This window comes from Styela clava, chromosome 15 (genome assembly GCF_964204865.1).
Source record: "Styela clava chromosome 15, kaStyClav1.hap1.2, whole genome shotgun sequence".
Classification (NCBI taxonomy): Eukaryota; Metazoa; Chordata; class Ascidiacea; order Stolidobranchia; family Styelidae; genus Styela; species Styela clava.
In genome coordinates, this window is record NC_135264.1 from 5,868,449 (window position 1) to 5,925,468 (window position 57,020).

At 35.3% G+C, this 57,020-nt stretch overlaps 4 protein-coding genes, 1 long non-coding RNA gene and 1 pseudogene across 5 annotated transcripts; 4 read left to right on the forward strand and 2 right to left on the reverse strand.

Annotated features, from left to right (window-relative positions):
- Window positions 1-8,070: 8,070 nt before the first annotated feature.
- LOC144411816 (uncharacterized) lies at window positions 8,071-18,975 on the reverse strand. Its single transcript, XM_078109420.1, has 7 exons — window positions 18,379-18,975; window positions 15,403-15,551; window positions 15,171-15,253; window positions 14,678-14,758; window positions 13,720-13,803; window positions 13,552-13,640; window positions 8,071-8,370 (listed from the first exon to the last, which is right to left on the reverse strand). The coding sequence occupies exons 2-7, from the start codon at window positions 15,429-15,431 to the stop codon at window positions 8,071-8,073; spliced, it is 666 nt and encodes a 221-aa protein (XP_077965546.1). The 5' UTR covers window positions 15,432-15,551; window positions 18,379-18,975.
- A 3,282-nt stretch (window positions 18,976-22,257) lies between these two features.
- LOC144432459 (uncharacterized) lies at window positions 22,258-23,613 on the forward strand. The gene is made up of 2 exons (XR_013480700.1): window positions 22,258-23,109; window positions 23,506-23,613. It is a non-coding gene; the product is annotated as an uncharacterized LOC144432459 (long non-coding RNA).
- Window positions 23,614-23,633: 20 nt separating this feature from the next.
- Window positions 23,634-27,241, forward strand: LOC144411817 (ryncolin-1-like; annotated as a pseudogene).
- Window positions 27,242-29,051: 1,810 nt separating this feature from the next.
- On the reverse strand, window positions 29,052-32,383 carry LOC144411891 (uncharacterized). The gene is made up of 4 exons (XM_078109572.1): window positions 30,397-32,383; window positions 30,145-30,208; window positions 29,739-29,904; window positions 29,052-29,545 (listed from the first exon to the last, which is right to left on the reverse strand). Exons 1-4 carry the CDS (start codon window positions 30,532-30,534, stop codon window positions 29,443-29,445), a joined length of 471 nt encoding a protein of 156 aa, XP_077965698.1. The 5' UTR covers window positions 30,535-32,383; the 3' UTR covers window positions 29,052-29,442.
- A 3,057-nt stretch (window positions 32,384-35,440) lies between these two features.
- Window positions 35,441-37,100, forward strand: LOC144411818 (fibrinogen C domain-containing protein 1-like; the record flags this gene model as incomplete). The annotated part of the gene is made up of 4 exons (XM_078109421.1): window positions 35,441-35,602; window positions 35,726-35,822; window positions 36,321-36,417; window positions 36,494-37,100. Coding segments are annotated over 4 exons (684 nt in total), but the record flags the coding sequence as incomplete, so codon positions are not given.
- A 4,814-nt stretch (window positions 37,101-41,914) lies between these two features.
- LOC144411819 (microfibril-associated glycoprotein 4-like) lies at window positions 41,915-45,786 on the forward strand. Its single transcript, XM_078109422.1, has 6 exons — window positions 41,915-42,194; window positions 42,457-42,513; window positions 42,964-43,115; window positions 43,236-43,332; window positions 43,620-43,716; window positions 43,799-45,786. The coding sequence occupies exons 1-6, from the start codon at window positions 41,921-41,923 to the stop codon at window positions 44,121-44,123; spliced, it is 1,002 nt and encodes a 333-aa protein (XP_077965548.1). The 5' UTR covers window positions 41,915-41,920; the 3' UTR covers window positions 44,124-45,786.
- The last annotated feature ends 11,234 nt before the right edge of the window (window positions 45,787-57,020 follow it).

Genomic DNA, 57,020 nt, shown 5'->3' on the forward strand with positions numbered 1-57,020 from the left:
CTGCACATTTTCTAGGTGAACCTCACATCTCGTCGCCGATGATTATAACATACTAACTCGTTTTCCATACTGAACTCAAAATTCCGCACGAGAACAAAAAAGTAATTATCGTCGTCCTCGGGGAACAATACAAGCAAGGAAAATTTGTGATTAAGTGAGAATAAACATCCACATAAAGATGTTTACGGTCTAAAAAATACGCCACGCTGACGATTTTGACAAAATGGAATCGCGCATGTTATGAGCAACTTCTTCAGTCTTCCAAAAATATCAAAAGGGAGAGGGTTCGACCCCGAGTTCATTAATGTATTTGTCAAGTTTTCAAATTTACAGCCCCAATATATATACTTTATCTGTGATATTTAGATAAAAAAGTTTGAGCATTTAAATTACTTGAAGTATGTATTGTCATTAGCCCAAAGTAATTTTAACTTACTCAGGAATATTAATCAGTAAATAACAATGTGGTTTTTGTCTGCATTATTTTCCAAATTTATTTGTGGGGCTCCGTGAAGAATAACCAACCTCTTCAAGGGCTCCGTAACATCAAAAGTTTGCGAACCCCTGCTGTAAGAATCATAAACAAATTGAAGAAATGGATTTATTTTAAAATGTTGCCTTTACTGCTGCTGCTGTTAACCATCGAAGTTTTAAGCTAATGTGCCTCGCTACTTCAATGGTGGGAAAAATGACGCATCCCGAAACAGTTTGAGACCGGTCATATTTGCAACTCTTGATATCGGTCATGAAGCTTACTAACAGTACTAGGAGCGCCAGCGCAAATGTTGTAACGATACTCCATACAGCGGCAATCAAGTGAATAGTTCGAGTAATGCTCTATTTTCCAATCATTGTTATATTTAGCTTAAAAAGAGCTCTTCACCTCTTTGAATATAATATGAATCAGACCTTGTAATATCTTTCATCAAATTATGCGAGGAATTGTATTTACGACCCATATATAAATATACAACTTTTAATAATATGTCAACAATATATTTTACATACAAAGATGTCTGACATGAAACGTTACTAAACTTGAGATATATGAACATTGACAGCTTTTATCCCGAACGTTATTGACATCGTTATGAGTCATGAGATCGTTATGAGATTTAGTCCGAAGAAATGAGTAAATATATATAATATGGTTAAAATAAAATTAGCTTCGGGAAAAAAAACAAAATTTTTCCCCTTCGTGACTGAGTTTTCCTTTAAATTCTATCCGTGCTAATTGTATACCGTCATAATATTAAAAACTTGCTTGCTGTGGTATCGTTGTTTTTATTTGATTTTATGAGCCTTACGTTTTTTTTTCATTCATACAAAGCATATTGAAATATCTAAAATATTGTTCTTTCAGTTGTGATTTTGAAACCTAGTATTGTAAAGTAGGACTTGGGAAAACCCGAAAATATAATTGCGATTAAGATTCGTGGTACGATTCAGCGGGTTCGTGCGAACTCGTTATTGGAATGAACGCGTTCTTGTTATAGACGTTAAAGAAATGCAACACCGTAGTTAACGATTACGATTATATTTGGCGTTCCGTAGAACCTGTTGTTGGTGGGGCGATACGAGAGAAAACCCAATTTTGAATTTTTGAATCCAGCACTGATTAAGATTTAATATTATTTCAACTTCTTTTAAAGAATTTATTTCTCAGTGGTATTTTTCAACTAAATCTTTAGATGAAATATTTTCGGAGGTTGTTAATTGTCAAGTAATAAAAATATTACAAACGATTCCATAGGTGCTGTGAAGTTTCATTTGAAAACATTACTATTATTCGGGGTTAGTCATCGTGAAAATAATATTGTTTAGTTTGAAGGACATTTAATCATCCCATTTCCGTGGCCGGAACATGCTTTTGCTCAGTGCCAGAAACAGATCAAATGTGCTAATAAATAAATGTGGTTATAACCAATATTGTAGGGGAAGATGGGGCACGTTGGGACATGGGGCACAGTGGAAAATCAGATCTCGCACTGATACTATATCCGCAATCCTGTCCGCGGGTCGATGTTTCTATCCGCCCTTCGGTGAGTTACAGCGTCCCCGCGAACGGACAACGGTTCCAGTTTTTTCTTTCTTCTTTTTTAACCTTTTCAACATGAGAAACCACCGTCTGATATTTTTCAGCTTAAGTCCACTGTAAAATATTCATAACGTTGGCGAGTGGATGTGCCTCCCGAATTTCGCCGTGGGATGGTCTGAAAATATTTGTTTCCTATGGGGAACAATGGACCGGGGTTCAGTGGGACATGCCCTACAGGGCAAAATTCGAGAGTGTTTGATACAATAAGTGCTCAGAGACCTAGAGATGCGGTATATTTTGTGTAAGGTTATGGTTTCTTTCGACCCATGGCCCAATATGGAATATATTCCAGAATCAATAATATTTCCAGATTTAGATTCGATTTAGATTTTAGGAAATAATCAAATTTGTTTGCGCAATTTTTTGTTAAAATATTGAAACTATTTCAGTTGAACATTGATTTTAAAAATATTAAATCTTCAAATTTGAAGTCTCCCTGTTCTTCAGACGATTATGCTGATTAATTGCTTATTTTTTAGGGCATACTTCGTTGAACTTTGACAGACTGACCCATTGTGCCCCAGGGTCTGTCCGGATGTGCCCCACAAATGGGGTACAGAGGGACACTTGACAGACCTTTTTCAAAGCATTTTGGTAGTAAGATGTGTGTCGCGAGGAAATTTCCTATTCGCTGAATAAAAACTACATTTACCCCACTATGCATTAGTCCCGCTAACTTAACTTTTTATCACCAGGTGTACCCAAACAAAACGTTGTAGCTCATGATTAACTTTAATATCAAGTCTCTCATCAACAAGTTCCAGTCAGTCACTAGCTTAATTTGTAATACAAAATATCGAGTTAAAATAAACTCAAAATGGACCAAGACCAAGAAGAGCCTGAAATGGAGAGTAAATTGCCTTTCCCCTGAACTTGTCGTTATTCAGTGATGATGCATCTATCGATCCAAACTTTTCGACAACTAGTATTGCATTGTATTTCGCAAATTCGAGTCGAGTTCGTATACAGTCGCCAAATCAGTGGGCGCTTTGTCTATGATTCATGTTTTTTGAAGAGAAATGATAACTGTTCGATGATTGAAATCTATCCATCTTGGTTTTTCTCAAATACCGATGGGCTGATTATAGAGTGCCTTTTATTTATTTTCAAAAATAGCACATTGCCCGCTTGTACGTATTGTGCTTTAAAATCTAATCTATTACCTAATCGATTCCCCTACTAGTTTGGATCCGTTTTATGGTAACCATCCGTTATTACCCGTTGCATATTCATTTATATATAGGTGAGGTTTAGAACATCAATATTTTTTTTAGATATTTGTACCAGTGTATGAACAATTGTTACGTAGATGATGACGACACTAAGGGATGATAATCTGTAAAATCTTTCAAATTTTGAACACACATACTTATTTATACTAGACTTTTGAACCAGGAGAAATTTTAGGCGTTTTTAGATATTGAGATGTGACGTTAAAACAAAGTAAGGCCAGATATATCAAATAAGAGAAAATTGTTTGCGAAACATCTAACCTTCCATGGTCATATAATTCCGTTTGGTATCCATGTCTTCTAAAGCAGCTTTTCCCAACCCTTTCTGGTCACGGACTATTTTTTCACCGGCGAAAACCTTTGCGGACTCAAGGTGCGTTGATTGCAGGGGGCAATAAAACCAAGCACAACATAATTTTCACAAATTTTAACAATGGCCTTTTCTGTCGCACAACATTCAATCCATGACAACGACGAGAATTTAAAATGTCTTTCTATTTTAATTTATTTGTGTTCATTGTAACTTGCGGTTGAAAGCATTAGTTTTTTAAAATGCCACGGCAATCTTCGAACATAATAATGTGAGCATATATTGCCCGATTATATTTAGTTTTGATACATATTTTTGCGATCTTGCGAATTTGTTATCGCTGTTAGAAAAATCTTACTATCTGCTATAAATTTCCAGAAAGAACTTGTTTTATAGTACTTAATAAAAATATATTCAAAGTATATTTGTAAATCAAAAATACATATTCGTCGACTCGCTTTATTATTAATTTAATTGTGGTCATTTTAACTTTGTGTTGACGAAATAAAAGCAATAGTACTCAGAAAATATCATGACAATCCGTGGACACTAAAATGCGTGGTAAAGTGCCCGATTATATTTTGATTCGTATTTTTGTGAATTCTACAAATTTGAGCTGTTCGTACAACACCTACGGCAGTACTGCACGTACCAATGTGGCGGCAGTAAAGCGAAGAATACAAAGGGAAAATTGCCTAAAAAAGCGTTTTCAATTGGTCGCGGACCACCATAAAACAAAAAATTATGGGCTCTTCGTTTCATTTTCAGTATTTTGTATTGCCGCTTTTCAATTTAGGAAATTTGGGTCGCCACCATTACACCTACCAAAAAATAAATTATTTATTCCTCGTTGTTCGAACTCGCGAGAAACACCACTTAGGTATCTATCGACGCTTGTGCACAGCAGACTCTTGTTTTCGTCGGAAATCCGCAAGCGAGTTGTGAAATCTCATCGTTCAATGAAGCGACGCGCGAGTGACCTGTTGCGTCACCTGGCATCAAATTTTTGAATAGTAAATTGCTATTCTAATAGTTGAATATTCGAATATATGCCCAGTCCTACTCAGTAACCAATTATTATTGACTTGATTATTGTTATGTGAATAAAGTGGTGACCGTACATTTGAACCCATGTACATTTGAACCCATGCGTATATCCACGGGTTCAATCTATATGCGGGTGCTAAAACCCATGGGTTAGGGTTAGTATGGGTTTAACTATCCGTGAAACAAAAAAAATCCCATAGGTGCAATAGCATACAGGTGCAATTGTCATGGGTTCAAATGTAATGGAACCGAATAAAGTTGCTATGTTTTATGTAAATTCTAACGTAATTTGTAACTTGGCTGATAGTTAGGTTCCGCAAAAACGTTTGCGGCGCGCAGTGAATTTCTGGCTTGTTGCGGACTCATTCGAACGCTCCGCGGACTCATTTTAGGACCGCGGACTCGGGTTGGGAAACACTGTTCTGAAGCTTCCGATTTTTGAATGTATACTACCATCACGATTGGAGACCACACGGGTTTGTTGTTGTATGAATGTTATAGATTCCATTTTAACATATTATAGTAATTAGACGTATTGATGTACAGCCTAATTCTAAACTGCTCTCTGTGTCCTAAAGTACAACTAAGAACGGGTATATAAATGAACATCTTCCATCACTCAATGCTGCATGCATCAGATGAAGGCTTGACCAAATTTAACTTTCGACCGATATATTTTGAAACAATATGAGCTAAGAGGTCACTGATGACACACTTTTTTATACAACCACGAATTTCTCCATAATTTGCATTTACGTAGTTTTTAAATTATAGGTGAATTTCGATGAGCAAAATATATAAAGTTACTACACATTTTATCCAATAAAACAATATTCTTTTTTTTTATTCGCAAACTTTTCAAAGGTATTTGCTATTATACTCTATATATGTTAGGTAGTCATAACATAACATAAGGTGATTATTAGTCACTACTCAGCTACATTCAACATGCGGAAGACGTGAACGGTAGTAAAGTGTTGAAGGTACCGACTAGGTATTTTTTATATGTTAGTACTCTATAGATATAAACTCTGCATAAGTTAATTAGTATATATGTATATGTCAAAACATATTTAAACTTCACCTGCTGTGTACCACTATATCATAATCCTAATTTTCCATTAAAACATATAAAGACACAAATCTTTGAAAAGGTATGGACTGGTATGGACTTTCAATAGACTGATACTCAAAATTCTGAATTCGGGTAACTTGAAAATGGTTTGAAACTAAAAATTAAACTCCGATTCCGAATTGGACAATAAAACTATCCGTAATAAGCTTACCTTAAAATCATTTATAAACCAATATGTTTGTTTGTTTATTCATCATATTCTTTCAAGATAACCTCAATCTACGCACTGACCTGGAATGTCTTTTGCGACTTATAATTTGGTATCTGTTCTCACTTCCTTATGCACTTTAAAATAATTTCTTTGGATTATCTTATAATTTTACTGAGTTTCCGCAACAACAAACGTTTCATCTCGACATTCCGGCACGGCTTATTTTATATTTACTTAAGACTCGCAACAATTTTTTAATCGCTCAGTTTCTACCTTTTTATATGGTTTCGACCTCGCAACCAAATGGCTTTACATTCTATAACTCAAACCTATAGACCAGTGGTTCCCAGTCTTTTATGGCTCGTGGCCCCCTTCTGGCGCCTTATTGCACTCGTGGCCCCCGTGTTCACCATCCAAAAAAACTCAAACTATATAGAGACAAAAAAAGTCCAAGCTGTTTAGTATACAATCAATGGGAATCTTGCACTTGGGACTGCCTTGCAAGGTTTCTTATATGGAGCACAGTCTTTGATACAGCCAGAGACGAATGCCACTGTCAACATCAAAACGGTTTTTAGATTTTCTTTTGATGGTGACAAGATCAGAAAAGCCAGATGGGCTGTGGCAAGTCATAGGCCTACTATCAGTGAAGAAGCTTTCATGCTAAGTAGTGGCTAAGAATACGAAATGCCACTTCATAGCTACATTCACTCTGTCATCTAGATTTACGGGGCTCCCGAAGTATGCGAACCAAGATGGCGGACATCGGAATGTAATATGTGTACTAGGTTAGGGTTAAGCCATAGTTTTAGCTATAAATACTACGGGAGGCTCTTGGCTAGTCTTCGAACTGATAATAGGACTAAAATAAGGAAAATTGAAAAACAAATTATCGCCTAACCCTAACCTGTTACCCATGTTACGTTCCGATGTCCGCCATCTTGGTTCGCATACTTCGGGAGCACCAGATTTACTTTGGTGAAGCCAACGCCAATGCGACTGTTGTTCCATTTTCGTATTGTGAGCAATATGATGAAACAATTCACGTATGGGAAATCACCCTGAAATCGCAAATAACCTGTTCATGTAATGAAACTGCGGTGAACGCCTGAACGGGAGATTTTGTTTTAAAATAAAAGTATGCAAACTAAGTTTCTTTATGATCAATTATTGGTCTTGTGTCCCCTCTTGAACTGCTTTGTGGCCCCCTTAGGGGGCCATCGGCCCCCGGTTGAGAACCACTGCTATAGACAGTGTTTTGATATGTAAGGCCGATGAAAATCCTTTTTTCGAAACTCCAAGCAATTGCAGGTTTCTTATTTGGGTAGTCATAATAATTTGTCTATGACATGAAAGGTAAGGTGATCACGAGCAGAGGTAAAATAGATTTAGCATGGTTTACGTTATTTATGCATCAAAACGTGTATACTCCACGCTTGGTATATAGTATAAAGATATAACCTATATGGAAGTTGATTAAGACGTGGGTTCCTTTGTGTGGTCATCAAATTGTTACAGGCTGATATTCAAATTTACTTTCTGGTCGTTGCTAATACATAAACCGACAACACAGTTGCTGATGCATCATCGGCACAGTCTTGGAGACAATAAGTTATAGTAGGGAATACAGAATTACCGTAATCACAATTACCTAACCAAGGTAGCCGCTGACAGGTATACCGAATGGTCATTTCGCGGTTATCCTGTCCATTCTGGGCAAAGTCATGAATATGTATATATATATATTTTCATTTTGCTTTAACTTTGTTGTGCCCGTTTGCCTGCATGGATGGCTAATAAAAAACGATTTGATTGATTGAATTATTTGTGATTATTTTAGGTTACAGTTTTTAATTGTGATAAATTTTATACTTTAAAAAAAAAAAAAAAAGTTCACTCACATCCCTCGACTTTTGTAGTCAGATTGTTGAATCAAATATTGTATTGCTTATGCATGTTCTTGAAAGCAATTTTATAAGGCAAGATGTGTTTACTTATACAAGACAATGTGTGTCAAACTTGATATGCTGTATTACTTATCACCAATTCGTCGTCTGCATCCATGAAAATAAAAATGACCAGGGCAAATGTATGGAATTAACAATACACATATTCTTCTGATATTTTGGCATTGACACGATTGTAATCAACGACACCAGGTTCTCTTTTTTGTCCCGGCATACCACGTGGACCAGTTTTTCCAACACGACCCGGTTCTGAGATCTGATCGGCACATGGCTCACTCTGTCCACCACTCGTTTGCTGGAGTTTGCAATATTCGTACAGCTTTGTACAGAGTCTGATGTCTTCTTGACCTACGACTGGCCGACTGTACAATAAAAGTACAAGAACGATGTATATGTCGTATAAGCTCATGTTACTTTTAATTTTAATAATCTGGAAATTGAAGTATATTTCCATTAAACTAAATAATAATTTTTGTAGAAATGTAGTTAACGATATAAAGAGGTAGTCTAAACGCTCAATGCTCCATATGATTACTCTTGTAAAATTACGCCTGTGTACCTTCTGCTACACCTATTGCTATTTGAGATATATATCATGAATATGAACTAAACTTAGAAGTCTGATTACTATTTCTTCTAAACGCTCTCAACTATTTGAGAATGTTGTTAATTCGAGTTTCACATTCCTTTCATTTGCTTAGTCTCTCTCCAGGAGGTAAATAAATAAACGATTTCGCTCTAATCGATGTATTTCGGTCATTGAACTGCTGCAAGGTATGTCAAATTTGTTTGGAAAAATATTTTTAGAGCTGTCAATGAGAGACATCAAGCGCTTGGGTGTACCTCCGTATGGCCTCAGGGTCGAGGTGAATTACCCATTTATTCTATTGTAGCCATATTTTTCGATGCAATTCTGACATACGGTATGTTTTTTTTCTGTAGTGAGTTATCGATAAATAAGCGTTTTGTTATTGTGTTTGAACGCTCCGCAATTACAACGAGTGCATACAATTACATATCTCCCATTGACTCCCCGAGTATTCGAAATCATCAGGTAATCGAAAATGCCCTGCCCAGCCCTTTTAGTCCTTGCCATTGTGACATAACAATGGATATTTCGACACGGCGTATTGCTATCTAAGTTTGCACCGCAATTTTCAGAGTGGTTCAACGTTTTTTTTTCTCCAAAAACTCTTTGCAACTCCGAGGAGTCTTTTTCGTGAAATAAGTCATCAAAGAACTTGGTCTGATGACAATGTGCAGTATGGCTTTACCTGCTCAACTGGACGGGACTCCAATGCGAAATGTCATGAGAATTGTTCATTTTGAAACGAAGCCACGTATCTCTCAGTTGTTCACAGAGAAACAGTAGCAGAAGTGTCACTAATAAATCTAATGAATGTATAAAGTTTACTGTGTTATTGCAATTTATTCTGCTACAACCAATGGCGTAACCAGCGGTTCTTTCGGCGGTTGATACTCTCTTGGTCTTGACAAAGCATGTTCTTTGAATTTTAACCCGAAAAAACAACCTATGCTCAACAGTAAGGCAACAAGTTCATATTCTATCAATTGAAGTCGATCAAATTTTCTATAAATTTGTATAAATCCGACTTCACCTTAATAAGTTCAGGTTGCGCTCTTAGTTCAAAAATTTTGGGTTCAACAGAAGCTAACGGAATAGCGTAGGGGTTCGGCAGGCTCACAAATGTTAAGAACCACTGAACTAAATAGAACGTAAAGCTAGATTCAATATATATAATGGTCTTATGAAAGTGACTTCAAAGGCCGCTTAGAGACAGTTAATAAATTGGTCATTACCTTTCCAAGTTTTCCAAAAAGCAAATATCCTATATTACTCATTTCCTCTTTCAAATGTAGCCCGTGTTGCATGACAAGCTCCGTACCATAACGCTCCCTCAAGTTAAATTGTTAAAATAACAAATAAAGGCCTACAAAGTGACTTTATAAAACTTTCATGTTGATGTTGACATTAGGATATTAGACAGATTTTCTCACTACAACAGTTCCTGATGAATGAAAAGTACTGGCTTTTTTGGCAGTGAGGGCGGCATCAAATGGGACCTACAACAATGTTAAATTTAAAATTTGCCCTTTTTGCTGTTTTTCGCGGCATAATTAGGTTGTGAATGACCGTAACCGATGACAGTACAATGAGTAAACGATGGTGACTACATAAGGGGCCTATTCGTGAAATCTACTGGGACTACCGTTGGAAATTTGGAAAAAAATACTTATTTTGATAAATTTCGAATCATCTAAAACGCTAAAAAATTAAAAATGGGTTTGTATTAATTTTCTCAAAATTTATTAGATAGAACACAAGCGAGCTATGCTTAAATATATGAACCCGTAGAATAATTTATCATCGCTCCACCGAAATCCATAGGGTATCCTACACGAAGCTGAACAGTGAAACTAACTACCAGTATCCGTACCCAGTACGGCACAGTTTACCTATTTCCAAAAAAGCCCCCATATTAGAAGACATTAATTATAACTGTGACTATAGGCCCATCTCTCGAGAGACTGTGCCCCATATTGAAGGACAGTGAATATAACTGTGACTGCACGCCCCGCTTACAAGAGACTGTCTGGGCATCCATATCGTCAAAGCGGAACTGTTACAGGACAGGTACTTTCCAGGTTCTGTGACAATTCCGTTTCAACGTGAATTAAAATACCAACTGACTCGAGTAATATCTTTCTGGAGAAAAATTCCATCTTTAACCACTGAAAATTTAATTATTTAACAATAAATCACAAAAAAAGTCTTTCTGGTACTTAAATTTGTATTTTTCTTGTTATTGTGCCGCTTCAAGAAGATCTTTGTCGTGGCTGATAAACTCATTGCATGACATAATATGAAAATTCAATTTCATCTTCAGTTCAACTTTGACGGGATTAAAGTTAGTTTTTTCTACTATTGGTCCAAACCGCATTCATAATACTGAACACTCTTTCACAATTCGCGTTTGACACTCGAATTGGCAGGGCAAATGGTACAATACGTAAGGTTGTGTATCGTCTGGCTACTGAGTGGCAAAGATCTTCACTCTATCTGTTTGAAACGTCATCTCTCGTTTAAGCGTTTTAGCCGGGTTATACGGAAGGGTCATTGCTGACACTCTTCACAAATTGACGCTATTGGTCCTGCTTCAGAGACAGTTTGAACAATTGAGACATGCTGAGGTCTGCTGATCTGTCTGATCTGTCTTTTCAGATATTGCTCAGAGAAATCATTGAAGCTTTCGCCATTGCTATGCTTCGTCTTACCGCTTTTGTCTCGTCTACTTTGTTTGTTAGAACTACACCTAGATATTTGAATCTTTCTACATTTTCAACGCTCTGGTTTTCCAAAATTAAGTTTTCCTCATTTGTAACCTTTGTAATTTTTATCACTTCAGTTTTCTTGATAATGAACAAGAGTGCTGCTTCAGAACTACATCGTCGGCTTATCTCAGTCTATTAACTATCCTTCCAACTAGTTGCGGCCCATCCACATGATGTTGAGAGTTTCTCGCATGACTTGCTTGAAGAGGTGGGGTGACACCCTGGCCAATGTCAAAGAAATCTGTCATCCCGTGAGCCGATCTTACTGCTGCCTTTTGAGAGTCATAAACAGATAAAGGTTCTCTAAAAGATCAATTATATGCATAGGTAGGCCCACCACACGTCCCGATTTAGTCGGGACAATTCTCGTTTTTGCAAGTTTTTCCGCCGTGATGACAGTAAAAATAGTTTTTCAATTTGATACTATTACAAAATTGCTTTTTGAATGGATGTCCGTAACGAATGTCCGTAATCTACCCACAATGGTGTGGAAAATGTTTAAACTATAAATAAGCCTCTTGAATTGAACCGATTTTGGCCTGTCCAATTCGCATCGACCCGGTTTTTTACTTCAGATATTTGGTAAGCATAGGGGACCCCATGTTTACCATCGCATTCCAGAGGACATCGTGTACTACAGTGTCGAAAGCTTTTCTATAATTGATGAAACATAGGAGGATGTCTCCTCCCACCTCCCTGATCTTTTCAAGAATCATCTTTAAACTAAGTATTTGGCCACCAGTTAAGCGTAAAAGTTCACTGCAAACCTTTCTCAGCGCACACTTACAGCTACGGAACCGTTTTAAAACTACCTGTATGTAATAATACCATCCATTTTGCAATTGTTTAACTTATTTGAATGTTATGTCACCAGGAAGTCACAGTTGGCGAAACATGTCTTTGTTTGAGTGACACCTACAGACGTAATTTTTATTTAAAAAAAAATTCGCGTGAATAACATCCGTTTCCAGTTTGAACGAATCCGATGTCCTTCTATTTTAAAACGCCTTTTTTCAGTAAATTCCGGGACAACCGTAGTCCAGTCCGGGACACGGGACGCCAGACGTCAATTCCGGGACTGTCCCGGTCATTCTGGGTGGGACGGATGGTAAACCTATATATAAACCTGATTTTACTTAGGGACTCGTTAAAAAAGATTTGTTTTAAAACAATTGATTTGAATCATTTTTTCACCTGTTTCGTTCTGTTAATCCTCTTCAGAAACCAACAAGTATGAATGACTTGACCGTATACGCCTTCTTAACATGGAGCGTACCGCTCGTGTCATACCACACCACCACGTGTTGGACTTTTGACCCGCCAAATTTCCGAGCGCCAACAATTTCGGCTTTAATTACGCTATGTCGTGCCAAAGCGCCAGTTTATTAAAATCAGTGATGGGTACTGTAACGAAGTATTTACTGTATTTATGGCAGAAAAGAAGTTGTATAAAGTCTCTCCATCGCAAAATTCTACCCGATACAGGAAAATATAGAAAAAGGTTGGAAACTACCCCGGTTAAAACAAAAAAGTGAATGTGAAAACCTGCCCAATCGATCCTTGACGTCAATATCCTTCGGAACGCCAAAGATATGATTGACTTTCCCGTACACGTTCTCTCACGCTGAGAAAAACACGTCAACAAACGTGGTTGGCGAGAAGGCCGCAACCGACTAGCCGTTGCAGCGATGCTTGTTAGGTTAGCTATGGACTATTGGCTATTACGGTATATAGTATATATATTCTGTAAACCTGTAGATCTTGCATTAAACAGAGAATAATCACACACAATTGTAACGACCAAGAGACAAATAGTTTAATGCAGCATGAGTTGTCATTTATTTGCATGTGTAAACCAAAGCAACAAATGATTCATATAAAAAGTTCAATCTATGAATTCGGTAACAAATACCAGATATATTAGACTCTAAAATGTACCCATGTAGGAGTTTTTAATGTTGCCGAATTTCGAATATGTACTTTGAAAAACAGTTTGCAATCTGCGAGTTATACGTACACATTTGTTTGTTTACTTTGATGACGTTGAATCTAATAAAGGTTTGCTACTGACATGATATTAATATACAATAACTTCCATATTCAAATATAGTTTGATGTCGTTGAGTTTGTTTTATAACGATGAAATATTGAATCAAAATACAACACTTTATAAAGTGAATATATCAAAAGAAGTACATTTTAATCGAATTTACTACTGCCAGGCAAAGCACATATCTTCCCATCCTATACTTGTTACTTGATTGTGAGTGGCAAATACATTCCACATATTATAAATTGCCTTTGCTGTCGGAGTTATGGTTCTGAAGTGTGAAAATCCCTTCAATCCTGAAAATATTTAATGCAAAATGCAATATCATTGCATGTACTAATTTTATACATCACTATGTAACATTATTGTATTTACCTATTGGTGTGCAGAATCCCATGACAAAATAAGTGTCGTAATCTGTCATGAAGAAATACTCGCCTCGAAATAGGTTGTCTGCATCTGAAATGATAGTTGTAAGTGGGAGCTAATAAATGTAAACCTTGGTCCAAATATTGCAATTTTGCAAGGTGATAAACCATGGAAATACTTAATAAAAGATTGTCGGCTCTAGGGGCATTGTTCGCGGGCCACAATAGTGCCAAGAATAGGTAAACAGTTCAATACAAAACAAACGCTTTAATTATGGAAACAAATTGATAAGTAGTCATTTATCCAGCAAAACATGCAGAAACCACCAAAAACTTACTAAAACATGCAAATGTGTTTCTATATTTATATTTAGCGTAAGATTTCAAACTCTTTCAAACTGAAAAAGGGCTTCCGCTAATGTAAGTGCTTCCGAATATTGAGGGTAATTTCTAATATATATAGGCAGCATTTTTTGCAATTATGTTTAGGCTGGTTGCAAAAAACACCTGGCATTAATTATATTGTTAGACTTTAACATTAATATTAAGTTATCAGGCATAGCCAACCTAAGCTATCAGAATCCGCATTCAATTTTAAGTTCTCTGCGATGCCAAAATTGTTAGCATATATTCCTGACCAAAAAGATAGACAGACAGATAACAATTAAGCCTGCCGAGAACATCATTCAACTTCGCTAGTTGCCTCAGTTAGTCATAACTCAGACAATTCAGTGACATTAGCGATGAAACAACAAAAGCTTTTTCTGGTAAATGTTATTACGAAACAACACTAAATGCGATTTTTTGATTACTCGCCGAATGCGACGCGGGCTACAGATAATGAAGGTTGGGAAAATGGGCCTGGGTTCAGACCACCCTGTTCTAGACGGTCAAAGCAGAATGCGGCAAGTCTTGGGTCTATATATTAGTATATATCCGCAATTAAACCAACAATTTCTACTTACAAGTATCTAGCTCTTCATTTGTTGCGCCACCACCTGGGGTATCAAAATACAACTTCTTGAGTTTTGCCAGAAACGAAGTTTCTAAAAAAAAAAATATTGGTTATGTTCATTAATGTCGAGAATACAGTGTGTTATATTTCTAACAGCAGGTTTTCAATACGCTACGTCGATGCAAATTTGAGAATTTCGGTAAATAAGACATTGTCTTATCAGTAATATATATTGCTAATGCGGGTTTGAGCTTAAGTGCCTATTTTTACAGATGAAATTAATTCGATAAATTGTGTGGCTGAAAAGTTTACTAGATACACAAGTAATGGAACAGTAAATGGAATTGCGATTTGGTGCGATTAGCGCTCGCCTAGGATAAGAAATTATAAAATGCTTTTTTAGAAATACTACAAAATTAATTCAATGTAGAACTATTTTTTCTGTATGTTGTGTCTTTGTCACATTGTTGATTACAATTCACAATGATACAAATTGCGCTCACTGAGTTGTTGATCTATGATGTATGTTTCGCCCTCTCTTCGGATAAAGTGTAACTGGAAATCCATTGTATTCTTGTTGAATAGCCTTTAACAAAGGTTATAAATTAAGCAAACAAATAAACAAAAACGCTGCTACGTGATTTGCTCTGTCAAATGCACTCATAGAACTTTACAGTTTACACAAATCGATCAAACTAGACAGTCTATATTTGAATAAGATTACTGCTAGTTCACCCGCGAACGCTCAGAGTTAGGTTGAACATAACTCCATCTTCTGGTGCTTCGAAATGATGTATATCATGACATGTTCTCGGAAATTTACCAGTATTACCAGGATTCGGAATGTCAAGTCCATCAAACCATGTTCCTTTTATTTTGCCGAACTGAAATACAAATACACTTGAAAATTATTTGAATTCCACTGCATGTACCGCCCTGAATCGTTCGTTAATCGGGGTTCTATAGCTAATTTATCTGAATACGAAGGTTGTGTACAAGAAAAAGAACGAAAATGTGTACAGCTGTATATTGTCGAATTCAACTTCTTAATTCGTCAACTATACCAGTGGTCGGCAACCTTTTTCGGTTGACGGACCGGTAAAGCCTGACAAAACTTTGGCGGACCACCTTTATACAAATAAACTAAGCCTATGCAATAAATCATACGCATTAGGAAATTTACTAAAAACGACGGTTATGCTATTTAATGCGATATCTGTATTTGTTTGATGGCCATTAACTGTTCTCATATTCGAGACATTGACACACGTAACATGGTTCGTACATCTAACCTACTTCGATATTATATCGTTTTTGTAGTTATTAATATTGATAACCAGGCCTCACATTAAGATTTCGGGTTAACAATGCTTGCATCAAATTGTTGGGGAGATCTTATTCGGACTGATGAGAGACATTCCTATACGGGCGTAGAGACAATAATTGGCCCAGCATTATTGCAACATACTGACATGGCAATTGTTTATGAAGTCAGACTTGCTGATCAATAGTGTTGTGCAGGGGTCGGCAACCTTCATGTTCTTGCGGGCCAAATATACACGTTTCAGGTAGCGCGCGGGCCGCAATATTTCCGCCTTCGAACAATCGCTACATTAATTAAACTTCAATTTATGGCGCATTTGCATTGCTGCCCTTCTCGCCTGTCCCAATGAGATGTGTATGTAGCGTTTTTTTAATATATTATCCAACAATACATTGTTTCTATTTATCTATTATTAATGTGAAAGATGATGTTTTTATGGCAACTCGTCGTCCAAGTGATGATCTGACAAGCGAGTACAAATTTTAATCCAAGTTTAATGCATTTCAGATAAAGCTGCTCAAGGCCATATGTTCTTCCGAACGTGGACTTTACACCTTTTGCCCTAACGCACAGATGAGCTGTGGCGCAGTCCCGGGTTTCGGGATCGAAATTTCGACGACTCGTTTTGTAACGAGTTTAATTAAAACATTGAAACTCTTAATAACTGCGATGCTGACTGGGCATATCGAGCAAACTGGTTTTGTAATGCCCACGAAAGAAAATACTTTTCCGTCCGAGCACTTTGGAATGCTCGACCCTTGTCGCTCCGTTTTCCGGACATTTTTAAATTTTAAAAATCGAAATTAACTCGAACGACATACAACTGAAGCCACTTGTTTCATAAGAAGCGCCGTACAGCAGCACTTGTCACCACATAAATTCGTGTAGGGACAATAATAAATTTGGGATCAATTTTTGTTTTATGTATTGAATGTCGAGTGGTTCGAGAGTCGCAACAAATTAGCTCGCGGGCCGCATTTGGCCCGCAGTTTGCCGACTCTCAATGTTGTGTTTGTCTGGTTTACTGTTGAGTGCTGTTTTTTAGTCGTAGGGCTTGTGGTTAGATTGTAGAGGTTTTATTACGGCCTCGTCTGTTTTTTAGGCTTGCACGTAATTGACAAAAATCAATTCCGTAATTACGGCCAAATCGATTTCGTAATGACCCCGTAATTGCGATATTTTTTCACACATTTAAACCTATCATAACAACCAATTGAATCCACTTCATTTTCGATTGGGACATCGAGTTTGGGTTTTCATATTGCTGACAGTACTACACGCCGGCGACAGATGTTAAGACAAGAGAAGAGTGAATTCAAATTAATTTTATTCCGATTTTTATCTTTTGTGCTAGCTTTGATTTCCTTTATCATTTTTGCAAATTAACCGTCCCAATTTTATGCGATCAATTTTATCATTACCGACACTGGTATACGGATATTTATGAAACGATAGTTGACTTTTTTAAAATCGTATTAAAAAAAAAACGTCGGGTTTCCAATTTATCAATGGCACGACGAGCGTATTCTTTCGTTTGATTATACTTGCGCTTGCCTCGCGACGAAGACTTGTTATTGCACCGTTTTTAACATTATTCGACTTTACTACCTAGTCAGCATTTTATAATAATTATTGATGCCGACTTATTGACGTTATTCCCATTACCATGCTTCATATTACATTAAATCATTTCGCGGCCTAAATGTTGTAACATTATTTGCGACAAATTTAGATCAAAAATTAATTATTTGCGCATAATTTAAATAACGTACTTATATGACATGGCTTTTCCGAAAATACGAGGTTATATCGCAAAAAAATGCATATTGTGACATTTATTTTGCACTCACGAAGAAATCGACTTATTTTTCCAACTCAAGTCGACGATCCTATCGGCCAAGATTGACACAAATTTGGTCGAGTGTCGGTGGTATTCAAGAATCAAAATAAGTTGCCGCATTTGGTAAAGACAGTTAATCATATTTGGCCGAAATATTGCGAGGCATTGTGGAAAATATATTGAGCAAGGACAAGTCCGGACTGATATAAAACGATAAAACCGGTAACAGAACATCAAGGTTTTATAATTGAAAATGGTTCTCGCACAGAATAAACACACTGGCTCCTACTTGATATTTAATAGTAGTTAAATTGAGAATATTGAACTGTTGAAAACAAAAAACGATCGTCGAAATTCCTAAATCTCGTTGCCTTGGTTAAATATAATCCAATGTTAGCATTATTAGCAATAGTTAGCATTATTACATTATTAAAAAAGGTTAAAATATTTCATTTTTATTCTTCATTTTAAAAGTGACTAATGTGCGACTTCGTCAAAATATTATACCAACAGAAAAAGTTTTTGATAAATTTCAAAGATTTCTTACCCTGTCCCAGTCAATAGCTTGATATTAATCTGTTTTGGAGCAGAGCTGAGAAGTTGCCGTTTCTCCCGAAAAATATATCGCAGCCAAAAATATGTCGATCTTCATTCCAACCATTTTTGCACGAATATGTCGCAGGTATATTGTTCTCAAATGTGCCCATAATAACTTGGTATCCTTTTATATATTTTTCGAAATAAATGTCGAAATATTTAGATGGAAAAAAAAAGCTTTAATCTTAATCGTCTAAGCAAAGGCTAATACTATATAACCGTATTTCCATCAATGAAACAATATATAAAAACAATGCATCAAATCTAATATGGCCATTGTTGTTCTTGTGCGCACACAACAGTAAGTTAATAAAAGTAAAATTTTTGACATTTTAGGATATTCGGTAAAACACGAAATGCCAAAGTTATCAAAGCAGTATAGGTTGGTCAATATCCAACGGTTTATAATATTTGATTATTCAAAATATGACATTTGAAATCCCCCGACTGTTCAACGAACTGAAGCTATTTATTTTATGAATTAAAAAATCGCATGAATTTGCAAGTAATTTTCCTGTGAAGCCGGTAAATGTAAAGGTCATGTACGTGCATGTTCGGTAAATCACGAAATGCTAAAGTTGTCAAAACAGTAAGGATTGAATTATTTTATTCGCTTTATGGTAATTACCTTTCCAAATACTGTATGGTCTATTTTGTCTGTCGCATAAATATGCAACCATTATTTCTGTGACATCGCTAAATGTGAACGTCATGCAAAACATTTATGGACACATTTCTGGATTACCACCATGGAAAATTAGTGGTTATATATCCGTTCGTGTTAAAAGGCGTATGATCCAACTACTCACCAGACGGCGAGACAAGTCTGAATTCAAATGTTTCTACCACGCGCCATTTCATTTTCACGCTCATTCTCAACTAACTTGGTACAGGATTGAAAAAGGGAATGCAACGAATGCTCATTACAATTCGGGTTTGATTTTAAATATATATATATATTTTATTTTTGTATCTTTTTTTTAATTTTTATTGTAATATCCCTTGAATCGTGGTGAATCTAGGGCAAGTCAGTGCGTTTCAGCAGTTGCGCACGCTGCCAGAATTATGATTTTAAAAATGTAAGAAAAAATTTTGCTCCGACTTCCTATCTTATCGCGTAGCTTTATCGCCAAGTTATTAGGCTGCCTGCACCAAAGTCATAAGATTTTAAGAACAATGTTTATTCGACATATTAGAGAGAAGTTTTGATTGAAAAAGGCAAGATAAATCATGAAACATAGCTCACGGTCTTGCTGAACACAGTCAAAAGCAAGTTTATAGAAGACCGCTATTCGCCTAAATCTGGGTGTGTTGTTAATACAACGTCGGAGGATATTCTTGATGTCACGTCTTTTGATAGCCCGGAATCTATATAGACAAGACACAATGAAAACGTATCGAATGCGCCACTCTCAGCCCCTCTATCCACAAATAAGACACATGCATAAATCAGCTTCTTCTTTATACACTTGGCAAATAACAGCGGTTTTCTTAAATGAATAAAACACAATTGATTAACTTAAGTCACAAAGCATTTATCAACAACAAAAGGCTAATTTCTTACCAAACGTTTTCCGATCCGAGTGGCTTATACAATTACAATATATATATATATATAAAAGATAAGTTAACAGTCAACAATACGGACAAATATCTTCGGCTATTACACGACGAATACGTAATGCAAAAATGACGGAAAGGAAAACGCTAAACCAGACAACAGATAAAATTACTAATTTACGCTACAAGCAAAGGGAATAATTGTAATAACGGTTCTACAATGATTATTTACAAGGCAGCGCACGATGCACTGTACACAGAGGCAAAATGTACGATAAAATTGTAAACAACGTACGTTTACAACGTAACACTTGGATAGGTGGCAAGCAACGCAGCTTGCTACCTAAGTTCGAATCTCATGAAAAGTGTGACAATGTGCGGTAGGATTACTCACCGTCGCGGGGTTACTTCGATGTTCGATTTGAGTTTGCGAGTAGTGGGACCGCACGTTCATGACCCGCCCGAATATAAAATCACTCATTTCTCGGAATATTCAAAAACATTTCTTTGCTAACTATTAAATTGCTAGAAATAACATTCTCACTAGAGATCATTTACGTTGGTGAAAAGCAGTATAGTCGTCGTAGCAAATAAATGTAAACGACTAGTTATGACGTTCTTGGCAAATAGTCAAGAAATATGTCGCCGGACGTTCACATTTAATGGTGTCACAGTAATAATATTTGCAAATTTATGCGACAGTCAAAAATAGATAACATATCGAAAGTCAATTACCATAAACAGTTGAAAATTATTCAAAACGTATTGTTTTGATGATTTCAATATTTTTTCATATTTTCATATTTTGAATAGTCAAATATTATAAACCGTTGGTAATTGTCCAACCCTTACTGCTTTAACAACTTTAGCATTTCGTGTTATACCAAATATACTCAAATATCGAAAATTTTACTTCTATTAGCCTTCCTTTGCACATAAAAACAACAACGGCCACATTAGATTTGAGGCATTGTTCATGTATAACAAATTGCTCACTTGTGGAAATAGGGTCATATAGTAATAGCCCTTGCTTAGACGGTTGACTTTGAAAAGCATTTTTTAATCTAAATATATCGGCATTCATTTCGGAAAAAATATTTAAGTAATACCAAGTTTTCATGGGCGCATTTGAGAACAGTATACCTGCAACATATTTGTACAAGAATGGTTGGAATAATCAGTCCCATATCAGTCTCCTTCGAACAAAAAAGAGAGTAGAACTATAATCATAGCCATAACAATATTAACAAGATGATACGGGTAATCCTCATGGTTAAAATTTGATTCGACAACATCTTTACAAAAACCTTCAAATAATACATTTTTTTTTTTTCAAAATATGAAATCTTGCGTCTATTTTCTTCTTGTAAACAGCCTACGCTTTCAAAAAAATTGACTAATGTTTCCTGATTAACGATTAATGGCGCAAGCTGATTTCATTTGATATATAATAGGATGGGAAGATATGTGCTTTACCCCACGAAATAAAGTCGACTAAAAACCAATTCTTTCAGTGAAGTGAAATGAATACACGACATCCAACTATATTTACAAATTATTTGTGATCGCCCACAAAAACATATTACGGAGTCAGTTAGCAATGGAAGTGCAAACGTCACCAAAATGCTATTGGTTTTTTCTATTTTATATTCGGCCATTCGTGGACCAATTTTGCTGGTTTTCTAAACGCGCCACCACGTGAATTTTTTAGCTATTTAATTCTCATCAAACTTGGGCAATATGCTTTACCTAGATTTAAAGCTTTATTATATTACCGTTGTAAATTGTGCAATTTTACAGTTCATATTTAAAATTAACCTTTCGTCTTCTGTTTTTCACAAATCGCGAAAACAATGAGGAACCCTTGAGTTCATGACAATTATGCAGGTGTGGTGAATGAATTGTATACTTTAGAAAATAAACAATTTCCGATATTTGACATAATGAAAAATAAAATTAGTTTCAATTTAATTTTATATCGTATCAAGGAAGTTGTTATACATTAAACAGACATATCGGACAAAATTAAACTCCTTGAACAATTTCTACTATGTTTCTCCCATAGAATTTTGTCTGCATTTGTATTGTATTGCACATTCACGGGCGCCATCCCCCTTCATATGATAGGAATTTCATGCGAAATGTGGCGCCTCCTGTTAAATTATTGAAACTAGAGATCCGTTTTTATATATATATTATAGTTAAGATTTTTTTTCAATTTTTGAGCTCAATTCCGGTAAGTGAACAAATATAAATATATCGCAGAGGCTGTCTGTTTCACATGACCAGTAACACTATGTTAGGCATCGGTTGTTTTTGAGATAGTACCAAGTCGTACTCCCCAATGCCTTAGATTCAGAATGTAAAGACTTTAGCTTGCCTTCTTAGAACAAGTAAATAGACGAGAAAGACGCGTGTGTACGCAATTTGATTCTGATAAAAAAAAAAACAGGCGAGGTTAAGCATTTTGCCTAACCTTCCGATTTCTTTTTGTATAATTTTTTTTTGTAGTTTTATTTGAAATAGTTAACAGATTATAAAGGATTTGAATCAGAGAGTATAAAACTAATTTAGAAGATAACGCAAAAAACGCGTAATTTACGTTTGGTAACATTTTTATTAATTTATTTCAACGTGGTCAAAATATGTAGAAATTTGGACAACGTTGAAATTTTTTGATGGATCAAGATTTATTGTTACCAGTATAGGTGGCATTCACAAAAAAGATCGAAAGACATGCAATTGAAACAGTAATGAAAAAAAAACTACGCTAAGAGTACTAATTAATCAGTTGTATAGGTATAGCGAATATACAAGCAAAAAATTAACCGTAATATTCCAAGTGAATATGAATAGCAAATTTGCAAAGTATCTATTCATTAAAGTATTAATTATTATTATATGTCTTTGATAAAAATATGCTTCGAATTAGTTATCATATACTTTTTTGTTTACAGATAAATTAGAAGTAAGATGAAGTCATACATATCCATCGTTTTTGTACTTTTATTATGCAGTTGGTCAGTCGTTAGCCATTATAGTCAAGAAGATACTGGACACTGTACAGCGAAGTACGAATCCTGCAAACTACATCAAGAAAACGTTGAACGAGGAGAATGATGTACCAATCAGATAATACTTTCAATACCTTCAATAATACCTTCAATACTTATTCCTATGCATCTGGAATATTAAATTATTACTCTTATTACTCTGAGTGATATTTTAAAGCCAGCATCGTAATTATGTTTATCACGTCGCTTTTAATAACGATATATTGCATTGCTTGTATTACATTATAGATTTTACTACGGATGCCTTTCTATAAAATTCTTAAGGGCTTAATAGTTTTACATGAACTAGCTTGTATTAAAAATAAAATTAAATATATATACAGTGATTAAACGTGCATTCATTTCACATTTCCTGTATCCTTCATAGTCATTGCTCAAAGTTAATACTACAAAAAATATATGTTTCGTCAATAAATCGGTATAATTGTAAATTTAAAATTCAGAGCGTTATTATCCTGATAGCTGTCGAGGATTACACAAACTCAATTCTCTTTCTTGGAATAAAACCGGAGGAGTTTTTGAAATCTATCCTACCCCTGTTTCTGATAAGATTGAAGTTTACTGTGATCTCATGACAGATGGAGGAGGATGGATTGTGAGTTAAATCGATTCATTGTTATTTATAATTTAACAATTTTGTCGCGTACTTTTCTAATATTGAACACGAAATGGACGTATGGATAGTTTTGATATTATTATTTGTTATTGTTGTTGTATTCTTTTTTGTAGTTTCTTCTAGTTGCATTTTTCTTAAACTACTATTTTTAGGTATTTCGAAAATTACTGTGGAACTCTTTTGAAAAATTGATCGCTATCGCAAGTATATACCGTATATTTTAATATAAATCTCCGAGCGCATCAGTGATCGGAAATCTATCTGATCAATCTTTTCCATGAAAACTCATGCAAGCACACTCATCCAGACAAAGGTGTCAGATTAAAACTATCCCAAATCTTCGTACAATTAAAACTAAATCGATAAGGTATATAATTAAAAATAGAATGTTTTACAAAGGTATTTCAACGTCGAATGGATGGCTCTGAAGACTTTTATCGTGGATGGGATGATTATGTAAAGGGGTTTGGAAATACGATTGGAGAATTTTGGTTTGGTGAGTTTTTTATTCACTTGAATGGCATCAACCTTATTTTGCTGCAACAAGTTCCTAAAAATGTTGACAATTGAAAAATGCTCGAGATATACTTCATCGCGTCCATTTTAAATATATATATTGCTTCCTACCATGCAACCTTCAATGGTTGACGAAAAACTCCTGATCATAGTATGAAACATGAAACTTATGCAAACCAGAAACTGGATGACGATATTCTATAGAATCTATACAATCTGGTAAAAAATGAAAATTAACTCGCGGCAACTGTTAGACGTAATGACATCAGTCGATTACGTGAAGAGCACCATATATAGCTATGTGGACAACAATTTTAAAAGCCCGTATTTGTGTTACTGATATACATTATGAAGCCAGTACATTAAATTTTTAGGTTTAGAAAATATCTATCAGATGTCGAAAGATAAGACATATGAACTCAGAGTAGACATGGAAGACTGGGAAGGAAACAAAGCCTATGCAAAATATGGGTATGATTTCGAACCTTCAATTTAATGTAAACTTTATAATCAAGTTTATAAATGTATGTTTTTATATATCCTATTTTTTCTAGAGCATTCTCGATCGGTGATTCTTCAACAAATTATCGCTTAACGGTGGGTCAATACAGTGGAAATGCTGGAAATTCTTTAGAAGACTCCTATCAAGGACAACCCCTATACATCAAGGACGACCCTTCACAACGAAAGACGCAGATCATGACATAGTATCTTACAACTGTGCCGACACTTACAAGGGAGCGTTCTGGTACGGAAATTGTCATGCAGCAAATTTGAATGGGCTGTATATCAATGGAGGAAATGCGAAATATGGAATATCTGTTACCTGGAAAGCTTGGAAAGGCTATTATTATTCTCTGAAATTTGTTGAAATGAAAATGAGGCAAAAGCAGTAGCCGAATTATGCGATGAGTTTACATACAATATTTCATTATTCAGCATTTGTAAAATACAAACGTTTTATCTCCGCGATTCAAGTAGTTTTAATGGTCACAATGGCCATATATATGATTTTAGGAAGTGACAATGCTCTTTTGGAAATCCGATAGTCTGTTTACAAAGGGTCTAGCCACCCAAGGAGTGTTGTTCATACTTTATCGCTGTCATATAGACAGCGAGATTGGACTTTATGGCAACTGAACAAGATATATACTGCCAATGGAGTGCAGTGCTTTATGTAAAAACTTGTCCAAATTAAAAATGGTAATAAATGTGTATAGACCTGTATAATGCTTGTTCTTACAATTCTGAAAACAATATATTTGAGCGTGATGATAATCTTGAAAATATGAGATATACTAATACAAACAAATATGAGATAAAAGTAAAGAAAATAGGTCGAAAAAGATGTAGCGTAAGAACATCGCCTGTATGAAGAGACAATGGACAACATCCGTTCGATTAATAGGCTAAGGTAAAAATAATTAAAGTGAGTAGACGTTAGAAACATAGGCAACCAAATCTTTCAAATTTATGTGCAATAACCCTGAATATTGCAACCATGGTGGAACCAACGATTGTGCAGCCGTGCAGTTTCACGAACACGCAATCTTGCCAAGCAAGTAAAACCCTCCGAGGAATTGGTTTGCTATAAAGCCACATAATTAGTTCGATGGTTTGCTCTCATAGGTAAACTTTAATATCCAGCAGAAATGTATTGATTAGATAAAATACAGGGCAACAAAAACACGACCAACCTTAATATCAGTGATACAAAAGGAGCCTGTATTGGGTTACATTGATAGGGGTGTTCGGAGTCAAACATGAATAACCGGATATCTACTTTGGTGGAAAAATTATCAGCTTATATTATGACTCTGACTCGACACACTACTGTACACGTCCCTAATGTAATATAAGTGAATAACAAAAAGCTAAATACAGTCCCGCGACAATTTCTTGCACAGATTTCACAAATTATACACAAGGTTTTGCAAGCTAACGCAAAAAACCTTGCTAACGCTAGCCATTTAGGTATTAAAATTTAAGAGCTGAAACGCCTCAAATTTTAACTACTAATTAAACTAGATTCCAATCTGACTCCAGAATATCAAAGAATATGGGTTAGCGTGTAACTGAAATAGCTGTTAATTTGATATAACAGTAAGGATCAAGCGAATGTCTCTATAAGATTTTATTTCCATCGATATTATATGACAATAAACTTATGACACATAGACAACTCATACTTCTAAATTATTATTATTGACAGATGAAATTAGTTAAACAATTGTTTTCGAGAATCGCTTTTTAAAAAGGATCACATATATTTCATATTACTCGTTAAAATCGTCTTTCTCTTTTTTCTCTTAAAACCATCCGTTTTCACGGGGCAGGATCTTGCTCCGGCTCAATTGTTGCAAAACAATCCACATGATGGAAATCCATATACAAGAAGATGAATTATGCATATTGCTAATAATCAAATGCGAAATATTCATTTTGGCTACATTTAATTTCGGAAGTCAATAATAGAATGTTATCGAATTTTCCAATATTATGACGTTGAAAACTATTTTTAGTGTTGATGTCAATTTATTCAAAATTATCGGTTAATTTGTTACAGAGCATTTAACAGTATCAAGAAATGGACATAATGTATTAGATATGTGATGACACGTAAGTGAACCTTACGATTCCCTTATCTGATTAACACATAGGTTTATGTTTGTGTCGTACGAGCTCGGGTTTCTACTAAATTATATGCTGGCAGAAGTTTATGTTAATTCAATCGAATTATATATTTTGCAAAATAATTAGGATAAATATACACAGGAAATAAACGCTCCACATTTGGGTGAAAAATTATTGTAAAATTTTGCATGTTTACTTTTTGCTGCACCTATTGCTGTTTATAATTCAGATATCACGAATATCAACTCGATTAAGAAAATGACTTACTATTCCTTTTTACATACGAGTCTTTATTTTTAGAAAATATGATAGCATACAATGCGCCTAATTCTTTTCTTGATATTACTCTACCCAGGTTTCAAGCCTGATTACTAATTCATTCATAGTATACGGTCTTGAGTATTTATCCGAAATGTTCCATTTGAGTTTAGTATACTTTTGATTCGTATAATTTGTGAAACCAGTGCAAACAATTGTGACGAAACTGTATTTTGCTCCTTTCTATTTCCTTGTGTTACATTAGGGACAGATGAAGGAGGATGGAGAAGAAGAAACACCATAGTTTTCAAACATAGATATAATTTGATTAGATGAGACTAGGACAGGGAATGAATGGGTAATCAGTAAATCGTTCTTGGTCTCGGGTTACAAATAATTTTGACGGTTAACCGCTATTCCAGGTATCATTCCCTTTTCAAATGTACACTCATTTAATGATAATTAATTTGCACATATTTTTCCTTGTAATAAAACTAATGGGTGCTGCCAATAAATTATAACGAATACATATTTCGGAAATTATGACTGATGATGACAGTGAATAAATAGTTCCCAATCAAAATATATTGTTCATAAATCAACCATATTCGAATTACAATAATTTTAACAATGGCTATTGAATGCAAGTTTACAAATGCCGATTCTGCAAACGAAAATTAATATTTACGAAAAGTGCTGCCGACGCTTCACTGAATACAAAATTTAGACTTAAATTTATCATTCAAATTATGTCTGATTTCAGTATCAATAAGAATATAATACTTCTCATTATAATAAAGTAGTTTTATTCTTGCTAGTTACTAGACTAATCCATCAGGACAGTTACGAGTATTACTACGCCAAATTTACATGAAAATTCTGTAAAAAATAACTTAACAAACCCAATTTTCATATTATCACCCGTGAATTGAGGCAATGCTGTTTTCTCATGTGCTTTTAACACCAGCCGTTGTTAACTGACTCATTTAGTCCAGTTAACTGTCAAATTTTAAGTTTTTTTATTAAATTTCCAGTTATGTAGAAAAGCTAAACTTGCTTATGAATTTGAATTGAGATGATTTCCATAACTGAATAGAATTTTTATTGTAAGAAATTAAAACGTTCGGTTTGTAGATCACAGGTCTCTGCCACTTCCTATCTCAAGAACATTCAAATTGTCTGTAACAGTATGAACGAGAAAGCTGTATTATGGAAACGCGTCAACTCAACACATTGGCCCCGATGTGGTATCCGCTATGAGATATTAACTGCCTTCGACGTACTTTTCAGAAGACCATTATATTCATTGAATCTAGCATTACGTTCTATTCAGTAGGATGTTTTTTCAAACAAAATTAGGCATATCTTGAAGCAGTTCAATGACCGGAAAACAACGATTAGAATAACGTCATGGTGTATTTAACCGCCCCAGGGACAGACTGGAGCGAGCTAAATGCATTCGAAAATTAAGTTACCAACTCTCGTAAATAGCTGAGAGTGTGTAGAAAATTAAGATCAGACTTCTGTATTAAGTTCATATTCATAATAATATCTTAAATAGCATTAGGTGTAGCAGAAGGTACACAGGCGTAATTGAACGACAAAATTCCAGTTAAATATAAACCACTAGTTACTATCACTCTAAGAAATTTTTACCGGTAATCGCCTGGCATTACATATGACAGGGATGCAGCTGCGAAACTTTAATGCAATTTTAGCGTAAAAATTACAGGAATTTCCGGTAAAATCGCCGTTAATCACCCGTGAATTTCGCAGGATGTTACTAGTAATCCTTACAAGTTTTTTCCGGTAATTATTACCGGCAATCCGTAGTAATATTTACCGACGCTATCCTGTAAATTTACGTTTAAAATCCGGTGAACTTACATTCAAAAACCCGGTAAAAATCACCGTTATCCTCCTGGCATTACATTTTACCGGACATAATCAGTAAATATTACAGGCTATTATAAGAAACCGAATTTATTTACAAATAAAATGAAATTGGAAACTATGCGAATGAAACGGAAAGAAATTGTACAACAGTGATAAACCATGAAGAAAGAAATGGTGAAAACAGTAATAAACCCTGAAGAAAAAAATTGTATAAAAAAAACAGTGATAAACCATAAAATAGAAACACTGAGGAATAGAATGAGTGAAAAAAAACCTAAATTTCATAAAAACAGCTAAAACCTGAAAATGAGAAAATTCCAAATTTTTATATGTCAAATGGATAAGTCACATTATCATCTGAAATATAATTTAAACAGTGAAAAAGTGTAATCTGTCCAAAGCAGTGCAAGTTTCTTTGTATAAAGTTTGTGGAAGTTTTCATTGTTGATGGTATATTGAATTATTGGAATTTTTCCAGTAGGGCCTGAACTTTTGGGTGTAGTCTATTTTCATCAGTCTTCTTTTTTGAGCGGGGGGCATTGTCACCAATTCCTGCGAAGTATCTGAAATGGAATGTGTAAACAGGTTCAACGACAAATATACAAAAATAAAAATAACTTTTGACTAAGTTCTAATATTTTTAGCATTAAATACTTGCCGCCAACCAATCTAATGCCCTTGCAAGCCTGAATGCTCGCAGAGTATATCTAATTAAGTGATAATATGATTGTTAAACTAGCATTCAGAATAGCTCACCGTTGTACAAACTCGTACGTTTTCTTTGCCTCCTTCGGGTATTGCATATTGAAAACGTAATAAGATCCAAAGGCGCATGTCACTGCATCGAAGAAATCTGCACATTCAATATATAAAGACTTTTCCAATATTACATGTAGCTTTCTAGCATTGATAAGAGAGGTGCCTGAAAATATATTCAAATTATATTCTATTACAATTTTTATCAACATATATGCGTAAAGACCGGATATAAAGAAATTGTCTTTTTCCACATTGTGGGCACAAATGGCGTTCTGGATATTAGCCGTGATCATTCACATTATGTCAAAAAGCATGGGATGTCTGTGTAGATACAGACCAATATCATGAAGTGTATAGGTTATAACGTTTTTCTGATAAAATTAAACAAAAAAAACATTCTTACCACGAATGATAACTGTTGGTGTTGGCTGCACAACCTCACATATTCTCTCGTCTGTTACATCTTCCTATAGATGGATAAAATAAAGGATTGAGTAATGTATATGATAAAATATATCATTAAAATTCCCAAATATCACACCCCATATCGTTAACTGCCAGATGGACCTGACCAAATATTTAACTTACAAATTTAAAATAAACCTCACTAGGAAGAATAAGTAGTTTTTTTACACAATTCCAAAATTGTACCCACATCAAATATCTGGTAAATGGATGATAATTCCTCTTTGAAATAACATGCCAAGAGATCCAGAAATCTCAAAGTTTTTGGAGCTTTAGACTGATGCTTCTCACACTCGACCTTTATGGATGAAGCCAAGATCAACACCATCAGTTTCGAGAATTTTCAAATCATTCAGCAAAGGCTTGAAAATATCTTCAACGCTCGAAGATTCAAGATATTTTTCTTTCACCAGCAATACCAGCTGAATAGAGTTTATTTTGGATCGACAATATGGATAGATGTTTCCCAGAGACAAATAACAAGCCAGAATTTTATGCTTTCTTTTGGCAGATCCTAAGGGATTAACAATTTCGAAAGCATCTTGATATAGGATTATTTGAAGTCGAGGTAACGAGTTATTACATTGAAAAAATGTATTATTCATAATAGTTTCTCCATCCTTTACATCTACTTGATGTCCATCATTGCAAAGGGGATTCAAAAACTGTTGTCTGATAGAAGAAAATTTGAACAAAGCTCTTATAGACTGTAAAATTGGGACATATTCATAGGTTGCCGGCTCCAAATATTCACGGTTAGTAGAACGCCCTATATTGAAAGATATTGGTTCAACAAATGGAAATTGTCGTTTGTAAAATTGTTCAGGAGAATATTTCGTTCGGAGAGTGCCATCACTGATTGGATTTGACATTAGTGCATTAGAAACAGAACTCTGCAGCTCCTCAATTACGGATTCAGGAACACCCCCACTGGTTGAGATATTTTTGATGACATCCAACACAATTTCACTTTGTTTGATTATGAGCAATGATTTTTGGTGTATTATTTTGTCAATTGTGATACCGGGAACCAAATGTCTATATTGTAGAGATGCATAAAAAAGCGCACTTTGTTTATAAAATATTTCTGAAGGATTTTCTGATATTGCCACTGGTTCCACGTCGGAAAAGTTTGTTTCAGCTTCAGTATCTATGGATGAAGATGTTGCTCCACATATTGGATAATGTATGGATTTATGACAACGATAAATATGACTACAGAGTGATCTATAATTGCTGTAATCTTTCAAGCAGTTTATATAAGGGCAAATAATCACTGATCAAAATTTAGTATGAGTCTTCAAATGCTTCAAAATTTCTTTCAAATTATCTCCTTTGAAACTACAGGAAGCAATGCAGCAATTTTATTAACTTCCATGGATTATCAAAATTTAAATACTTTTCATGTGATGTTACTGTGTTAACAAAAATAAAATTGTGATTTTATATTTAGTCTACTACAATATTGTAATACCATAGACAATAATCAATCAATCAATAGAGCAGCGGTCTCAATATCCAGATATCACTGGAAAATAACAATCGGCTGTTTTTGTCACTAGATTTTAAACAGAAACAGCAGCTTACATACCGGTACCATACTGTTAGCTATTTTTGCCCTTCGATTTATAGAAAGTGTCAGAGAGTAGACAATATACACAAACATTTAAATGCTGAATGTACCAGAACATACCGCTACGACTGTACAACTGTAGTCTATCAGGATACGATATTCTATTACTACATTATCGGCATTCGCTGCAGATTATATGAACTCTGGAACAAATCAAACTTTAAAAGGGATGTACCGGTACACTTAATGTGACTTGCAGCCTTATACCAATACAGTCTGATAAAGTCCAGAAGTCATTGTACCGGTAGTTATTCTTAAGTTTAAAAAATACTTCAATAACTACTGAACTTATGTACCGGCAATCACTGAATCAGTTAAGACTATCTGTTAGGTACCGGTACCGTACATCACCAAAATTTTATTAGTTACCGTACCGTTGACCTTAACGTGGCCGATATCGGTACAGTCAGACAGTTAGTCTAAATCTGTAAATGCAGAAATGGGTAAAAAGCAATGCTGCAAGTCCGCAGGTCCGAAAAATATAAACTAGGAAACCCTAGCTCTTGTCTGATCTCAAAAACATATAACGGTACTGGTACCGTACCGTACCGGTATCCAAAACATGATGCAGTGATGGGGGGTCTTACTACTTACTGCAAGTGCAGTTTCAAGTATTCTGTGGCATCTGCAGCTGCCGCAAAACCATGGCGGTATTTCCATACCATGGCCGCTACGGCCAAACTCATGGCAACTGACTTTTTAGCTGCCACAAACCAGTGTCGAGCTGCCGTCACCGCGGCAGCAAATTGAAAACCAATGGCAGGTAAAATTTTGCTGCCGTAACCGCGGCAGGTGGGCCGTAAAGACAGGGCTGTCTATTATGGTGACAAATATTGTGTAAGTTGGAACGTTTTTCCTATGGATACAGTTTTGATTGATTTGAGGTTAGGGTTAGGGTTTAAGTAGATATAATTCCACATGATCAATTAAAATCTGGTACATTAATTTGTGAATATACCGTTAATACTGATTACTGAATACTGAATAGCGCTATAAAACCATGGCAAGAGCTGCCGCGGTTCGTTCGTGGCAGGAGCTGCCATGAAGTGGTAAAAACTGCGCCTCACTTACTGAATACAGCGCGAAACACCGCAAAGAGCGCGAAACAGCGCAAAATAGCGCGAAACAGCGCAAAACGGAGGAAAACAGCGCGAAACAAAAGGAAACCAGCGCAAAACAGAGGGAAACAGCGCAAAACAGGAGACGCAGTCATTACCACCTCCTGCCACGAAAGAACCACGGCGCCTCTCGCCATGGTTTTATGGCGCTATTTCCGGTATATTTACAAGGTTATGTACCGGATTATTGGTCATCATGCGAAATTTTATCTATCTTTTTGGTGCTCCAGAAGTATGTGCACCAATATGTCGCACAACCTGATTCCGCTACACACACACACTTCTGGAGGTCCCTTTTTACCTAACCCTAACCCTAAAGCCAACCATATCCACATGGAAAATGTTCTAAATTATAGTACCCAAAATGTGTCACCAGCAGGCCATTACAGCATTACTGGCTACATACGTTGGTTTGTGTTTTTAATTTGCTGCCGTGGTAATCCAACTCAAAACAAGGGGGTCTTACTACTTACTGAATACAGCGCGAAACACCGCAAAGAGCGCAAAACAGCGCAAAAGAGCGCGAAACAGCGCAAAATAGCGCGAAACAGCGCAAAACGGAGGAAAACAGCGCGAGCCCTCTGTTTTGCGCTGTTTCGCGCTCTTTTGCGCTGTTTCGCGCTCTTTGCGGTGTTTCGCGCTGTATTCAGTAAGTAGTAAGACCGGTGATGGGTACGGTACCGTACCAGGGTACGGTACGATAGATCAGTATCGTATTCTACGGTACAGAAGTATCGAATCCTATTTAGACAGTAATAGTTGGCACTAAAACAAACACAACACATACATTATGACATTTGCAAACCCAAATCTGCATATCGCCCAACTATCCTGCTTCCGGTACGGTAACAATAACAACTGACGATAACCAACAAACGGACAAAGAGCATCGCTCAAAGTCCAATTTTACAAGTCAAAAGACAAAGAATCGGATGGCGTGATAATTCACGTGATTGAATACCGCCTCTTATTGGCTGCTGTCTTTTAGCAGTGTGCGCACGCAGTGTTATATACTGCCCCGCCCCCAATGCCTGTAATATTTACCGTTTTTTTTTCGTAAAATCCGTTACCGACTCATTTTTGTAATTTTTTACCCACAAAATGAGGGGAAAATTTACCGAACATTTCTTAGAGATTTTAACTATAGTTAAAATGTATCTTCGAGTATCGTTGAGTATATTTTACAAAACGTTTTATTCAATTGAATAAAAATATACTTATATTATATATTACAGATAAATTAACAGTAAAATGAGCTCATACGACATATTCATCGTTCTTGTACTTTTATTGTACAGTAGTAGTTCAGTCTTAAGTCAAGAAGACACCGGACTCTGTACAACGATTTACGAATACTGCAAACTACATCAAACAAGCGGTGGCCAAAGTGAATCATGTGCCAATCAGAACACAAAACCTGGTCGGGTTGGAAAAACTGGTCCACGTGGTATGCCGGGACAAAAAGGAGAGCCAGGAGTCGTTGATTACAATCGTGTCAATACCAAAATATCAGTGGACATTTCAGGTACTATATTAATCATTAAATTCATACATTTGTCCTGGTGTTTTTGATATTCATGGATGCAGACGATTATCCATTAGTTCATATAATCAAAATTAAATATTTAATAATAATATTACCTGCAATTACATGCTAGAATAGCAAAGATGTAATTGAGAATTAAACAAGTAATAAGTAATACAGTATATGCAGTTTGGCACAGTCATGTATAATAAGTAAATACATCTAGCCCAATCAACTACCCATTTTTAAGCATCCGATTTTCGGCACCCATAATCAACACACAACTTATACACATGTAATATTGGTAAATTAGTAATAACGATTAGTTTCTTTTCAACATTGCAGAAAGGAAATGCGTCTGAATGAAAAATACAATAAGTTGGAAGAAGAATTATTCAGAGGTAAAAATAATATTTAAATCGTACGACATAAAGCGATCCCGTAGTTGGCCCAGTTAGGTTTCGCCTAATAATAGCTTTTGCCCTTACGCCCCTGAATACTCTATGTTGGTATCTTCTCAATACATTCATCAAATTGGATTTAATTCCTGACATAGAGCCTTGTTTTAATCTAGCGAATATGTAGACGACACAAATTTATTTTCGATATATAATCGACAAGACAGCAACGTTTGGACAAATCTAAATCAACTAGAAAAAGTAATGTGAAAATATGCTGAACGCTGATTGTTTAGCCAATACAAGATTCAAGCTTGCACCGGCTCTCTGACACCGATAAAGTAAATGTATGCTCTGGCAAATTTTGTTTTAAGCAATTTTGTATGGAAAAATAAAATACCGATAAATTTGAATATTAGACACGAATTGATTGTGTATTCGACCCCCCCTTTTGTCCATAGTTACCATAGAGTAAAATTATGCCTGAAAAAGGTGTCATGGGAAAGTTGTTTAGGAAAAAACACCATGACATTAAAAATATGCGCGGAACAATTGAATAATTATATTTAGATCGTTATTATCCGGATAGTTGTCGAGGATTACACAAACTCAATTCTCTTTCTTGGAATGAAACCGGAGGAGTTTTTGAAATATATCCCACTCCGGTTTCTGAAAAGATTGAAGTTTACTGTGATCTCATGACAGATGAAGGAGGATGGATTGTGAGTTGAATCGATTCACTTAATCAAAATAGAATTTAGAAATAAAAAATTATCTAAAATCTCTATTTATAATGAAAACAAAACAAATCAAACTTGACTTAAAAGTTGGATGTTTTCACAAAGGTATTTCAACGTCGAATGGATGGCTCTGAAGATTTTTATAGGGGATGGGATGATTATGTAAATGGGTTTGGAAATACGATTGGAGAATTTTGGCTTGGTGAGTTTTGCCTATTCACATAAATACCATCGATGGCCTTCAATAAATATACGAATAGATGTGCGATGTGCATTTTTTTCGTTTAAGGACATGGATAATGTGCGTCCGGATACGTGAAAAATCAGCAGAAGATTTTTTTTTTGTTTCTGATCATTTTGTTCTAATTTGCTTCGCTCGGTAATGTAGGCCTACTTAATTATTGAAAAACATTTCATTTTTCCCATTGATGAATAAGACAAATATGTTATATCCTAACTTATTCCTCTTAAACGCATCAACGCATTCATCAGGATTGTTCACGGAAAGGTTATTTCCGTGGGAATCTTACTAATCTGGGATCTTAAGAATTTATCTCGGGTTGTGTCGATGTAAAATTTATAGTTTTCGAGTTTTTAACTTGTTACGAAGAATGATCTATCATAGGGTTCTCAATCCGCATTTCCCGATTTTAACGTGTAATTTTAATTCATTTTGAGAAAAACTACAAAATTTTATTAGGTTTAGAAAATATCCACCAGATGTTGAAAGGCAAGACGTTTGAACTCAGAGTAGACATGGAAGACTGGGAAGGAAACAAAGCCTATGCAAAATATGGGTATAACTTCGAACATTCATGTTAATTTAAAATCACGTTTATAATTGATTGTTTTTGTATGCTCTAATATTTTCAGAACATTTTCAATCGGCGATTCTTCAACGAATTATCGCTTAACGGTCGGTCAATACAGTGGGAATGCTGGAAATTCTTTAGGAGACGCCCAACATCAACGACGACCCTTCACAACAAAAGACGCAGATCATGATACATATCGTGACAAAAACTGTGCTGTCACTTTCAAGGGAGCGTTCTGGTACGGAGCTTGTCATAAAACAAATCTGAATGGGCTGTATATCAAAGGTGGAAAGGCACAATACGCAATCTCTGTTGTCTGGTATGACTGGAAAGGTCATGAATATTCTTTGAAGTTTGTTGAAATGAAAATGAGACAGAAGCAATAGACGAATTTTATATGGTTTACATATAATATCCATTAGCCAGCATTTGTAAAATATATACTTTACAACAATATTAATAATAACTTATACAAATCGAGAGTTTTTTTATGATGGATATATTAAATAGATTCATAAAGATTTCTTGATATACTCTAGCTTTTTTATATTAACAATAGCTAGTTTATCGCATATCGTTTTGTCGCTCTTCCAATGCAAATGATCTTGCAATGTTTGCAGAAGTTCAAGCTAAGTAATGGACTATGACGTGATCAATCAATATTAATATTGACAAATTGCAATAAATTTATATATATATATATATATATATGATCTGCAAACGTTGAAGGGAAGTTTTGGAAAATTATTTGCGCCTGGCCGATAATCTTTTTTTGTATATTGCATAATGGGCATGCCATTTCGTTTGTTCCACAAAAAGCCACGTTTCTCAAATTGCTTTGAAATATGACATAAAAAGGATATCAACTGGGCCATCGTATCAGAGTGTGACGCTTTCAATTCATCAAAAATAGGTGTGAGCAGTTTTGAGAGGAAAATTCATTATTTTTTTCATATATTGACTTAAATCTTACGTTAAAGGACTATTTGGCATCCCTGATAATTAAAGGTAACATTACGGAACGGGTACCCAAACCAATAATACGGTCACAGTATATTGAATACATTGATCTAAGCGTGCAATCTTACTACAAATCTATTACGGCAGGGGTCGGCAACCTTTTGTCGCTCGTGGGCCAAAATTAAGGTTGCAAGTCATTGGCGGACCGCACATATTTTTAGAAAGTTGAAAAATCGAACGGATGATACTCTTTTATCATAAAAATTAAGCAGTGATACATCTCTCGAATAGAATATAGATTTATTTCCTCATTGCATCTCATAAAATTCCATTTGAATATTTTCGGCGCCATTGAACCCTTTGCACTTAGCATCAACTTTTCTGCGTTTTGTTGCCATTTGCTTAATTATAATTAAATTATATGCTCAATAAACGAGTAATTGTGAATTATATAATCGTTAGGTTATAATACAAAAAATATATTTGTCAAAACGAATGTTTTGTTACCATAATTTAGTGAAGCGTCGCGGGCCGAATCCGGCCCGCGGGCCGTAGGTTGCCGACCCCTGTATTACGGCATAATACTTGTTTCGTTTCTCTTATTATACCGTGATACTCAAGTAACATACTATCATTTTTTGACCACGTTGAGATGAATTGAATTGAAAAATAGGTTACCTAACAAAAATTATACCCGCTATTAATGCGTTACCTTTTAGTTCAATTGCGATAATTGACAAACGAAGCGTTGGCAAGTGGATATGAAATTGACGAAGGCTTGGGGAATGCGCCGAAACATTCAGTGATTCCTTCAATTTGTCTCCCGCACTTTACACAGCGCCGGGGGATTTCTCAATGCTTCCTATGCTTCCGAAATGCACTCAGGCTTGAATCCTACGAATACTCCGACACTTTTTCAGGCAAATTATACAAAATCTCATATAACTATAGCCACTGAAACAACGCCATCCAATCGTTCTCATGACTATGTTTTACGTTTTAATTTTATTTATTATCAAACCAGATATATGTAATCATTTCCTAATTCCAGACGTAAGTCCACTTTCGCAGTTTTGCAAAAAGAAAAAATGAGCACTGGATAAATCATCAATAATAATTGTAAACAAGACGTCCAATGCTAACGAGTTCAGCAAAATCTGAAGTTTCGAGGAAATGGGTAGGTAATTGGAAGTTAATTGCATCCTGTTGAAATTAGGTTTGGCTTTATTGGAAAGTTTAATTTGAGTTTTTAGAAGTCAGCTTGTTATATTTTAAATGAAATTCGCTAGGTAGGCAAATGTATCTAAATTTCATAAACCCCTTCATTGATAACCAAATATTAAAGCAATTGCTAAGTGCTTGTCAATCATCTTTTTTGATTGAGAATTGGAACCAAATCACGCCCAGCCGTGCAGTTTCACGAATGCACAATCTTGCCAAGTCTGTATAGAACCCTCAGAAAATTTGGTGTTTTACAAAACTACAAAATCTTCATTAAACAAAGATGCGATCTGCGGTCAACCCAGTTATTCGTATCTGGCCCTCCTGTATGGGAGGTTGTACAACCCTGAAATAGAGCATAGCTTCATGAGTATAAGCATTTTCCTTATAGAAAGAAGATATTTTTGAGCAAAGGGCATCTTAGCATGACGCAACAATTTTACGAATGTCGTCGTCTTGCCGATAGACTAGGATTCTTAGAATGGACTCAGCCTTTGTAGCAAAGTCTTTCGCAAGGCATTGCACGCTAAACGAATGGCTCACACTTCCACGTGTCCCATGCAGAGTTGGATCAATTGTAATTTGTAATCGATGTAATTAATTACAGTTTTTCGTGTAATTGTAATGTAATTGAGGCATTTTCATTCTGTGTAACTGTAATTTGCTAAAATTTTGGCTCAATTACACTTTCAATTAGACCAGGGGTCACCAAACTACGCCGTCCTTTCATCTGGCCCGCAATGACACGAAAAGGGCGAAATATTTTTCCAAGGATTGTTTTGCGAGAATCGCCTTCCTTTTTTATTTCGTAGCATTAGTCAATCAGCAAGATCCGAAAAAGTGACGTAACAATATGCCTTTTCGCATCCGTTAAGACACTCAGACAGTTTTTCAGTCGTGGTCGTAAACAATACCTCATTTTGTGATTTCGAATGCTATTCGATAGTTTGCATTTTGACGAAAACCCATTAATGCATTGGAAGAAAAAATCAGAAGAATTTCCCAGGCTTGCTTCTTTAGCCAAGAATTATTTGGGACTAACATCAACATCAGTCCCTTCAGAAAGAATAAATTTATTGGGGTCAGAAACTTTTCGCGGCCTAATTTTCATCCAGTGCAATCCAACAGTTTTTAAGCAAGTGAAACTGTAAATACGAATCAAAATATACTAGTCAGGTTAGTGGCCACAATGATCGTTTTGACCAAAACTTTTGGTATTTTGTGTTGTTGTTCTTGTTCTTTGACATAGTTATTGAAAAGTCGCTTTTCTCTTCGATTACTGGACCAAATGCTTTGTGAAATTTTCAGTGGTTGAAGATGGAATTTTTTTCTAGAAGGATATTACTTTTTTCATTTCTAAATTTCGTATAAAATCGGATATTTCGTCCAAGATTTTGCTGTATTATTTTATTCATGGGAACACTGGCTGTCTGATTTGATTCTTGCTACGCGAAACTCGGAATTTTTTTGAGGGTATCGGCAGCGTCAAGGGTAAAAACTGCTTCACTCTGTGTAACGTGTCCATATATTTGAGCATTGCTTTGTTGTAATTGTAAATGTATTTGTAAATGTAATTTGATATTTTTTGCACGGAGTAATTTTGATGTGATTGAAAAATTTAAGGGAGTAATTGTAATGGTATTTGTAATTCAACTGAATTATTGTAATTGATCCAACTCTGGTCCCATGTTGATGGTGCTGCATAAGTCAATATAGATGAAGCTACCTCATTTTCATCACAGCCTTTTCAAACAATTTTTTTAACAAATCTCTGAAGTCTGAACAAACAACCTATACCACTGAAGAATGGTTAATTAAAAAAGAATATCTTTTTCAGACGGGGAAACATTGATTTTAAAAAACAACGTAGTTTTCAAAAGTAGTCATATTCTATTTAGATAGGACTGGAAATAAGTAATCAGTAAATCGTTCTAAGATGATCACGGGCCATTCCAGGTAATATTCCCTATTCTAATTTACACTTACCCAATAATTATTAATTTGCACAAATTTTTTCTGGTGGTCTCTAATTCAAAATAATAAAATGCATGGACGTCACCAAGAAATCCTAACAAATACAAAATCAAAAATATGATTGTTGGTGATAATTGTACAATAATGATAAGTTCAGAATTAGTTGGCAGTTGAAATATATTGGTCATATACCTATAATTAAATGACACTAATTAGTATATTCGGGAGGTAGTGCCGAAGGTTTCAAATTACCATATTTCCCGTCCACTGAACTCGAAATTATGGCATTTAGGGTTATACTTGATTTTCGTATCCATATGATTATAGTACTTCCTGTTACGAAGTACTTTTCCAGTTACATCTTGCTAGTTACTAGACTGTTTCGATGTGTTACTTCGGCAAATTTACATGAAAATGCTGTAAATAATAACGTAACAAGCCCAGTTTTCATATTATCACCCGTGAATTCAGGCAATGCCGTTTTCTGCTGCGCCTTTAACACCAACAGTTGTAACTGACTCATTCAGTCCTGTTACGGTCAAATTGTTTTCTTTAAAATTCTAAGTTATGTAGAAAAGTTAGTTATTGTAAGAAATTGAAACGTTAGCTTTGTAGCCTTGTAGGTCATAAGTTTCTGCCACTTCCTATCTCAAAAACATTCGAATTGTATTTGGCAGTATGAACGAGGAAGCTGTATTATGGAAACACGTCCACTCAACTCATTGGCCACGATGTGCTATCCGCAATGAGATATTTACTGTCTCCAAACGGCATTCGACGTCACTTTCAGAAGACCATTATATATATTGAATCTAGCATTACGTTCTATTCAGTAGGATGTTTTTAAAAACAAAAACTGGCATACTGTGAAGCAGTTTAATGACCGAAATGCAAAGATTAGAATAACGTCATGGTGTGTTTACCGCCCGGGGGATAAGCTAAAGCGAACGAAAGGCATTCGAAACTTGAAGTACCAACTTTCATAAACAGCTGAGAACGTGTAGTAGAATTAGTAATCAGACATCCATCCTGGGTAAAACAGGATAACAATATCCAGCGCATTGTATGCTTTAATATTCATTATAAATACAGTTCAAGTTGTATTTGTCAATTAACAAGGAATAGTAATCCAGAATTCAAGTCACAATCATGATATATGAATTTTAGATAGCAATAAGTGTAGCAGGAAGTACACAGGCGTATTTTTAGGGAAATATTCAATCAAATATAGATTACTGATTTGAATACCTCTGTATATTGCTAACTATATTTCTACAAAACGTGTTGTTAAATTGGATGAATATATATTTCCATTATCAGATATATTAAAATGAGCTCATACGACATATACATCGTTCTCGTACTTTCATTGTACGGTATTAGTTCAGTCGTTAGTCAAGAAGACACAGGGCTCTGCACAACGATTTACGAATACTGCAAAATACACCAAACAAGCGGTGGCCAAAGTGAATCATGTGCCAATCAGAAAACAAAACCTGGTCGGGTTGGAAAAACTGGTCCACGTGGTATGCCGGGACAAAAAGGAGAACCTGGAATCGTTGATTACAATCGTGTCAATACCGAAATATCAGAGGACATTACAGGTACTATATATATGTAATATTAAATTCATACATTTGTCCCGGTCTTTTCTAATTTTCATGGATTCAGACGAGCAATTCGTAATATGTAATATATACAGTATAGTCAGTTTGGCACACAATCATATATAAGTAAATAAATCTCGCCCAATCAACTACCCATTTTCAAGCATCAAATTTTCGGCACCTGTGATTAATTTACAACTTATCCGCATGTAATATTGGTAAATTAGTTTTAGCAATTACTTTCTTTTCAACATTGCAGAAGCGGAAATGCGTCTAAATCAAAAATACAATAAGTTGGAAGAAGCATTGCACAGAGGTAAAAATGGGTATTTGAAGTCATGAAGCGATCCCATAATTGGCTCAACTTGGTTTCGCCGAATAAAAACTGTCGCGATTACGTCCTCGACTACTGGGATTCAATTCGTGACATGTTACCGTATGTCGGCGACACAAATATATTCTCGGTATAAAATCGACAGAGCTAAATCAACTAATAAAACTAATGTGAAATTTTGCTGAACGCTCAATGTCTGACCAATAAAAGATTTAAACTTGCCTCCGTTCTCTGACACCGATAAAATGTATGCTCTGGCAAATTTTGTTTTAGGCAATTCTGTATGAAAAAATACCAATAAATTTGAATACTATACGCGAATGGATTGTACATTATAATATCATTTTTCAATTAATGTAATACGTTGTTCCTGAAAAAACAACGACATTACATTAAAAATATATATATGCAAAATTTCATAATTTTATTCAGATCGTTATTATCCGGATAGTTGTCGAGGATTACACAAACTCAATTCACTTTTGTGGAATGAAACCGGAGGAGTTTTTGAAATCTATCCTACCCCTGTTTCTGAAAAGACTGAAGTTTACTGTGATCTCATGACAGATGAAGGTAGATGGATCGTAAGTTGAATCGATTCACTTAATCAAATTAGAATTTGTTGAAAAATTATCTAAAATCTCCATGTATAATAAAAACAAACCAATTCAAACTTGACTTGAAAGTGTAATGTTCTCACAAAGGTATTTCAACGTCGAATGGATGGCTCTGAAGACTTTTATCGTGGATGGAATGATTATGTGAATGGGTTTGGAAATACGATTGGAGAATTTTGGCTTGGTGAGTTTTTTTTATCCACTTAAATGGTATCAACCTTTTATGCTGCAACAAGTTACTTATAAATGCTGTCAATAAAAAAATAAACAAAAAAATGAAATAAAAAAATGGAAAAATGCTGGAGATATATTTCATCCCGTCCATTTTAAATATCCATATTCATGTTGCCCATATCCCAATATTAACCTCAACAGAGAGATTAACAGACAGTTATGTGAAATGCACTATATAGCTATGCGGACAACAAATTTGACAAAAAAAAAAAACGTATTCACGTTACTGATTTTTAGGTTTAGAAAATATCTATCATATATTGAAAGACAAGACGTATGAACTCAGAGTAGACATGGAAGACTGGGAAGGAAACAAAGCCTATGCAAAATATGGGTATGACATCGAACCTTCAATTTAATGTAAAATCTTTAATCAATTTTTAATTGCATCTTTTTATATACTCTATTATTTCTAGAACATTCTCGATTGGCGATTCTTCAACAAATTACCGTGTAACGGTTGGTCAATACAGTGGAAATGCTGGCGATTCACTTGGACATTCTCAACATCTAGAGCGACCCTTCACAATTAAAGACGCGGATCATGATACATCATCTGACAACTGTGCTGTTACTTTTAAGGGGGCATTCTGGTACGGAGCTTGTCATGCAACAAATTTGAATGGAGTGTATATCAAAGGAGGGAAAGCGAAATATGGAATATCTGTGGTCTGGTATAGTTGGAAAGGCCTGGAATATTCTCTGAAGTTTGTTGAAATGAAAATGAGACAAAAACTGTGAACTACAAACTTACTACATTCATGAAGTAAATTTACACATATATAGTAGACATGATTTAATTTAGTATATTCAACGAAAGCACGCAAAAAAGAAAAAAAAAATGAAAACTTAGAAATCAGAGAAGGGGCATAAGGAAATTTAAAAAGTGTTAACACTAGCAAATCTCATGAACCACACAAAGTTATATAAACAACAATTCTTTACTTTTGATGACATCATTACACAAAATTTCATATAGAAAACCGAATCCCATAGAGTCCACAGACACTTTAAAGATAAATAAAAAGAGAAAGCCTTGTGAAGACAACAACGGTCTTTTTTACCAATGAAAATTTCTCAGCAATTGTTCCAACAACAGCATGAATAATAACAAAACGACCCTAAGGTCCACATCGTACCCAAAATCGCATCGTAAACAACATAGTTCGATGATTGAGCATATATATGGTCTTTGATTGAGAGAGGTTAACAGTGACAAAGAGCGACTTTGAGCGACATAAGTGAAGCATTGATAATGACGTCATCAGTGTCATCTTACACCCGCTTTCTTGGAGAAATAGCAACAATATCTACACATGTAAATACAACAGTAATTCACATTATAGAAATGTTAATTGGGATTGTTCACTCCAAGTATACAACAATTTGTCATCAATCAGCATAGGATATGTCACTCAAATGGCTGTATAAGTATATTCGGACGCATATCACGTTTGTATGTACACCAAATAAATGAATGTATATTGAATTGACTATACGTAGACATTGGTTGTATATGCATATGATTTGACTTAGATATTCGCATCGAATAAACACATTCATTTGTATATAGAGTTGACTATACATACGTATGGCATCGGCTTATTATGTCCATGACTTAAATAGCTGTAGGCCTATGAGTATATTGAGTTGACTATATATAGATATATACATATAACTAACATTGTCTGTGTATGTACATTACATGAATGAACGTATACAGTATGTATATTCAATTGGCTGCATATGCATAGGAGATAAGCTATGTATGTACATTATCCAAATGGCTGTATTTGTGTATTAGGTTTTCTGTTTATGCATATAACATTGACTGCATATGCACACTTAGTTGGCTCTGTATGTATATGAGTTAGCGGTATATGCATATTTTGGCTGTATATGTATAGCACGTTTCCAACCTCACTCGCTTGAATGGACGTCAGCCCATTTGTCAGAATTGTGTAATTTTTATTAGCTGAACTCTATACATATATCTGTAACGCAACATTTTATTACACAAGCATGTGACGGATTTTCATTGCCAAAAAGTTTAGTTAGAGTTATTACCAAAGGCTAGTTCATCGCATCGCATCGTTTTTTCTCTCCTTCGAAACGATTGATCTTGCAATGTTTGCAGCAGTTGAAGCGTGGTAATGGAATATCACGTGATCTCGGGCATCGTGCGTCTTGAAGGAGAAATCTGATATTTAACGACTGCAATAAATTTGTATATAAATGTTCTATAAACGATGAAGCGAAGTTTTTGAAAATTATTTGCGTCTGGCCGATAATCTTTCTCTGTATATTGCATAATAGTCATGTCACATTTCTTTGGTGTCACAACAAGCTACGTATTTTAAATTACTCTGAAATATGATATAAAAAATAAAGGATATCAACTGGGCCATGTCGTATCAGAATGTGACGCTTGCAATTTTTAACCTAAATAGGCGTGAGCAGTTTTGAGAGAAAAATTACAGTACTTCCCTATATGTTGACAAGCATTAAGAAATCATATAGCACGGATAATTTTTTTTTTTAGATGCAAAGAAATTTCAAAAGAACGTAACACACGCATTTAATTCGATGGTATTAATCATGATAACAAGTAACCTATTTTAAAAGATTCAAATCCCGTTTACTAAGACAATTCAGGAAAATGTAAAATGCCACAAAGGTCCTAGATCCTCGGCTCTAGCTCCTTAAAAGCAACACGGCTTTCGCCACCAACCCAAATAATGCATGTCGCGGGAACATTTATATATATATATATGACTTACCATATTCCTTGTCGACGGTGTTGGTAATCGAGCAGTAGACTGCGTTTGAGTAGAGTTGTAGCTCATTATACGTTCACCGAAGAAAAATATCACTGGGCCACTGTATTTTACTAAATAGCCCATGGGTTTTAGATACTGAAAAAATGTTGTCTTTCTGTAATATGTTTTCTGGGAGGAACCGCAATTTCCCAAGTTTGCCCCAAAATGGAAGAATATCAAGCTATCGACTGGGACAGGGACAGGTAACCTTGGAAATAGATCACTAACTTAGTTTCATTATTCCTTACAGAACTAAATATGAAATTCATTATAATTAAGTTATAAAGACTGAAATCTTTTAAATAATTTTTTTTCAATAATACAAATTTCTGAATATATATGTTAATGTAGGTTCACATGCCACTTTAAAATCATGTCTCTCATTAATATTCACGTCCGGTGTATAACAATCTATGGAATCAGCGATCGGGTACGACATAAAAAAACAAAATATTATAGGCTAGCCTACTGTAGGCCTACACGTTTTTGCGCTTTGGGCAGATTCGTTTAAAGGAAAAGTACCTGATGGGCTCCGTTACAAGCATCGAATTGATGAAAGTGTGTTTATATATTCAGTTCAGCAAAGCTAAAGGAAAATGGTTCGATGGATCCGACATCCCGAATCCCGGCGATACTCATGAATTCCGGAGGACTTGTCATGACATACATCATTTCAAATTAGTGGAAAATGGAGTTATGTTCAACCTGACTGAGATCGTTCGCGGGTAAACTAGCAGTAATCTTGACGACCTCTTTAGTATCATTTTCATATGCTTGCTTAAATATTACTTTCCAAAAGGGTATACAAGGATAATACACTGGAGTTTCGGTTACACCTAATACAAAGAGAGGACGAAACATACGTAATAGATCAACAACTCAGTGAGAGCAAATTTGTATCATATGAATTATAAATATGATCAATAACGTGACACGCACATAACACAAGTAGAAATAGTTCCCATTGAATTTATTTTGTAATAATTCTAAACCGTTTTTCATAATTTTTTATCCCAAGCGAGACGCCATCGCACCAAATCGCAATTTCAATATTTATTTTATTTTTTAATAAAACTTGATAATGACGTCAAGCGGTACCTATGCTACAAAATTTATCTGAATGATTTCATTTATAAACAATGTCCATTCAAACTCGAATCAAATTTGCATCGACGTACCATATTATACCTCTGATGGTGTAGAAATATTACTTGCTTTGTATTCTCAACATTGCTGGACATAACCGATTATTGTTCTTTTAGAACCTGCGTTTGTGGCAAAATCGAGGAAGTTGTATTCTGACACCCCGGGTGGTGACGCAACCGGTGATGATATAGAGACGTGTAAGTAGAAATTGTTGCGCTGATTATGATTATTTTTCACTAATAAATCCCAAGACTTTCCGCTAATATATAAAAAAATCCAAATAATGATATTTTATTGAGTATTTTCATCCTTCCAATTTGCAATATTAGGAACAAGCTTCACATTATTAGCACTCGCCTATAACAATCATTTCAGATGCAAACAACCTATTCCGAGGAGAGTATTTCTTCATGACAGATTACGACACCTATTTGTTCATGGGGTTCTGCACACCAATAGGTAAATATAATAGTGTTACATTGTGATATATAAAATCAGTACATGCAATATTATAGCAATAACATTTTTCATGATTAATGGGATATTCACACTTCAAAACCCTAGCCCCGACTGTAAAGGGAATTTATAATATGTGGAATGCATTTGCCAGTCACAACCAAAAAACAAGTATAGGATGGGAAGATATGTGCTTTGCCCGACAGAAATAAATTTGATTGAGATATACTTTTTTACGGTGTATTCACTCCATCAAGTGTTGTATGTTGATTCGTTATTTTATCTTTACAAAACAAACTCACTACATCAAACTATATTTACATATAAAGGGTGTCTGATATGTCTTTATTGGTGAATTTGTTACTATCAATACCGCAACTAAGCCAAGGGTTGGCGTCCACAAAGTCAACAAACAAATATGCACGTTTCCTTCGCAGATTCAAAAAATTGAAACTCCTACCTACGTAAATTTTTTGCTATATATATATATATATATATAGCCTAATTCACAAATGTTCACTTTTTATATGAATTATTTGTTGGTTTGATTTACACTTGCAAATAAATATTACATCATGCTGCAATTCAACTATTCGGATCTTGATAGTTAGAATTGTTTGTGATTAGCAGCTGTGCAATTATAAAGTTAAACCTAACTTACAATAGTTTAACTTAACAAGCATCGCTGCCAATTTATATATATATATATTGTATATCGGCGATATGACGAACTCCAAAACATACATGGCTGTAGGCCTCCCTCCAATAGATCATACTTTATATCAGAATGAGGGACCTTCCAATTTTCAACAAAATAAACCACGAATTGGCAAAATTAACGCGGACGAAAGGCTTCACGCTCAGTGAATTGAAAACCATGTTCTAATGCAGGGGTCGGCAAACTTGGCCCACGAGCTAATTTGTTGCAGCCCTCGAACGACCCGAAATTTTATACATAAAATAAAATTCGATTCTAAATTTATTACTATCTCTACGCGGATTTCTGTGGTATTAAGTGCTGCTATACAGCGCCTGTTTTTTAAAAATGTCTGGGAAACGGAGGGAGTTCGCAACATAACAGTCTATTAACATAAAAAAAATATATATATACCGTACACACGATATCAACACGGACACTTTAGTCCGCGACAATAGTAAATCAAGTACAGTTAAGTTGACACAGTACATTCAAATAAAAAAAAAAAATTGGTCACTACTAGTGGACAGCAACGATAGCCTTGTGTTGTACAGATTAAGGTTGAAAAACTAAAATATTCCTTACCATGGCAACGGATTGTACAGGAATAGTGCGAATGAAATTCACGTGTATGCCATATGCAGTTTTCATAAACCCTAGAATCTTGTATTACATTTGTGGTTTTGGCAGTACATCAACCTCCATACAGATCTAACAAAAAATTTGTGACGTCATGTATCTCTATCCTCATTCAAAATATTGCACCATATGACAACCGCGGCTACACGAATGTATTGAATTCTATTTGGGCAAAGTGTTGTCCTGCTCTTCTTTTGAGCAGTGTTTTCATAACTTAAATCGATTCAAAAGTTATTGGCCGATTTTGTATATGTTATGTATTGACTTTTCATATATTTTAAGTTTCCACTAGTTGACGTTGTTCCCCTATTGCATCATTCTTGTAGAGCCTTGTGTGATATTAGTGATTCAGTACACTGTTCTGAGTTTGCTTGCTGAGCGGTGTTATTGTTTGTTTTCATTAAATTGATGTTTCTGTCAAGTTGGATTCTTGTATAGTTCATTAGGCAGTGCAAGGGACACAACAGTATCCTATATGTTAAATGTGTTGTTCGTTTTAACTGTAGACGGGCGTACTTGTATGTTTTTAACTTTGTCTTAAGGCTAAAGCTATGCTCGTATTCTGGGTATCTCTGCATTTTGTTTATCCTTTTGTTGTAATATTTTATGTTGTTTTATTTTACCAGAAGTAAATTGATTGGTTGATTCTGAAGACCCACGCTGAGTGTCATTTGAGTAAGTTTTGGCAACTCTAATCGTCAGCTATTAGTAGGGTGACCATATTTCTATTCCCTGGAAGGAGGACATATTGTTTGGTAGAACCATATCTCACCTATTATATATCCACTAAATTTTCTAGGATTAAAAATAGAAGTGACAATAGACGATGTGACGACAATGAGTTAATGCATTTTTGTCTTTATTGAAAAAAAAAAACATGTGCGGAATAATCGATTTGTCCTTAGACCACGAGTATTTGGAAGTTCCTCTAATCCTAATCAACATTGCTGGGTTATTTTTTGCAATATCGTAAAACTGGCTTCAAGAACTGTCGTTAAAATTGTAAACTAAAGTTATTATGCTAGCAACAGACTCAAATAGGAAGTTTTCGCGTTCCTTCGACCATTGTGGTTGCATTAAAGAGAAAATGCGCTCAACGTTGGCGTTATGCGCAATATGCTGAAGTAATATTGTGCGATCTTTATCAGTTCGCTGTTAAAGTCGCTGGTGCTGCAGGATTTGAAATATTCTGTCCATCTTTCATGTGCCATAAGCTTACAGAAGGAAACTGAATTGGATTGAAGTTGCTTTTCTACGAACTTGCATAAGTTTTGGAATTGGCCGAATTACTTGACTTCATCAATCGAAACATTTTTCGCAAGCAGATACTCAACGCACGGTTCAACAATTCTCCACTCGGTGTTTTGAATCAGAAGCATCCAGTCAACGCATTTGAATTCCTTAAACGAAGCTGTCCATTTTTCGAGGTATTGTACGCATGACTCGTACAACAAAGCCACATCTGAGAGAAATACATCACATTCGCGGCCATTTCATTCGTCTCTGAGTCTACGCAATTCAGATTTAATTTGGATTTGTATGAACATGTGTTTTTTTTTCTTCAATCGTAGATTTAACAGTGTTAAGACAAGCTTTGATTTTAATAATTGAGGCCTCTGAGTGTTCAATATGCCTAATTTGGTCATTAAACACTGCAACAAACGATTGCAAATGTTTTAAATACAACTCACTCACAGGATTTTCATGAAATCTTTTTAGAGCAACAGGTGGCTTTTCAATAGACCGGAAATATTATTGCAAGGCAAGGTACAACTGAATCATTCTAGATAAACTTGGATAAAGTGATAGCCATCTGGTCACGCATTGGGAAAGCAGTTTTTTGATACTGTGTATCCACAAAGTTACAATCCTTTAGTTCTTCTGTGCGTACAGTGTATATGCTGAAATATTGGTACGTTTTGTAAATAATATTTTCCACATCAATGCTCGTCTGATTGGTGCCATGGTGTAAACAGTTATTCAAAACATGTGCAGGGCATCCTACCCCAATCGAATTTGGCAGGTCGATTTGCAATCGAAAAAATACGTTATTGCCCTTTCTAAAAGCCAATCCGCCAAAGTTAGTATTACAGTTATCGGCAGTAAATGAAACACATTCCTCAAACAGGTTCATTTTGGTCGAAGTTTCTTTAATTTCATTCGCAATTGTTGAAGATTTCTCATTCGTGGTACTTTTAACTTCAAGCAACTTAGACTGCAACCCACCATTTTTCTAGTCATAATATTGTACAACTATCGTGAAAAGTTTTGTAGCCTTATGATTACTGCCGTCTGTCGCTATTCCGAGATACAAAATAGCAAGTTGTTGAATATTATTTGTGGCATGTTGAACAGTCATCGAGGCTAGAATATTATTCACAATAGTTTCAACTTTCGTCCGAGCACAAGAATATTTTTTTTGAAATATTTGAATCTGGAAAAATCTTCTTTATTAGATTTGACGTACAATCGTTAGATCTGTAACTCTGGTGATGTTTCACACAGAGAAACGCCATTGTAGCTTCGGCTAATGATGATTACAAGTCTCTAATTACTTTTTTTAACACATCAAAAATTGTTGGTTATATCAGAGCCATTATATAACTAGTCTGGAAGGCCGTATACTGATCTGTTGTTCACAGCGTCATCTAGTGTTGGCGTGGATAATTCATAACCACAGCGTCTTCGGCAGTATATTTTAGGCTGCTCGCTGTTAACTCTTCAATTAACGGTATTCAAAGTTCGAATGAAAATGGATTTATCTGAGGAAGAAATGCTTGAATTTTTTGATGACGTGAGTTACATAGTACTGATTGCTTATTAAAATAGGTTTTGATCCTGAAAGAAGGAATAGTAAGAGTTTATATTACCGTAGTTTAATATATGAAAGTAGAGACCGTTTTTGTTTTGCTAAAAATTTGGTCAGTATTTTTACATCACATTTGTTTTGCTTTATTCAAGCACTTAGGCACTGTTTTAGACCCGATTTTATATATTTCACAGCTTGATGACGAGATAGAAGGAAAATGGGGCATATCTGTAGTAGAAATCGACTACGGAAATGTTGATTGCAAGAAGACACTGCAGACTGCATTGAATGATTTGATCATCACATTAAATTAGGAATCAACACTATGGGCAGATGTTATAGCGGATATGATGGAAAATCCTAGGGAAGAATCCAGAAGTAAAATGACAGCTAAATACATTGAAAAATTGCAAAAGCCATATTCGAACAATTCTGAACTCTCTCATTTGGACCTAAAACGCATAATCAAAACTGCAGCACCAAAAATTATAAAAGAAGCATTTGAAGTAACTGAACCATTCATGCAAACGTCAATAACCAAAGGCGACAAAATGATGATTGATGACTTAGCTGGGGGATTGCTAAAACGGGGAATATAGCGTCTAGGTGGAGAAGGTACTTTCTGGTGCCAAAACCAAGCTTCGAGGCGTGATCTTCCCAATTGCTTTGAAGAGCGCAATAGAGATGGTCTCATATCAACATCCGAAACATTTGTTCTCTTCCTAATCTCTGTGGAACGCGAATTCCGGTCTCAAGCATGCAAAAGGGCAGGGGCGGATTAAGCCCCTTTGGTGCCCTAAGCACTGAAGACTTTAGTGCCCCCTCATGTGTAATTTAATTATAAAAACAATAAACCACATAAGTGTATTATCCATTAAAAATAATCACAACCAACAGTAAATAAACAACTTTTACGAACATTTTTAGGTGTCGCTGCCTGAAGACCGTATGAGGTCCCTCGCGACTCCTGTCACACAACTCAAGTTAAGTTCATATTGTGTTTGAAATTTTTTTTTTTCCTATGATACGTTTATTTTGTGCTGACGAATAAAATGATGATTGATGATTGATGATTTTAACTCTTATATATAGCCGATATATATATCGGCCGTTTACTGCCGATAATATATATATGCAAACACGCAATATCGGGCCGATATATCGGTTGAGCTCTAATTCTGAGGAAGTGTGACAATAAAGATTCATGCCTCCAGTCTCAACGTGAATCGAAATGCCATAGGATACAAGTCACAACTGTAGTTTGAAATTTTACCGGTACCTAGTAGTCTACCTCAGAGTGGTTCAAGGTTGCTAGGTTGAAGGACCGCAAAAACTTTTGAGGAGGTCTCGCGGGCCGCAAGTCGGAGAAAACCCAAAAGTGATCAAAATACCGCGAGTTTACTTACTTTAAATTTAATAAACAACGAAAGTTTACCGTTCTAATCAGACTATTATTATGTTGCATGGTTGGCGTCCGTTTAAAGAAGATATTTAAAGCCTTCAGTTATTTTAAATTTAATTCCCGAGAATTACCGTTGTATTTTGCGCATCTCGCGTTCAATGTCGCTTCAAATTATATTCTTTCGTGACAGATATTACTTGAAATCAAACCAGACACTGCGTGATGGGCAAGGAAATACATTTCCGCCGTGTTCTCTTATGTCACCTTTTTGAGACACTCATTTTATTACGAATTGTTATATTAAGTAATTTAAAAACAGCGTGAGCAAGCTTAGTGACATCGTCAAATACCAACCAAGTCAGTCTATTCTATTCAATTAAAGAGTCCAGCTGCACACTAACACAAATGTATTTCTGTAACGTTTCGTCCGACCAGAGTCAGACTTCCCCAGACAAGCAGTTTACAACAATCAATCGTTGATGTAAACTGCTTGTCTGAGGAAGTCTGACTCTGGTCGGACGATACGTTACAGAAATACATTTGTGTTAGTTTGCAGCTGGACTCTTTAATTGAATAGAATAGTCATGTTTATTCCAGCTACAGTATCCTTGCAGTATACGCATACGGATCCACTAGCATAAAGGCATAGAGAAAACATAGGAAGTTAGTCTCGCGCAACCCAACTCAAATTCAAGTCAGTCTAAGTTGGTTTTCGGGACCTAGCTAAAAAAAACTGGATTACGCAGCGTTATGTCGGCTCTGCGTTTCGTCACTACTGTCACATGGCCGACGCTTGTAAACAGAGGAGTGTTTTTACTAAAATAAAGGCACAAAGCGTTAGAAAAAGGGTTTGAATTTCGGGATCCCAACCCCAGTTGGAATATCTAAAAAAAAAACTCAAAAACGTTACTCCATTAGATACAAATATACGCTAAAATTATTCTGTGAGCCGCACGGAATGTATCAGCATCACAGAGTTTGGACCACCCTGGTCTACCTTATCAAGAAACTCCCGACTTTGCTGACCAATATATCGTTGAAATGCGATCGTGGAACCGCCACATAGGGTAAATAGTTCATTGGTCTAATTGTTGAAGAGAATAGAAATTTTTTCAAAATAAAAGTGTGACAACAAGGTGAATACTAAAAAGAAAAAACAACAACAATTTAGGAAAACGACTCATAGGCCCATTTCGTGTCCAATAAATACGTTTCAGTGTTAATTTTTAGTAAAGAAGGGTAATATGATACTAGAAGACAAAAAATAAGCGAATATTTCGAAGTTTGAGTCGCCTGGTGAACTCGTAATATTTTAATAAACACCGATAAACTATATAAAATTCTTCTCTAAAATTTCTGTGGTGTCCCTCTTCGCTTGGTCCCAACACGTGCCTATATTGTTTAATGGTTAATCCGGCGCTGCTTAGATGTGATGTCACATTCAAATCAATTAAAGTATTCCTGGCGCCAAGAAGATCTTCCGCTGTTGGATATATGATGTTGGTGTATACACTCCGATTCATCGAATACCTGAAAAATTTGAGACTATGTTATAAATAGCTTTGTATTTCAAAAATAAGTATTATAGTGAATATTGGTATGAACTAATCACGGCGCCACGGTTTCAGTTTTGAGACCTTATTTTACACACTTTGGAATTATTCATTTTATATGATTAGGGCATCATTTATTTTGTGCTGAAAAAGTATTATAGTTTTATTTCATTTAATGCGTTTGATGTTTCCGCTCTAAACTTGCGGTTGTATGCAAAGTAAAAGTTAATTTGTTTTCTGCACTTGTTACACTTCAAAAATTACCTTCAAATTTATTACAATCAACAGTCAGGATAAATAAACAAGAGAGTTATGCTCAAATATATAGACACGTTACGCTGAAATTCACTGTGGTACGGTACGGTAACTTACCAGCAGGCTTGACCACGGAACCTGTTCGTTGATCAAGTGATCGATATATGTTTGCGGAATCGCCACATGCTGGCAAATTCTGATGACGTCATAGGTCAAAATAAAAACGAATCTCATAAAGCTCACAAGAATATTTGAAATTAATAAAAGTAATAACCTTCTAGAAAAAAATTCCATCTTTAACTACTGAAAATTTCAAAGCAATTGGTCCAGTAAGCAAAGAGAAAAGCGACTTTTTATAAACGTGTCAAAGAACAAGAACAGGAACAATAAGAACAACGACTATATTGCGGAAACTGGCTGTAATCCAATCACAATGTTTGGTTGCATTAAAAAGTACTCCTATTATAGCGTTACAATCCCAGTGTAACGAAATGCCTTTACATATTATACATCCAATCACAATGTTTGGTTGCATTAAAAAGTACTCCTATTATAGCGTTACAACCCCAGTGTAACGAAATGCCTTTACATATTATACATCCAATCACAATGTTTGGTTGCAATAAAAAGTACTCCTATTATAGCGTTACAATCCCAGTGTAACGAAATGCCTTTACATATTATACATCCAATCACAATGTTTGGTTGCATTAAAAAGTACTCCTATTATAGCGTTACAATCCCAGTGTAACGAAATGCCTTTACATATTATACATCCAATCACAATGTTTGGTTGCATTAAAAAGTACTCCTATTATAGCGTTACAACCCCAGTGTAACGAAATGCCTTTACATAATATACATCCAATCACAATGTTTGGTTGCATTAAAAAGTACTCCTATTATAGCGTTACAATCCCAGTGGAACGAAATGCCTTTACATATTATACATCCAATCACAATGTTTGGTTGCATTAAAAAGTACTCCTATTATAGCATTACAATCCCAGTGTAACGAAATGCCTTTACACATTATACATTATAGAAAATGTCTACATTACAAATGCAGAATTATTCTTTATGACAGCGAAATTACAGCACAATTATTCAAACAATCGTAGGAAGAATATTTTCCTGGCAAACCGTCGTTTGCAACGTTTATTATGAAAACAACCAACAGCTTTTTTACCGACTTCTCTGTTGCAAAAGATGGCAATTTCAAGATTCCTCCCTGGATAATGAAGCCACCGCAAATTGATACATCGTTAACGATTCATGGTACAACATGTTCACCAACAATACTTCAAACGCCATTTCTTGACCATACGCACGAAAGATATCGAGACTATGTACAAGTATTTACTGACGGTTCGAAAAATCCATTTGGCGTAGGTGCTGCATATTATGTGCCTCAAGCGAAAATAGAGAAAAAACTGAAATTACATCGTGAAAAGTATTAATATTCCGTGGCAAAAAAAAGTTTGGAAAGCGCTAGCTTAGGGTAGGGATAGCGGGAGGAAGCCGCCAGCAATCATCTGGTACTAAATTATCCCCTACTAGATTTGAACCTGCAAATCCAAGCGGGGTAATCTTAGGTTAGAAATCAAGCGCAGTCCTAAGGCTTAGCACAATGCGCCACTCAACGCGAACGTAGTCAACTGCAGTGCACTGACATAGATACTAAACACATTAATATACGTCTATACCCTTACGCTGGATGACAAAATCTCAGGTTTGTTCTTTATGGCCGTACATACCTGTATCATGATCGCTTTTTACCAAGAAGTCTACTGTAGAGACAGACTCAAAGTGCTTCATACAGAACTAGAGTCTCCATTAACTATTCGTTTATTCAAAATGAC

What these genes read in the sequence shown, in the direction of transcription:
- LOC144411816 (XM_078109420.1), bottom strand. Translation starts at nt 15,431, where the DNA reads ATGTTCAACCTAACTCTGAGCGTTCGCGG. An exon ending in CTAACTCTGAGCGTTCGCGG is followed by an intron (nt 15,254 to 15,402) that starts GTGAACTAGCAG and finishes CCTTTGTTAAAG; the next exon opens with GCTATTCAACAAGAATACAA. An exon ending in AAATGAAGAGCTAGATACTT is followed by an intron (nt 13,804 to 14,677) that starts GTAAGTAGAAAT and finishes CTATCATTTCAG; the next exon opens with ATGCAGACAACCTATTTCGA.
- LOC144411819 (XM_078109422.1), top strand. Translation starts at nt 41,921, where the DNA reads ATGAGCTCATACGACATATACATCGTTCTCGTACTTTCATTGTACGGT. An exon ending in AATATCAGAGGACATTACAG is followed by an intron (nt 42,195 to 42,456) that starts GTACTATATATA and finishes TCAACATTGCAG; the next exon opens with AAGCGGAAATGCGTCTAAAT. An exon ending in AAAGCCTATGCAAAATATGG is followed by an intron (nt 43,717 to 43,798) that starts GTATGACATCGA and finishes TATTATTTCTAG; the next exon opens with AACATTCTCGATTGGCGATT.
- LOC144411891 (XM_078109572.1), bottom strand. Translation starts at nt 30,534, where the DNA reads ATGGTGTTGATCTTGGCTTCATCCATAAAGGTCGAGTGTGAGAAGCAT. An exon ending in CCATTTACCAGATATTTGAT is followed by an intron (nt 30,209 to 30,396) that starts GTGGGTACAATT and finishes ATCCATCTATAG; the next exon opens with GAAGATGTAACAGACGAGAG. An exon ending in ACGTACGAGTTTGTACAACG is followed by an intron (nt 29,546 to 29,738) that starts GTGAGCTATTCT and finishes ATTCCATTTCAG; the next exon opens with ATACTTCGCAGGAATTGGTG.